The following is a 70,944-nucleotide window of genomic DNA, read 5'->3' on the forward strand; positions in this document are numbered from 1 at the left end:
GTCCGGAACGGCATATACCTGGGATAACGCTCAAGCAGGTGATGCAAATGTAAAGGCGAGGTTGGATCGTGCTTTGGGTAATATAGCCCTGTTAAATCTTTTTTCTTCTATCACAGTAAAGCATATCGGGGCCGTGGAGTCAGATCATTGCTTTGTGAGGGTAAAGCTAAAAGAAACTGCTGACCAGAGAACGGGGAGAGCTCGAATATTCCGTTACGAGGATGTTTGGCAGACTCACGCGGACTATGATCAGCTAGTTCTTGATAAATGGAGATGCGGTCAAGGAGGGCATAGGCTGCAAAATGTTACTAATGCTTTGTCAGCTCTCCAACAGGATCTATCGTCATGGGGAGCCAAGGAGTTTGGCTGTCTCTTGCGGACTATAAGGAAACTACGGATCGGTTGAACCGTCTCCGTTTGCGTTCTATGGGGAGGGGGCCGTCAACGGAGGAGAAGGATCTCTCTGCCCAGCTCAAAACGGCACTGAAACGGGAGGAGATCTGGATGCGTGAGAGGTCACGGGTCCTGTGGTTGCCCGATGGTGATAGGAACACGGGTTAATTTCAAGCCCAAGCATCACACAGGCGCAGAATTAACAGAATAGAGAGATTGGTGAGAGCGGATGGAACCAGATGCTCACAACCAGATGAGATTCAGGAGGAGATCTCCTCGTTTTATCGGCAACTATATACATCGCGAGGCTACTACCCGATGGATGATTTGCTGGATTCGGTCCCGGTCAAAGTTACACGGGACATGAATGAGGCGCTTGCAAAGCCCTATACAGAAGAGGAGATTCGGTATGCTCTTTTTCAAATGGCGCCATCCAAAGCACCTCGTGTTGATGGTTTTACAGCGGGGTTTTTCCAAAGGCATTGGCAACTACTCAAGATCGATATTGTGCCAGCTTTGTTGGATTTTTTGAATGGGGGCGATCTTCCTGAAGGTTTGAATAATACATCAATTACGCTGATCCCAAAAGTACCTTTCCCCCAGCGGATTACTTAGTTTCGCCCTATCTCTCTGTGCCCAGTTCTTTAGAAAATTGCGGCTAAGGCTATTGCTAATTGGTTGAGGGTGTGCTTGGATGAAGTTATTGTTGGAATTATGACCTAGAGGCAATAATAAATGTATAGTTATTATTATAATTCATGTATCAAGATAATAGTTTATTATCCATGCTATAATTGTATTGAATGAAGACTCATTTACATGTGTGGATACATAGACGAAACACCGTCCCTAGCATGCCTCTAGTTGGCTAGCCAGTTGATCGATGATAGTCAGTGTCTTCTGATTATGAACAAGGTGTTGTTGCTTGATAACTGGATCACGTCATTGGGAGAATCACGTGATGGACTAGACCCAAACTAATAGACATAGCATGTTGATCGTGTCATTTTGTTGCTACTGTTTTCTGCGTGTCAAGTATTTATTCCTATGACCATGAGTTCATATAACTCACTGACACCGGAGGAATGCTTTGTGTGTATCAAACGTCGCAACGTAACTGGGTGACTATAAAGATGCTCTACAGGTATCACCGAAGGTGTTAGTTGAGTTAGTATGGATCAAGACTGGGATTTGTCACTCCGTATGACGGAGAGGTATCTCAGGGCCCACTCGGTAATACAACATCACACACAAGCCTTGCAAGCAATGTAACTTAGTGTAAGTTGCGGGATCTTGTATTACGGAACGAGTAAAGAGACTTGCCGGTAAACGAGATTGAAATAGGTATGCGGATACTGACGATCGAATCTCGGGCAAGTAACATACCGAAGGACAAAGGGAATGACATACGGGATTATACGAATCCTTGGCACTGAGGTTCAAACGATAAGATCTTCGTAGAATATGTAGGATCCAATATGGGCATCCAGGTCCCGCTATTGGATATTGACCGAGGAGTCTCTCGGGTCATGTCTACATAGTTCTCGAACCCGCAGGGTCTGCACACTTAAGGTTCGACGTTGTTTTATGCGTATTTGAGTTATATGGTTGGTTACCGAATGTTGTTCGGAGTCCCGGATGAGATCACGGACGTCACGAGGGTTTCCGGAATGGTCCGGAAACGAAGATTGATATATAGGATGACCTCATTTGATTACCGGAAGGTTTTCGGAGTTACCGGGAATGTACCGGGAATGACGAATGGGTTCCGGGAGTTCACCGGGGGGGCAACCCACCCCGGGGAAGCCCATAGGCTTTGGGGAGACACACCAGCCCTTAGTGGGCTGGTGGGACAGCCCCAAGGGGGCCTATGCGCCAAGAATAAAGAATCAAAGGAAAAGAGAAAAAAAAGAGGGAGGAAGTGGGAAGGGAGGGGACTCCTCCCACCAAACCAAGTCCAACTTGGTTTGGGGGGGGAGTCCTCCCCCCCTTGGCTCGGCCGACCCCTTGAGGGTCCCTTGGACCCCAAGGCAAGGTCCCCCTCCCTCCTCCTATATATATGGAGCAATTAGGGCTGATTTGAGACGACTTTCTCACGGCTGCCCGACCACATACCTCCATAGTTTTTACTCTAGATCGCGTTTCTGCGGAGCTCGGGCGGAGCCCTGCTGAGACAAGATCATCACCAACCTCCGGAGCGCCGTCACGCTGCCGGAGAACTCTTCTACCTCTCCGTCTCTCTTGCTGGATCAAGAAGGCCGAGATCATCGTCGAGCTGTACGTGTGCTGAACGCGGAGGTGCCATCCGTTCGGTACTAGATCATGGGACTGATCGCAGGATTGTTCGCGGGGCGGATCGAGGGACGTGAGGACGTTCCACTACATCAACCGCGTTCTCTAACGCTTCTGCTGTACGATCTACAAGGGTACGTAGATCACTCATCCCCTCTCGTAGATGGACATCACCATGATAGGTCTTCGTGCGCGTAGGAAAATTTTTGTTTCCCATGCGACGTTCCCCAACAGTGGCATCATGAGCTAGGTTCATGCGTAGATGTTTTCTCGAGTAGAACACAAAAGTTTTTGTGGGCGGTGATGTGCGTTTTGCTGCCCTCCTTAGTCTTTTCTTGATTCCGCGGTATTGTTGGATTGAAGCGGCTTGGACCGACATTACTCGTACGCTTACGAGAGACTGGTGTCATCGTTACGAGTAACCCCCTTTGCTCAAAGATGACTGGCAAGTGACGGTTTCTCCAACTTTAGTTGAATCGGATTTGACCGAGGAGGTCCTTGGATGAGGTTAAATAGCAACTCATATATCTCCATTGTGGTGTTTGCGTAAGTAAGATGTGATCCTACTAGATACCCTTGGTCACCACGTAAAACATGCAACAACAAAATTAGAGGACGTCTAACTTGTTTTTCAAGGTATGATTGTGATGTGATATGGCCAATGATGTGATGTGATATATTGGATGTATGAGATGATCATGTTGTAATAGAAATATCGACTTGCACGTCGATGGTACGGCAACCGGCAGGAGCCATAGGGTTGTCTTTATACTAACGTTTGTGCTTGCAGATGCGTTTACTATTTTGCTAGGATGTAGCTTTAGTAGTAATAGCATAAGTAGCACGACAACCCCGATGGCAACACGTTGATGGATGATCATGGTGTGGCGCCGGTGACAAGAAGATCGTGCCGGTGCTTTGGTGATGGAGATCAAGAAGCACGTGATGATGGCCATATCATGTCACTTATGAATTGCATGTGATGTTAATCCTTTTATGCACCTTATTTTGCTTAGAACGACGGTAGCATTGTGAGCTGATCTCTCCCTAAAATTTCAAGACGAAATTGTGTTCTCCCCGACTGTGCACCGTTGCTACAGTTCGTCGTTTCGAGACACCACGTGATGATCGGGTGTGATAGACTAAACGTTCACATACAACGGGTGCAAAACAGTTGCGCACGCGGAACACTCGGGTTAAGCTTGACGAGCCTAGCATGTGCAGACATGGCCTCGGAACACATGAGACCGAAAGGTCGATCATGAATCATATAGTTGATATGATTAGCATAGGGATGCTTACCACTGAAACTATACTCAACTCACGTGATGATCGGACTTGGGATAGTGTAAGTGGATCATGAACCACTCAAATGACTAGAGAGATGTACTTTTTGAGTGGGAGTTTAGCATATAATTTGATTAAGTTGAACTCTAATTATCTTGAACATAGTCTAAGTCCACTTTGAATATATTTGTGTTGTAGATCATGGCTCACGCAAGTGTCATCCTGAATTTTAATACGTTCCTAGAGAAAGCTAAGTTGAAAGATGATGGAAGCAACTTTGTAGACTGGGCTCGTAATCTTAAGCTAATCTTACAAGCTGGGAAGAAGGATTATGTCCTTAATGCTGCGCTAGGAGATGAACCACCCGCTACGGCTGATCAGGATGTTAAGAACGCTTGGTTAGCACGTAAGGAGGACTACTCAATAGTTCAATGTGCAGTCTTGTATGGCTTAGAACCGGGACTTCAACGTCGCTTTGAGCGTCATGGAGCATTTGAGATGTTCCAGGAGTTGAAGTTTATCTTTCAGAAGAACGCCCGGATCGAGAGGTATGAGACCTCCGATAAATTCTATGCTTGCAAGATGGAGGAAAACTCGTCTGTCAGTGAACATGTGCTCAAAATGTCTGGGTACTCAAACCGTCTAGCTGAGCTGGGGATTGAACTCCCGCAAGAGGCTATCACTGACAGAATCCTTCAATCACTGCTGCCAAGCTATAAAGGCTTTGTGTTGAACTACAACATGCAAGGGATGAACAAGTCTCCCGGCGAGTTGTTTGCGATGCTGAAAGTCGCAGAGTCTGAACTCCGTAAAGAGCATCAAGTGTTGATGGTGAGCAAGACCACTAGTTTCAAGAGAAACGGCAAAGGCAAGAAGGGCAATTCAAAGAAGAGCGGCAAGCCTGTTGCCAATCCGCCGAAGAAACCCAAGGCTGGACCTAAGCCTGAAACAGAGTGCTTCTATTGCAAGCGTATGGGTCACTGGAAGCGCAATTGCCCCAAGTATCTGGCAGATAAGAAGGCGGGCAAAGAAAAATCAGGTATATTTGATATACATGTTATTGATGTGTACTTAACTAGCTCTCGTAGTAGTGCGTGGGTATTCGATACCGGTTCTGTTGCTCATATTTGCAACTCGAAACAGGAACTGCGAACCATGCCTCATGGGCAAGATGACTAAAACTCCGTTCTCCGGAACAATGGAGCGTGCAAGTGACTTGTTGGAAATCATACATACCGATGTGTGTGGTCCGATGAGCGTAGAGGCACGCGGCGGATATCGTTATTTCCTCACCTTCACTGACGATTTAAGTAGATATGGTTATGTCTACTTGACGAAGCACAAGTCTGAAACATTTGAAAAGTTCAAGCAATTTCAGAGTGAAGTGGAAAATCATCGTAACAAGAAGATCAAGTTCCTACGGTCTGATCGTGGGGGTGAATATCTGAGTTTCGAGTTTGGTGCTCACTTAAGACAATGTGGAATTGTTTCGCAGTTAACACCGCCTGGAACACCATAGCGTAATGGTGTGTCCGAACGTTGTAATCGTACTTTGTTAGAGATGGTGCGATCTATGATGTCTCTTACTGATTTGCCGTTATCATTTTGGGGTTATGCATTAGAAACAGCTGCATTCACTTTAAATAGGGCACCATCAAAATCCGTTGAGACGACACCGTACGAACTGTGGTATGGCAAAAGACCAAAGTTGTCGTTTCTTAAAGTTTGGGGATGTGATGCTTATGTCAAAAAGCTTCAGCCTGAAAAGCTGGAACCCAAAGCGGAAAAATGCGTCTTCATAGGTTACCCAAAAGAGACAGTTGGGTACACCTTCTATCTCAAATCCGAGGGCAAAGTGTTTGTTGCTAAGAACGGAACTTTTCTCGAGAAGGAGTTTCTCTCGAGAGAATTGAGTGGGAGGAAGATAGAACTTGACGAGGTTGTCGAACCTCTCATCCCTCTGGATGGTGGCGCAGGGCAAGGGGAAACCTCTGTCGTTGCGACGCCGGTTGAGGAGGAAGTTAATGATGATGATCATGAAACTCCAGTTCAAGTTTCTGTTGAACCACGCAGGTCGACGAGATCACGCGCTGCTCCAGAGTGGTACGGTAATCCCGTCTTATCAATCATGTTGTTAGACAACAATGAACCTGCAAATTATGAAGAAGCAATGGTGGGCCCAGATTCCAACAAATGGCTCGAAGCCATGAAATCCGAGATAGGATCCATGTATGAGAACAAAGTGTGGACTTTGGAGATACTACCTGAGGGCCGCAAGGCTATTCAGAACAAATGGATCTTTAAGAAGAAGACGGACGCTGACGGTAATGTGACCGTTTATAAAGCTCGACTTGTGGCAAAGGGTTTTTCACAAGTTCCAGGAGTTGACTACGATGAGACCTTCTCACCCGTAGCGATGCTTAAGTCCGTCAGAATCATGTTAGCAATAGCTGCATTTTTCGATTATGAAATCTGGCAGATGGATGTCAAAACGGCGTTCCTTAACGGTTTCCTTAAGGAAGAGTTGTATATGATGCAACCCGAGGGTTTTGTCGATCCTAAAAATGCTGACAAAGTGTGCAAGCTCCAGCGATCCATTTATGGACTGGTGCAAGCATCTCGGAGTTGGAACAAACGCTTTGATGAGGTGATCAAAGCATTTGGGTTTATACAAGTGGTTGGAGAATCTTGTATTTACAAGAAAGTGAGTGGGAGCTCTGTGGCGTTTCTAATATTATATGTGGATGACATATTACTGATTGGAAACAACGTAGAGCTTTTGGAGAGCATAAAAGGTTACTTGAATAAAAGTTTCTCTATGAAGGACCTAGGAGAAGCTGCTTACATTCTAGGCATTAAGATCTATAGGGATAGATCGAAACGCCTGATAGGACTTTCACAAAGCACATACCTTGATAAAGTTTTGAAGAGGTTCAAAATGGAACAGTCCAAGAAAGGGTTCTTGCCAGTTTTACAAGGTACGAGATTGAGTAAGACTCAGTGCCCAGCAACTGATGAAGATAGAGAGCATATGCGCTCCGTCCCCTATGCTTCAGCCATAGGTTCTATCATGTATGCGATGCTGTGCACTAGACCGGATGTTAGCCTGGCCATAAGTATGGCAGGTAGGTTCCAAAGTAATCCAGGAGTGGATCACTGGACAGCGGTCAAGAATATCCTGAAGTACCTGAAAAGGACTAAGGAGATGTTTCTCGTGTATGGAGGTGACGAAGAGCTCGCCGTAAAAGGTTACGTCGATGCAAGCTTTGACACAGATTCGGACGACTCTAAGTCGCAAACCGGATACGTATTTATTCTTAATGGGGGTGCAGTAAGCTGGTGCAGTTCCAAGCAAAGCGTCGTAGCAGATTCTACATGTGAAGCAGAGTACATGGCTGCCTCGGAGGCAGCTAAGGAGGGTGTCTGGATGAAGCAGTTCATGACGGATCTTGGAGTGGTGCCAAGTGCACTGGATCCAATAACCTTGTTCTGTGACAACACTGGTGCCATTGCCTTAGCAAAGGAACCAAGGTTTCACAAGAAGACCAGACACATCAAACGATGCTTCAACCTCATCCGCGACTACGTCGAGGAGGAGGACGTAAATATATGCAAAGTGCACACGGATCTGAATGTAGCAGACCCGCTGACTAAACCTCTTCCACGGCCAAAACATGATCGACACTAGAACTATATGGGTGTTAGATTTATTACAATGTGATTCACATGGTGATGTGAGGGCTAGATTATTGACTCTAGTGCAAGAGGGAGACTGTTGGAATTATGCCCTAGAGGCAATAATAAATGTATAGTTATTATTATAATTCCTGTATCAAGATAATAGTTTATTATCCATGCTATGATTGTATTGAATGAAGACTCATTTACATGTGTGGATACATAGACGAAACACCGTCCCTAGCATGCCTCTAGTTGGCTAGCCAGTTGATCGATGATAGTCAGTGTCTTCTGATTATGAACAAGGTGTTGTTGCTTGATAACTGGATCACGTCATTGGGAGAATCACGTGATGGACTAGACCCAAACTAATAGACGTAGCATGTTGATCGTGTCATTTTGTTGCTACTGTTTTCTGCGTGTCAAGTATTTATTCCTATGACCATGAGATCATATAACTCACTGACACCGGAGGAATGGTTTGTGTGTATCAAACGTCACAACGTAACTGGGTGACTATAAAGATGCTCTACAGGTATCACCGAAGGTGTTAGTTGAGTTAGTATGGATCAAGACTGGGATTTGTCACTCCGTATGACGGAGAGGTATCTCAGGGCCCACTCGGTAATACAACATCACACACAAGCCTTGCAAGCAATGTAACTTAGTGTAAGTTGCGCGATCTTGTATTACGGAACGAGTAAAGAGACTTGCTGGTAAACGAGATTGAAATAGGTATGCGGATACTGACGATCGAATCTCGGGCTAGTAACATACCGAAGGACAAAGGGAATGACATACGGGATTATACGAATCCTTGGCACTGAGGTTCAAACGATAAGATCTTCGTAGAATATGTAGGATCCAATATGGGCATCCAGGTCCCGCTATTGGATATTGACCGAGGAGTCTCTCGGGTCATGTCTACATAGTTCTCGAACCCGCAGGGTCTGCACACTTAAGGTTCGACGTTGTTTTATGCGTATTTGAGTTATATGGTTGGTTACCGAATGTTGTTCGGAGTCCCGGATGAGATCACGGACGTCACGAGGGTTTCCGGAATGGTCCGGAAACGAAGATTGATATATAGGATGACCTCATTTGATTACCGGAAGGTTTTCGGAGTTACCGGGAATGTACCGGGAATGACGAATGGGTTCCGGGAGTTCACCGGGGGGGGCAACCCACCCCGGGGAAGCCCATAGGCTTTGGGGAGACACACCAGCCCTTAGTGGGCTGGTGGGACAGCCCCAAGGGGGCCTATGCGCCAAGAATAAAGAATCAAAGGAAAAGAGAAAAAAAGAGGGAGGAAGTGGGAAGGGAGGGGACTCCTCCCACCAAACCAAGTCCAACTCGGTTTGGGGGGGGAGTCCTCCCCCCCTTGGCTCGGCCGACCCCTTGAGGGTCCCTTGGACCCCAAGGCAAGGTCCCCCTCCCTCCTCCTATATATATGGAGCAATTAGGGCTGATTTGAGACGACTTTCTCACGGCTGCCCGACCACATACCTCCATAGTTTTTCCTCTAGATCGCGTTTCTGCGGAGCTCGGGCGGAGCCCTGCTGAGACAAGATCATCACCAACCTCTGGAGCGCCGTCACGCTGCCGGAGAGCTCTTCTACCTCTCCGTCTCTCTTGCTGGATCAAGAAGGCCGAGATCATCGTCGAGCTGTACGTGTGCTGAACGCGGAGGTGCCGTCCGTTCGGTACTAGATCATGGGACTGATCGCGGGATTGTTCGCGGGGCGGATCGAGGGACGTGAGGACGTTCCACTACATCAACCGCGTTCTCTAACGCTTCTGCTGTACGATCTACAAGGGTACGTAGATCACTCATCCCCTCTCGTAGATGGACATCACCATGATAGGTCTTCGTGCGCGTAGGAAAATTTTTGTTTCCCATGCGACGTTCCCCAACAGTTATCGGGGAGGAGCAGAGTGCTTTTGTCCCTGGTCGGCTTATCACGGATAATGTTCTGATTGCGTATGAGAGTGTGCATGCGATGCGGCGACGAAAGAGAGGGAAGAATGCGGTGTGTGCTGTCATGTTGGATATGATGAAGGCATACGATCGTGTGGAGTGGCACTATCTTGAGGCGATCATGCTACGTCTGGGATTCAATATGGAATTCGTCAAGTTGATCCTGAAGTGTGTCTCGTCAGTTCGTTTCTCAGTGCGGGTTAATGGGGAACTTCTCCCCTTCTTCACCCCTACATGTGGGCTACGACAGGGTGATCCTGTGTCGCCATATCTTTTTATCCTTTGTGCAGAAGGTTTTACCTCCCTACTGAAATTTTATGGAGGGGCACAAGTGGATCGTGGGATCCGGGTCAGCTATCAATCACCCTGGATTAATCACCTCTTGTTTGCAGACGATAGTCTCATTTTTTATGCAGGCTTCGGTATCTTGTGGCCACCGGTTGAATGAGATTTTGGGGATCTATGAAAAGTGCTCTAGGCAGACTGTGAACAAGGATAAGAGTTCCATCTATTTCAGCCCTAATACTCTTGATACGATCCGTCAACAGGGGAAACTTTGTCTCAATATTGGGGTGGAAGCCTTCAGTGAAAGGTATCTTGGTCTTCCAACGGTGTTTGGTCGAATAACGAGCGGAATGTTTGATCATATCCGCGAGCGAATTCGATCGAAGTTGCAAGGGGTGTTGAACAGGTGCTTTCTTGTGCAGGCCGCGAGGTGAGAATCAAAATGGTTGCACAAGCTATCCCAACGTATAGCATGTCTTGCTTTAAGCTGACTAAGAAGGTATGTAAAAGTTGTGTTTCGCTTATGGCGAAGTATTGGTGGAGTTCATCGGTGGATCGACGGTCATTGCACTGGCTGTCATGGGATGCAATTTCTGAACCAAAACGAAAAGGGGGTATGGGCTTCCGCGATCTGGAGAAGTTCAACTTGGCGCTTTTGGGGAAGCATGGTTGGCGGCTGATGACAAACCCGAGCTCACTGTGTGCTCGCATTCTAAAGGGAAGATACTTCCCGAGGTGTGATTTTATGCAAGCTACTACGCCAAAAAGTTCTTCTGCTACTTGGCGCGCTATCATCGAAGGAAGACAAGTGCTGCAACTAGGACTGATCCAAAGAGTTGGGCGGGGTCTACAATATCTATTTGGGATGATTATTGGATCCCTTCCTTGCCACCGATGAGACCCGCTCGATCGGGTAACCCTCAGTTCCAGCAGGTTTCAGAGCTGATTGATAACTACACAGGTTCATGGAATATTGATCTTGTTAGGCAGGCTTTTCCTACTGCCGAAGCGGATGCAATTCTGAATATTCCCCTCAGATCGGAGGGAGGGGAGGACGTGTTGGCCTGGGCTCCCAAAAAATCCGGTATCTACTCTGTTAAAACAGCGTACCGCTCTATGATGACCCAATATGAGATTCGGGCTCTAGAAGAGGGGACGGTAACAGAAACTTCATCGTCAGAAAAGCAGATGTGGGCCAGATTATGGAAGCTCAAGGTTCTTCCGAAGGTGAGGTGTTTTGGTGGCGGGTTTTGCGAGGTATTCTACCTGTTGAATCTGTCCTCAAGCATCGCCACATATCTAACGATAGTGCATGTAAGCTCTGTCTTAACCCAAATGAGACTCTGAGGCATGCTTTACTGGATTGTTCTCATGCAAGGAAGTTTTGGGACATAGCGCCAGAATGGTTAGATGTCTACCGACCTGATGTGAATCCTCAAACATGGAAGACTGATATTCTATGTGATCAACGGCATTCGGAGACTGATAGGGCGAAGCTGGTGTCGATCATGTGGTTTATTTGGACCTCACACAACAACATTACTCATGACCGGGGCCCTGTCAGCCCAAGATAGTCGATGATCTTAACGAGAGATGCTCTAGCGATGCTGGACGTCCCTCGTAACCAGGCGGGTACCTTACCTGGGCATGGATGGAGGCCACCGGATCAAGACACTATTAAGATTAACACTGATGGCAGTGTGGCGCCTCATCATAGCAGAAGTGGCGGCGGAGGGGTTGCTCGCTCTAAGCAGGGTTTTATCGCTGCCTGGTGCAAGCCTTTCGGCGGGGTGACTGATCCTCTGGTTGTTGAAACCTTGGCATTGCGGGAAGGTGCTCGTTTTGCTCGGTTGAGAGGCTTTACGAAAGTGATCTTGGAGACAGATAGCTTGGAACCGGTCCAGCTATGGCATTTGCATCACAATTCTCGCTCAGTTGTGGCGCCTATCTTGGATGAAATAGGGGAGCACGTAGCTTTCTTTTCTTATTTTTGTATTCAGCATTGTAATCGTGCAACTAACACTCCTGCCCACTTGTGTGCAAAGCAAGCTAGCACCCTAGAGGTGTCGGAATGTTGGATGCCATCGCAACCTAGTTTCCTTGTAACGTGTACGGACGCTACACTCCATTGTTTGCTAGCTGGCCAGCCCGGCCGGACGTGTACGCAGAACGACGACTCGGCACGACTCGGCAACGGCAAGGTCGTCTCGGCCACTGGTCACTGTAGCGGCAACAGCGGTGGCCAGACCCACGCGCCCACGGCTCTTCCTCTTCACCAAGCGCGCAACAGCAGCCGGATATAGCGACGGAGCAAAAGCGATGGATGGAGCCGAAAGGGGAAAAAATATATTCTCAAATCCTTCTTTGTTAGAGCAACAACCAAATAGTTCGTCCGCGTGCGTTTAAATCAGCGCGGACAAAAGTTAACGCCCATAACGCTAATCCTAATTCAAAAAATATTCGCTTCGCGTTCGCGTCGATTCATTTTTAACAAAAAATTTGATCATATTTAAATCGCACGCGGACACAAAACGAACGTTTCCTGTGTCTGCATCGTCCGCATGTGTCCGACGTGATCCAGTTGTCACCCACCCATCTACCAATCTCTCTTTATTTATTTAGTTCGCTGACCCTTTCTCACCAACCTCTCCCTTATTATTTTATTATCACAATGCCGGTCGTCCACTTGCTTCATGTTGGGTACATTTATTGATCTATTTAAAAAACGGATATGAAGAGACGAGCGATTGACCCAAACAGACAAAAAATAAACAAAACACTATCTGTTTGGGTCGACGCGTTAAACTTGTCCTTATTGATCATAAAATCTCAGGCATTTCGACTTTCCTCAGTGATTACCTATCGCATCATCGTGGGGTTTACCCACAGTTGCAGTCATCATGATTATATTAGTATCTACTCAATTTAGAAAGTAAAAAAATCTATTTTAAATCTTGAACTTGTATAGCTTAGCTAAATCAAACCTCCAACTTTGAATTGCGGTCGTTGGCATCCTGAATTTATAAATCCCGATCGAAATTGAACCTTGAAGTTGTTTGGTGCATTGAAAAAGCGACGATCCTGGGATTACATCTCTCGGGTCTCTCCTTTAATGGATCGGTCAGCCTGCAAAATAGTCAAGGTTATTTTTTTATGAATATGTAAAATGTGCATGGTATTAAGAAATATTTGCAAATGAGAAATATAATTTTGAAAATTTAAAAATATTCTTAATGATGGAAAATTCCGGAGTTTGAAAAAAAAAACTGTTTGTGAATTCAAAAATGTGCACAAATCAGTAAACAAATTCGAAAATAAAAAATGTTTTCAAATTTTAAAAATATCCAGGAGTTTGGAAAAATGTTCGCAAATTGAAAAAGGTTTGTTGAATTCGAAAAATTAGTTACGGGGCGGCCCGTGCCAGACTAAAGGTAGAAACTATCACATTTTTGGATATATGATGTTTTTTGCATGAAAAACAGCTTCAACGTTTATTTTAGACTAGGATTGATAAGTTTAGGGTTTCAACGGCCGCAATTCTGAGTTGGACGTACTTTCGATTTAGTGAAGCTCTTCAAGTCAAGGTTTAAATTAAACCTTTTCCATTCAGAAACCACCGCTTTGATGTATATGCTAGTTCGTTCACGATTCCTAACATCCGATTACGACCTAATGCATTGTTAAACGCGGGTCGATCGCGATTACAAGTATTCCATCCCCACTGCATTTGATGCACGTCATCCATGATCCACGAGCACACATTTTAATTCGTTCCTGCATACTGCTATTATGCACCGACTTGCCTACCCAACATTGTTAACAGAAAATGTAGTAGCTATCAGTGCGCTGGTGGATGGTCTCCTCCGGATCCGTTCACGCACCGCATGGACCGTTGACGCATGCGTCACCGGTTCACCAAGAATTTTCTCCAAACCCCTTTCTACGGATTGTTTAATCCTTTTGTTAGCGGTGGAAGAACGGTTTAGTACACGATGGAATTAATAAGCACGCTTCCACGGCGAGAGAGACGTCGTCGTCCTAGTACTACTACTACCGCGTCTTTTTTGACCGAGATCGATCAACGCATTTCTCGCCGTCGTGATGCATCCGCCTCCCGATGAAGGCAGAAATGGTCTGCGATGATCGAGCTTCATCTCTTCAACCGTGGAAAAAAGGCTGCGAGCTTGCTTTTGGACCGATTTTCTTCTGTGTCGACCGGAGTTTCAAAGGCCCCAACGCGGAAGGCGCGCTACACGGAACAAAGTATGGTTCCGTTCCTCAACAGGAAGCCGCGTCCGTCCATGGTGACCAAACCGTTAACTGTACGTCCCCAGCAAACACTGCACCGGGCCGTACCGTGGCGTCGCTTCCTCTTCTTACCATTTCCGGGCCGTACGCGGTTGACGGCTGACCGGCTGTGCGGGTCGCGGAACTGGGGAAAACTGACCATCAGCAGTCCCCGTAGCAGAAGCGATAATAATACTGTAATGGAGCCTACATTAGGCAAAAGCTAGCGACAGCACTGCCCTACACTCCAACGCCAGATGGGTCGACCGATCTGCTCGCCCCCAAAGTCTTTCAGTCGGTCAATGCCCGGCGCTAGCAGCTGCCCAGCCCGGCCGTGCGTAGCACCGACGAGAGGGGAGGGACGACCCGGCGAGGTCGTCCGTCCCGCCGAGGCCACGGGCCACCGCGCGCGCCCACCGGCCCCGTCGCGGGCGCGTCACTGATCCTTCCAGGCTCCACGTCCCACACCTCCACGCGCACACGGCTATGTACTACTAGCATTATACTACTCCGTCCACCCGCCCACTCGTCCAAGCCATAGAAAAACCAGCAGCTCGAAAAACCAGATGCGTCAAATCGATCATTATGATTACGTACGGTTATCCAACGGCGTCTGTTTTTCTCCAGCGTGATCCACCGGTCTTTGATGCCCACCGAGGCGGGGGCTTCGTGGCGGCTTCCTTGGCCCCAACGTAAACGCAAACGCAAACGCCGGGCCGTGCTCTCGCCACGCCGGGTCGCGCTCCGGTGCCGCCAGCCGCCTATAAAACCACTGGCCGGCCACTGCATCTGCCACCCAGATACACACACTGCCACACACCATTTGTCCGTCGCCAGTAGCCACAGAATCCATCGCCAGAGAGACAGCTACACACTACACTCCGCACGCCGGCAGTTCCCATTTTGCTCCGCTCTCTACTCTTGTCCCGTTGCCGAGTTTGCGTCGGCTCGCCCGGAGGATCGGTTCGCCAACGTTGCAGGACACTCCCCGGTCGCTCGCCGCCATGAAGGTGCGTGCGTGATTGCTTGCTGTCGGTCGATCGAGCTGGGCCTTGATTGGGGTTCTTGGTTTTCCTCCAACGGCTTGCTGATTTTGCTTTTCTTGTGTGTGGTGGCTGCAGAAGGTCGTGCTGAAGCTGGACGTGCACGATGACCGGCACAAGGCCAAGGCGCTCAAGGCCGTCTCCGGCCTCCACGGTACGATTCCTCTTGCTCTGCTTCGTCGTAGACCAGTAATTACGGGCGGAATCGAAGGCCAGAATCCTCATCCATGTCTGAAATTGGACCGCATCAGGCATCGACCAGCTGGGGGTGGACATGAAGGACCAGAAGATGACCATAGTGGGCACCGTCGACCCCGTCGCCGTCGTCGGCAAGCTGCGCAAGCTATTCCCGGGCGTGCAGATCGTCTCCGTCGGCCCGGCCAAGGAGGAGAAGAAGGACGACAAGAAGGACGGCGGCGGGGACAAGAAGCCCGGCGGAGACAAGAAAGACGGCGACAAGAAGGACGGCGGCGGCGGCGACAAGAAAGACGGGGACAAGAAGGCCGGCGGCGACAAGAAGCCTCAGCAGGACGCGAAGCCGGCCATGCCGGTGTACCCGCCCTACGGCTACGCGCACTACGGGTACCCGCCGCCGCCGCCGCCGCGCTACGTCGTCCACAGCGCCGAGGACGACCCCAACTCGTGCGTCATCTGCTGATCGCCGCCGCCGCCGCCCACCCCGGCCCCTTGTACATTTCGTCGCTGTCCTGCCGTCCTCCGCTGCCGGTGGTTGGTGGTTGCTGTATTCATCAGCCTACCAGCTGCGGCCATCGACGGCTTAGATATATGACCGTGTAGTTACCGGTTTCACTGGCAGCTGCTGTTTGGATTGTTTTTGGAGAGATGCAGTAGTAGCACATGCATCTGCTGATGAGTTTGTAGAGCGCATGCACGAGAGCGAGAAGAACTACTATGAAGATGTACGTACGTACGTACGCATCACTTTTGACAATATGAATCTGAGAATATTATATCACTGCCCAGCTGGTGTGAAAAGTACGTACTTGTGTTTCTTCTCTCGTGATGGGAAAAGCGTTATACGAGCATCGCTAAAATATCCGGCCGTGCTAAAACTCATGAGAATGCATTTGTCATTAAATCGCAATCGATTCCAGTACCAACACTGATTATGATTTATTCTTTTGCGAGGGGATGATTTAGGTACTGTACATGCTATTTGTGATTATTGCGGGTGGCTGAGATTCTCCCTGTTACTGGGACTTGTAGATTTAAAAGGTTGTATGCCTAATATAGGTCTTGTTTGGAACCATAATAGATTATACTAATCTGAATTATGAACATAGATTATATAATCTGGTTTATAAAAATAATTCAGATGGGCATGTTTGGAGGCCAGATTATATAAACTGTAAACCAGCTTTTAAATTATACAATGACATGTTTGTCCTCAGTTTACAAGGAAAAATAGAAAAGTGGTGGTGGCACTGCGTAATTCTCTTGAAGTTTACAAGGATAACACGTCATTTGTAATCCATAATCTCATTTTAGCTGGGGTAGAGGAGAATATGAGATTATAATAATCTGGTCATCTAGTTTATAAAATCTACAATATAAACTGTCCTGTTTGGAAATACAATAGATTATAAAAACCAGATTATATAATCTGGGTGGTTCCAAACAGGGCCATAGTGGAGTGAGGGATTTTGGAGGCCGAACTCTTGGGAGCTCGTTTTAAAAATACGAATTTCCACAGCATAAAATAATTGAAAAAAATTGTACACACTTTCGTGTCGGCCCACCAGAGGCTGACGAGATGCTAGCTTTGGCATTTTTTAAAATTTTTACTTCCCCGTCTTGCTTGCTAGATATCGAGATCATCGTCGAGCTGTACGTGTGCTGAACGCGGAGGTGCCGTCCGTTCGACACTAGATCGGGGCAGTTCGTGGGACGGATCGCGGGACGGTTCGTGGGACGGTTCGCGGGGCGGATCGAGGAACGTGAGGACGTTCCACTACATCAACCGCGTTTCTTAATGCTCCCTGTTGTGCGATTTACAAAGGTACGTAGGTCCAAATCTCCTCTCATAGATGAACATCACCATGATATGTCTTCGTGTGCGTAGGAAAATTTTTGTTTCCCATACAACATTCCCATCAAAAACGAGGGAAGAACGTTCCCATCAAAAACGAGGGAAGAAAAACGAAAGAGAGAAGAGGAACCAACAAATGAGGAGGAAGATGGCTCGGCCGGCCTTATCCAGGGGCTCTTCGGCCTTCCGGAGGCCGGCGGGCCCTCTTCGGCCAACCCCAGACCGACAGGTGGCTCTTCGGCTACCCGCAGGCCGACAGGCCCACTTCGGCCTCCCACAGGCCAACAGGTCCCCCGTCGGCCCAGCAGAGGCTGACGGGGTGCTAGTTTTGACATTTTTAAAAATGCACATATGCTTTTCGAATTTATTATAAAATCGTAGTAATTTGAAAAAAAAATCAATGTATGTGACTGATTTTGATTATAATGTGTTAATTTTTTTTGGATGGAGTGATGGAAAAAAGAAACATAAACACATATTAGATATACTAGTAAATATGCTCGTGCATTGCAACGGGAGAAAGAAAAATATCACATTTCCCTAACTTAATAAGCACGGCTCAAGAGACTTATGCACTTCCACGTCCTCTATTTTAATGTCGTGTCTCAGCATGTTGCCACTTATCCTCCTTCGCCCAGCTTAACCGAGAGTAGTTATGATGTTCAATTCATCATAATGCATCCGAATGTGATCAATTCCAACGGAATGATCTCGGTCACCGTATGACAAACTTGTCGTTGAACCACGTCAACACAAGAGAATGTTTAAATTTTTTGAAACTAATCTCGTCGATTTGCATGGATGGACCACCCTCCGTGAGTTACACATTGCACCCGGTTCATAACATTCCTCGTACTCCAACTCTCTTTTAAATTGTATATTACTTTTGAAATTCATAAATATTATTTTAAAAAGGCATGAACACTTTTTAAATCACGTGGCTTTAAAAAAATGCTTGAATACATTTTAAATTATAAGTGAATTCGCTTTTGGGCACGTTTGATCCACAAAATATACAAAATCCACTTGTGAGTAAATAAAAAAAGTTGTCACTACCACGGGATAGATCCTACATGGATGCAATTCCATTTCATTTTCCTAATAAAAAATATTCACTATTTCAATTTAACAATAACAGTAACCTACGTCAAATGCTCACAGTTTGAAAAAAGGTCATGTATCTATCTTGTTTGATGAAATAACCCTTCAAAATTAAGTAGGGGGTTTGAAAACTGATATATGTTTTATGGTTACAGAGCTGGCGAGTTTTGGGACCCTCACATCAAAACTCAAGTGAAATGTTCTCAATAGACCTCCAATTCATCGTTTCTTCATCACCTCGTTTTCTTCGAAAACACACCACGCCGGCAAGAACTTACCACGCCAGTACATGGTGGCAAACCGGATCACGGATCGATGGTGATGTTTCTTGGTCGGAAAAGCATGTCTTCTATCTTATCTTACACATTAATGTTTACACTAATACAATAATACACACGTAAATTCCCTTAAAAACGCATGAATAGAAAGAAATATAGAAAGAAGAAAGGAAACCATGTGTAAAACATATGCGACGAGAAACTTGCAAACTTGTTTTTTGGAATATAGGAGTTGAAATGCCACAACAAAATTAATAGCTCGGTCAAAGTACAGTCAAAAGACACGAACCCCGCCTGTCATTCAACATGCATGAGATAGAAATAGTTTTGTAGGTGCAACCGACATGTACATACCTTAATATCTGGTCTCAATTCCTTCTCAAAGCCTTTCCTTATCTCTCTTGCTACACGTTGTAACATCGATTGAAATCCTATATAAATTAGGAGAATTGAATAAAGCAAGACGAGGTGGTACTATTCTAAATAGTCTGCTAGCTCAGTTGGTAGCGTAGTGTTACATGACACGGAGGTTGTGAGTTCGATTTGCAGCACTCCATATATATTTTTGACTTGAAAACAACATTATCAAGAAGTGGAATATATTTAATGATCATCTCTCCCATTTAATTTGGAATATATTTAACATTAAACACCTAATTTATTCATTCTTCTAATTCCCACGACCGACTCCAATTTTCATTTCTGCCCACCGAGTTCATTTACATTCCAATCAGAGCCTCCTTCATCTCAAGGATCAATGTTTGTTGAATGTTCCAACCTTTTCATTCCAATCAGGGTAATGCATGTAGCCATCATATAATTAGTTCGTCTGCCACATCCGAAATTACAGCCACAATCAACGTATCCCTTTCATGTCCTTTCTTCCTTTTCTTTATTTGTTCTTTTGTTTATTGGTTCTCAAGGCTTGCTGCTAGGCAACTTGTAAACATAAATAAACTGATGGAAATTTATGAAAAGAACCGGGTTGGGACTATTGCATAGCGAATCCAGATTCATAGGCAAAACGTACATAGTTAGTTGCCTGCCTTCTTCTTGACCGAAACCAAGAAACAAAAAGAGAGAAAAGGGGGAGAAAAAGTGCTAGAACCAACGATTGAACCTAGCTCTCCTAGATTTAATGACGTATCATATAAGCAATATGTGCTTTATTAATAGGTAAAGATAAAGATATATTTTTGGTTCTCTTTAAGGGCTCCCTCCTCTATGGCACAAGTCTAGAATATTCGGTGGTTTGAGACCGGACCATGAGAGCTAGATTTCTTCGGGACAAAGATTTTGCAATCTCATGGGCTCTTGGAAATTGATCAGGCACCGGTGGAGCTACAGCCTACACGACCCCGGCATCTGGCCGCAACGTTTCTCGTGCGACGATGGAGATATCAGATATCTTTCCAGGACGTACGGTTTCAGTACAAGTACAAGCAGTCCCCAGCAGTCGTGGTCAGGCGCCGAGGCTTTCCACATTCTTGAGTCGGACCATTCGATTCCCATTCCCAGTCGGTGCAGTCCAGTTGCTCCAGGCCGGACCCGCAGGCACGGTCGCTGCCGGTGTCAGTTGGCGACCCACTGGCACTCCGGCACCGGATTGGCCAAGACCATCAAGTCCCCCGATATGGCCCGACGGAAGGACCGCGGACGTAGGAGTACATGTGGACGCGAGACCCGATGAGCCTTGTCGTCGCGGCCATGAGGAAAATCGCACATGGCAGTGGCACCAACTTTACTTTTGCACAAAACGTCAAATATTGACGTGGTAATTTGCTGCAGCTAATTAACTCTGATCAATGAATTCCACTTGAAACGAGTGGTTAGCTATCTCAAAAAACTCTGACCAGTGAGTTGACTCCGTTGACATTTTTCTTGACGGGTTTAGTCATGCTTGTAAGCGCCCACGTAGCGCAAAAAATATAAAAAAATAAATAAATAATGGCCAACTAAAGCCGCAATATCTGCACACCAGACGTTTTATAAAAAATTGACACTGGCAGTTGGTGAGTTTGCAATTTCCTGGCATGGCACGTCGCCTCTCAGCCTCACCCACCCGAATAGTCGAATACCCGATCGATCAGAGGTCACACACGAATCAGGCGGCGTGCGACAATGGAGATATCTTCCGAGGACGTACGGTTCAGTCCTAGCATTCCGCAGCAGTCCTGGTCACGCGCTCAAGTTTTCTAACACAGTTGGCGCAGCACAGTTGCTCCAATGGCGAGCAGGCCGTCCCGGAACCAGGCACTGTCGCAGCCGTGTTGGCTGGCGGCGCACTGGCACTCCGGCACCGGACCGGCCACTGTCCCCCGACATGGCCAGGCCAGCGGGCGTGTGGACGCGAGACCCGGCGGGGGTCGGGGTCAGGGTCGTCGCGGCCATCCACCCGTCCCACCCCCCGCCACGCCCACCCGACCCGATCGGCCCGAGATCCCGCACAATCACCCGCGACGACAGCGACTGGACGGACGAAACCAGTGCGATTATGTTATATCCGCCGGTTCTCTTCTCTCGCCGGTGCGTCACGCAGTTCCGGCACCACCGAGGCACCGACCGATGAGTTCCTATTCATCCGGCCCTCAGGGAGGCGGCTTCGTGGCAGCTTCCTACCTGCTGCCCGCTCCCGCGCCCCTTTGAAAAACCAAGAGGGCAAGGCCACGCGATGGGTGCGCCGCGACGTCGACGTGCCCCGCCCCGGCCTGCCTATATAAACCCGGCATCCCTTGCCGCCCACATCACACACTACCGCCTACCACACTTCCTCTGTTCCTGCGCATCGAGTTGATCGCCCCACAGACAGAGCACGCACGCCGTCCCTCCACATCAACCCACAAATTTCATCACCTTGCCGGCGAAGCCCTCTGTTTGGCCGCCGGCGCTATGAAGGTGACTGCGGTCGGTCCGATTGGGGACTTGGGGGGGTTTCTTTACGCTGCAGGTTTTAGCTTCCGCTCTTGATCTTGCTGCTCGGGGTTCTGATGGGTTTTGTTGTTTGACGGCCGGGTGCAGAAGGTGGTGCTGAAGCTGGACCTGCACGACGACAGGCAGAAGCAGAAGGCGCTCAAGGCCGTCTCCGGCCTCCACGGTGCTCCTCTTCTCCCCTGGCCCTGCTTCCTCCTCCCCAATTCTACCCTCCTATCTTGCTCTGCTTCGTTTGCAATCATGGAGCTGGACAGAATTTTCTGCCGCTGATCCATGCTGACGATGAAAGCTCACTACGTGTGCGTGGCTCAGGCATCGACAATATGGGCGTGGACATGAAGGACCAGAAGATGACGGTGGTCGGCAGCATGGACCCCGTCGACGTCGTCGCCAAGCTGCGCAAGTTCTTCCACGGCGCGAACATCGTCTCCGTCGGCCCGGCCAAGGAGGAGAAGAAGGACGACAAGAAGGACGGCGCCGGCGGGGACAAGAAAGACGGCGGCGGCGGCGACAAGGACAAGAAGGACGCGAGCAAGCAGGTGGTGTACGCGGCACCCTACTGGTGCCCGCCGCCGCCGCCGCAGCACCACCACCCGCACCCATACTACTTCGTCCGCAGCGCCGAGGAGGACCCCAACTCCTGCGTCATCTGCTGATCGCCTCCACGGCCCCGCGCCCGCCCACCCTCCATGTACATTTCTAGCTGGCCAGCCTGCGTGTGGCTCACCGGCGATCATCGGTCGCGACCTGCTCCGGTGGTGGTTGGTGGTTGCTCCACTCGTCAGCCTACCTGCGACAGCGATCGCTATATGATCCGTTGATGTAGATGATGTTGTTTTGTCTTGTTTTTCTCTTTTGGGAGGGATAAAGTAGACGCATCTGCTGAGTTTGTGATGCGCACATATATATGGAATCAAATAACAGTGAGGAAAACGACTATGAATATTAATATATAATAGAAACTTCCTGCAACTGGATTCCGAGCGAGTGAAGGCTCACCGAGTGCTGTACAATGGTGATAGCAGACAAAAAACACTGCAACGAATGAAATTCAGTAACTCTGAAGCTCTCTGACTGTTGCTCCACCTGACAGTTGTTTTCACTCACCGGTGAAGTCTCGGTGGACGACTCTTCTATTCTATACACGCAAAAGTACGTTCCGCAGTTCTAATTGATCCCCTGTCCGGCGTTGATTTTACTTCACTAACCCGCACCTAGGCGACCCTCCATCTGTTGTTTGTGAAGTATATCCGCGGCGAAGAAGAAGAATTCCAAAGGTCCAAGAAAGCCTCCATCCGAATGCATGTCGGAGGAGATCACCATCCTCGACTTCGAAGCGGCGAAGAGAAGGGACCGATGAGCAAAAGCGAAGGAGATGAAGGCGGCCGCGGCCTGCGTCGTCCAGGCCGACAACCGGCTTCAAGCGCAGTATCTTGCCGACATCGACGACAAGGAATCCATTGTGTCCAAGGCGCACACCCTCCTCATGCTAGGGTTGACAAGACCCCGCTGGCTTTGTTGCCGGTGTCAAACATGTCAATTTTTAAGGTCGGCTCCTGTGCCCACCACTGGCTTTCATGCCGACGTAAGACTGTAGGTTGTCGACGGTGTTGCCGGCCGACGTGAACTACTATGAATCGCGATAGCGGCTAACATCCTTGGTTCTAAACGTTTGAATGTACGGAAACAAGATGCGCCCACGTGTTAGATGCACATCCATCGCAAGCGTTTATCCTGAAGGGCATGACCCTATTTTCATCCCTAAATGGATGAAATCTTCCCTATTTTTTTATAATAAAGCGTCAAGCGCTTCTGTCGTCCGTCGCGGCGTTTTTGCAAAAAAGCCCTTGTTATTTTAGGTAATTAACCCGCAGTCCTTCTGTAAGTCGTGTCAAACCTTTTTTTACTTTTTACACAAAAAACCCTTCATTTAATCCAAACTAACCCGCGGTCCCTACATCATCGGTACCAAGAAGATGGTGCCGGCCGCCGTCGTGGCCAGCTACGCCGGCCCGGCGTTCTCCGTCGCGGCGCCAGAGCCGAGCTCCCTTCCCCTCCCGGGCTTCGTATTCCAGCGCACGGAGGAGGAAGCCGCCCGCGGCCTCCGCTGTCTGCTCCGCATCGGCGAGCTCTCAAGATACCCGCTCCCCCTATAGCAGCGTGTGCGCCTCCTTTGCGGCCGCGCCGTTCTGCTCTGTGCTTCCTCTTCTCCTAAGACTCTCATCTCATCTCCATCGAAGAAACAAGGAGAAGAACAAAAGGTGGTGGTAATAACTCTCCCTGACCGATGGATGGAATGATTTTATCTATGGATGGATCCGGCGGCAAGCTTCTTGGTGCGGCGCGGGGACGAGCTGCGCATCGGGGACATGGATCCGACGCGGGGACGAGCGCACCGAGCAGCTTTAGCCAATATCCGACGCGGGGACGAGCGCACCGAGCAGCTTGAGCCCCGGGGACGGGCTGCGCATCGGGGACATGGACCGGGCGCAACGGTTCTTCATGCTGTTGCCAAAGCCTGGAGGTGTGATAGAAAATGGTTATGAATTAATAAGTGTTCACTAATTTAGAAAAGTTTCACGCTTTCAAATATGTGCACGATTTTAAGAAAATATTCAAGATTTCATGAAATTGAAAGTAATAGTGTATCCCGATGATGCAGCAAAATTTGTTCGCCCATTGAAGATTATAATCTTTTTTCTTCCGTTGCAACGCACGGGCCCTTTTGCTAGTTCAGATAAAACGTTCGTTCGTTTGGGATCGTGGGTTGGAGTTGAGATACATACACGACTGGTTGGCCGCAACGTTTCCGAGAACGTATGGTTCGGTACGAGCATTCAGCAACGGCCGTGGTCACCTAGTGGCCTTCTTCGGTTGGTCTATAGGGCAAATTTCATTGTTTTGACGTTTTTCCGTAAGTTCATCCAAATTTGATTTTGGTTGGATTTTTTTGGATCTGACCTTTTTGCTAACGTCGGAGACCTTGGTGGTAGGGTATAACAACCTACCGCCATGGCCCCTGGCGGTAGAAAAATGGCCTACCGCCGAAGAGGCTAGCGGTAGCGTATGTGACCCTACCGTTAAGGGATCTGATGATAGGCATTCGCACATATTGAATCTGTAACTTAGAAATCTTTTTACGTTAGTCGTGCAACCCTATTGTTATGGATCTTGACGGTAGGTTGTTATATCCTACCATCAAGGGTTCCGACGGTAGTAAAAGGATCCGATTTGATATTTTTTTAACCGGAATCAGATTCGGCTTAAGTTACGTAGAAAGGTCGAAACACAAAATTTTGTCGGTCAATTGGCCGAATTGGCCGAGGGCTGGGATGCTTGACCAGGACCAGGACCGCTCATTTGATTGCCAGTCGGGGCAGGACAGTTGCTCTAATGGCTGGCAACCAAGCCGGACCCGGAGCGACAGTCTCCGCCAATGTTATGTTAGCCGGCGACCGAAGAAGCGCTCCGGCACCGGATCGGCCAAGACCGGCAGGTCCCCCGCCCCCGATACGGCCATGCAGCAGCGCCTAGGTGGGACGTGTAGGCGCGCGCGTGTGGACACGAGATTCGAGACCCGGCGAGTCAGGGTCGTCGTCCATCCATGTCACCCACCATGTGCACCACCCAATCCATCACAGATCATCCACCATCAGCCAGCAGCGCCGGGGCAAAAAAGAGCGACGAGAAGAGAACAGCCGCAGTAAACTAATGAGTCCCAGTTGCGCGCCGGGCCGGCGCCTCACGCCGTCCTTTCATGGATCCCGTAGGCTGCTTCGCGGCAGCTTCCCACCTCCGCCATGACGTAATACTTCTGCGGCCGTCGCTCCCGCCACCTTTTCTCTCTTTGAAAAAGAAACAGAGAGAAGCTTTGGCGCCGGCGCGAGGTCGGCGTGCCCCGGGCTGCCTCTATATAGCTTCCTTTGTTCGTTTCTTGTTGCGCATCGAGTTCATCGCCCGAGTGGCAGAGCAGTAGAGCAGAGCACACACCGTCCCTCCACTTCCATCCAACCCCAAATTTACCGTTGCTCCACCGCCGCCGGCGAAACCCTCCGTTGCCTGCCGCTATGAAGGTGACTGCGCGCGGTCGATCGGACTGGGGATTCGGGGTTTCCGGTTTCAGTTGCGGCGTTTGATTTTTTTGATTCGACGGTTTGCTGACTCTTGTCTGATGGTTGCAGAAGGTGGTGCTGAAGCTGGACCTGCACGACGACAGGCAGAAGCAGAAGGCGCTCAAGGCCGTCTCCGGTCTCCACGGTGCTCCTCTTCTCCCCTGCTTATTCTCTCCATTTGCGTCGTGCCTTGCTCTGCTTCGCCTCGCGTAATCGTGGAGTGGAGGGAGCTGGCGGCCATAATTTTTAGTCCGTGCTGACGATGAGTACTCGCTACGTGCCCAGGGATCGACCTGATGAGCGTGGACATGAAGGACCAGAAGATGACGGTGGTCGGCAGCATGGACCCCGTCGACGTCGTCGCCAAGCTGCGCAAGTCCTTCCCCGGGGCGCACATCGTCTCCGTCGGCCCGGCCAAGGAGGAGAAGAAGGACGACAAGAAGGACGGCGCCGGCGGGGACAAGAAAGACGGCGGCGGGGGCGACAAGGACAAGAAGGACGCGAGCAAGCAGGTGGTGTACGCGGCTCCCTACTGGTGCCCGCCGCCGCCGCAGCAGCATCACCACCCGCACCCGTACTACTTCGTCCGCAGCGCCGAGGAGGACCCCAACTCCTGCGTCATCTGCTGATCCCCATGGCCTTGTACATTTCCAGCTGGCTTGCCCGCGTGCGGCTCACCGGCGATCACCGGTCGCGAGCTGCTCCGGTGGTTGCTCCACTAGTCCACTCGTCAGCCTGCCTGCGGCAGCGGTCGCTATATGATCCCTAGATGTGCTTTGTCTTGTTTATTTTTCTTGTATAAGTACGCGCATCTCTTGAGCTTATGATGTAGAGAGCATATATATGGAATCAAATAGCTGTGGGGGAGAAGAACCATAAACATGTAGAACCTTCTGCAATTCGATTTTGAGTGAGTTCAGTTCACTGTAGTGAAATCTGAACTTATCAACTGAAAGTACCACTGAACTCTGAAGCTCTCGACTGCTGCTCCACCTGACAGTTGTTTTCAGTCACTGGTGTTCTGTCCTACTTCAACTCTGGTTTAGTCTACATCTTAAAAAAACACACAATTTAGCTAGGAATTTATTAGTACTCCTATATAGCCTTAAACATAGGAGTACTATTTAGCCTTCAAAAATTGAAGCTGTTTTTAGACTTAATTTATCATAGCAAACCATGCGTAGAGAAAGAACATGCTTTCAAACGGAGCTTTCTGGCATACTCGGATACCCTAAGTTTATAATGATGCCTTTGTTTTCTCCACATACTAAAATGTTCAGGGACATTAAAAAATTGGTTTTAATTTTTTATTCATATTTTTGATAGTATTTTCCAAAGAATGTTTGAAAAGTTAAAAGTTATTGGTGTTCAAAATTATGTTTGCTCTTTAGGAAAAATGACCGTGTTTTCAAATTCTGGGAAAAATTCAAAGACACCAACATTGAAAAAGAATTCTGCACTATATTAATTACCAATGTTTGTATTTCATGGAATTTTTTTGAAAATGCGAACATATTTTGTAATTCGATCAAAAAATTAAAAGCATGAACATTTTTAGAAAAAGAAAAAAGAAAAAAAATAGAATGAAATAAATAAAGAGAGACGGAAAGAACATAAAAATAAGAAAAATCATTCTGCATTAAAAAAAGAATTAGTCGTTTTAAAAAACTCAGCTATTGAGTAATTGTTAACATATTAAAAAAACAATCACCATATTTATCAAAAATGTTTAGCATACATAGAAAAACTTATTATGTATAACAAAAAAGTTCATCGTGTAAAGAAAAATTGTTCGTCGTGCATTTAAAAAAAAAATAATGATCATTGTGTATTTTAAATTCACTTTATAAAAAAATGCTATTTTTTTTAAAAAAAGCGTTCAAAATTCACTACTAGTAGTTCATATGCTACCAGCCATCTGGGTGTCTATCCACTGAACCAAACATACCCTAGTACTACTACCCGTCAACCAACACCGCTGGTAGCTTAGGTTCCGCCGCCGCCGCCGCCCGACAAGGCATTGCCGCCGACGAATCCCCTCCTTCTCCAGCATTACCCCTGCTAGCCCTGGCCACCGCTCCACACCACATAATCCCAGGCCCACCGCCCGCCTCTCTGTTGAGGCGGCGGCGGCTGCACGAAGCCCCGTCTCGCCGCCGTTGGTCGCCGAAGCGGTCATCCAGCTACAGGCGCCCCGCGGGTACTTTTCCTCTTCCATCTTTCGGATTCGGAACCCAGCTTGTACAAGACAAGAGAGAGGAGCCAACAACACTCGGACTCGGAGTTGTTGCATCTACGGTGGTAGTACCAGTTCGATTCAAAGTCTGAACCGACAAGGATGCAATGAAGAATTCGGTGTTTGGACTCGGATTGTCAAAACCTGCTCGAATTGGTATTGAGGCCTCCCCATAAGTACCCAGGCCCTCCGACCTCAGAGTACCAATCAAAGGTTCTTCCAATTTCAGCTAGGTGGGGATCAGAGGTTGCAGCTTTCCAATCACCGCTGAAGCAATTCATCTTCCGTACGTATTTGCTTCAAAAAATGGAGGCTTGTAGCTTAGCCAGGACAATTGGCTTATGGAGTTTACCCATACACCCAAGGATGTTCTTCTCAACGGTATTCAGAGTCTTACCCAAGCTGCTAGGTCTGCCCCCCAGTTTAATGAAGAAATTCCTCAAGATCAAACATGAACATATTCATCCACCACACATGGAGATTGAAGTAGGTGGATCGCCGGAGCTGCCGCACGAACTCCTCGTGGATATATTTGCCCTTCTAGAGATTCCTGACCTGAAGCGTGCCAGCTCCGTCTGCTCCTCCTGGCGCTCCGCTTATACTAGCCTATGCAACCTTGGGTTGTACAAGCGGCCTCAGACGCCGTGCCTCCTCTACACCTCTGAATCTGCGGGTGAGAGTGTTGCGTTCCTCTACAGCCTTGCAGAGAAGAGGTCATACAAGTTGACTCTCCCGGATCCACCTATGCACACTAGGTATCTGATCGGCTCCACAAATGGCTGGCTGGTTACTGCTGATGAGAGGTCTGAGATGCATCTTCTAAATCCAATCACCTGTCAACAGATCGCTCTCCCGTCGGTGATCACCATCGAGCATGTGACTCCAATTTTTGATGAAGCAGGTGCCTTATCTAAGTACCATTACTCACGGCACACGGGATCTCCACGGCTCAGTAGGTTCTGTAGTTTCCAACCTTCAATCCTTGCTCTTGCCGAGCTACGGAGCTACCTCCATGAAAAGGCATTTGTATTTTATGATGCATCTGCAGGTGGACATATCGTGGTGCTTATCCACGGTCCAGACGGGCAGCTTTCGTTTGCTAGGTTAGGGGATGACAAGTGGACCTGGCTGCCACAACACTCTTATTTTCATGATTGCATCTACAAGGATGGCCTATTATATGCAGTGACATCTCAAGGGAAAATTCTCGCCTTCAATCTCAGAGGCCCTGTGGTCACAACAGAGTTAATCATGGACATTACAAAAGACTTTGCATATGAGAATATTTATATTGCCCAGGCTCCATGTGGCGGTCTACTTCAAGTCTGGAGAACCGAAGAGGATAGTGAGTATGTTGAAGATGCTGACCCTGCAACATATCTGACTAATACCACAAATATCAAGATATTTAAATTTGACACCACGTCTGAAAAGCTTGTGGGAATAGATAGCTTGGATGATCATGTGTTGCTTCTTGGGCGCAACCAAACACTTTGTCTAAGTGTTGAAGAGTATCCACATCTGAAAGCAAACCATGCCTATTTTACAGATGATTGCTTGCTGTATCTTTTTGGATGGAAGAATAACCGTCGTGACATTGGAATCTATGACTTCGCAAATAATACTTGTGAGGAACTTGTGTCCCCTCAGCTTTGGCCCAACTGGCCTAATCCCATATGGATAACACCAAGTCTTACAAGACTGTAACCCAGCGACGGGCAATCTATGAACTTTCCTTCGTTAGATCCTTAATGGAGTGACTCAATACCAGTTTCATGTTTGGATTCTTGTAACGGGGCGTGCCTGCGAGCCGCTTATATTTTCTTATTTTATATTATATGTGCCTACCTGATCTGTAGGGGCACTATAATCTGTTAAGAACAGGGTCTGTCCGTCCCTCTGTTGAAACTGAGAAGTCATGTTGTAAACTCATTAGTGCAATGGGAAAGCCGAGAGGGATGTCTTATTTTTTCTGCTTGTGGGATTATCTTTCTTTTTCCTATGCAAAGTTTTTGTGTTTTCCTTCCAATATAAGAAAGTACATCTTGGTCTTTGTTTTCCTCGTTCAGGTGTTCCTCGCAGATAAAGTGCGCCAAGTGTGACTGATGTGTCTAAAAGTGTGACGTCCATGTATCTCTTCAAAAAAATTGTGCATTTTGTCTGCATTTTGTTTGTAAAAAATCATTACCATTGCACTTGGGATATGATCAGCACGGAGCCAATACCTGACGTCCTGGGATATGATCAGTTGTCCAAAAAAGTAGATGTCATCAATCTTCACCTCCAGAATTCATCTCAAAATAAAAAATAAAAATCAAGGGCTCTTGCTCAAATTTATGAACAAGAGAAGACCTCCAGAAGAACAAGCTGAGGGGTTGTTCGGTTGGAATTGAAAAGCCATGCTGTAAACTCATTAAGTACAATGAGAAAGCTGACAGGTATCTTATTTTTTGCTACCTGTAGCGTTATATCTGTTTTCCCTATGCAAAAGTATTTGCGTTTTCTTCCCATCTAAGAAAGTACACAGATTAAGTGCGACAAGGGTAGCAGATGTGTCTAACTGTGGGATGTTCATGTATCTCTTCCAAATTATATGCACTTTATCTGCATTTTGTTTGGAGGAAATCATCAGTCTGTGGATCGCACGGAGATGACCAGTCGTCCAACAAATAGAGGTCATTAATCTTTGCCTCCAGAATCGAGGGCTCTTGCTGAAATTTAAGCACAAGTTGTACAACAAAGAAGACCTCCACGGGCAAATATCTTTACAGTACGAGAACATATATATCGGAGCACAAGTTGTACAACAAAGAAGACCTCCAGGGACAAAGAAGAATCACTGAGCTATCTTCGTGTCTCGTTCTTCCTAGTAGCTGTCTTTTTGGGAGAACGATTTGCCCTTGCAGGACTAACTGTCTGCTCCCTCCATTTTTATGACAAGTAATTTGGGACGGAGGGAGTACATGGTGGAGAACATGACTTTACTAATGGTTCACAACTATACTGAAATGTGTGGAGCGAATCCAAATGACTGCCAACATATTGCCTTGTTTCTTTTCATATGAAGATTGAAGAACAAGCTTCAGTTCACATCAACATGAAGGCATCAAACATACAACCTACATAAGCACAAACGAGTTTGTTAGATGTAAAACGTTGATTCATAAACTAACATGCAGGTAAGTCGCGAGGAGGTAAATGAGGAAGGGGTGCTAGAGGTCTGGAAATTCTGCTTTAGCATCTTTTGAAGGCTTCCTCCTTGCTTTGCTCATCCGGAAAAAGTGCAAAGCACGAATCAAGCTGAAAATAGAATGAACGACGGTGAGAGAATAATTAGATAAAATATGCTGACAATAATACGTACTTTATTGTATTCCACTTCCACAGAGCCACTGGCAGCCCAGACACCACCCTCTTTCGAGTTTTGTTGCTGAAACTGTTCGCCTGGCACCCGAATAAATTCTCATCAGCACGAGAACATACACTTGATCTTCAAATGAACACTCACATTCCAAGTGAAACCGAAGAGAAGACCGCTCCCGGGATTTCAGACTGGAAAAGTAGAGGATTTAAACAATCCCATGAGGACGCCATCAGGATGATTGAACAAAAAAAAAATGCAGAATACTTCCTTTGCACTTCTTCCCACATTCTGCAGGTTTCACCCAACAACAACAGTCTAAGGCCCTGCTTGTAATGTGCGTAAATTTTTACACCTGTATTTATTTTACAAGTGTAACTTTGTTATGACCAGAGGCCCAGTTAGCCAAACTGGCCCAGTTATCTTAATAATATTAGGGGCTTAGCCTAGTTTATTATAGCCTAGGGGACTTATATATAGTCATGTAATCAACACTTTTAAGATTAAGCAAAGATCAATCTATTTTGATCGGCTCCAACTAGGAGCCGGTGCCCTAACCCTAGCCACCTCTACTACTCGCCGCCGCCTCCTCCCTGCGCCGAGACGGCGCCGTCACGCTAGCTGCGGCGCCCTCGTCTCCCCCAACCTCCCTCCTACCCTTATAACCTAAGGCAAAGGGCCGGTAGAACCCTAGTTTCTACCAGTTTGGTATCAGGTAGCTTCGGTGTGATCATGTCTTCGCCGCCGCCCACCTCAACCCTCCCGCTGCCGACCGCCACCACCGCCCCGCTGGCCACCATGACCGGCACCCCTTCTCTACCGGCGTCGGTCACCTCCGCCATGCCGATTCCCACCGTCTTCACACCGGAGGAAGTCACCGCAGCGCTCCGTGATCTCGCCACCGCGGTCCAGGGCATCCGCCTCTACTTGGCTGGGCCCTACGGGCCACCGCCGGCCGTGCCACTCGCCGCTGCCACCGGGCCGCTGCTCCTGTCATGGCAACCACCGCACCCGGCGGCCTCCACGGCGCTCGCTGGGTCGCTGCAGCTGTAGCCACCTCCCGCCTCCAACCCGCCCTGGCCGTCGCCGACCCTCACGGCCTCCGCCGCGCCTGTTTCCCCCCTGCAGCAGCCGCTGCAGCTGTAGGCCCTCCCGCCGATCCACTCCGGGCCGGCTACGACCGCGCCGGTGGGAGTCCCGATCCACCAGGTCCGGCTCCCGCCTTCGCCATCACCGCTTCCAGCCTGGTTGGCTGGGTCGTCACCGCAGCCGGCACCCACCCTGCAGTATGGCGGGCCCTCCAGCTCCGCGGGTCCCTACGTCGGCCTCAACGGGCAGCCGTTTCACGGGGGACCTCGTGCGTCCACCGACCCGGCGCCGCCCCCCATGCTGCTCCACAACGCCGACCCATACGGCCACGACGGTCATACTCAGACACCGCCGCGCTTCGCCAAACTCGACTTCGCCACCTTTGACGGCACCGAGGACCCCCTCAACTGGCTTAATCAGTGTTACCAGTTCTTTCGAGGGCAACGCACGCTCACATCGGACCGCACCTGGCTCGCCTCATATCACCTCCGAGGCACCGCGCAGACGTGGTACTACGCCCTCGAGCAGGACGAGGGTGGCATGCCCCCATGGGAGCGCTTTCGCGAGCTCTGTCTCCTTCGCTTCGGACCGCCGATACGCGGGAGCCGGCTGACGGAGCTAGGCCGACTCCCCTTCACCTCCATGGTGCAAGACTTCGCCGACCGCTTCCAAGCCCTGGCGTGCCACGCGCCCGGCTTGATGGCCCGTCAGCGGGCCGAGCTCTTCGTCGGCGGTCTGCCGGATCATATCCGCGTGGACGTGGAGCTTCGGGGACCACAGGACATCCAGACCGCCATGTACTATGCCCGCGCATTCGAGCAGCAGGTGGTGACTATGCAGTAGGCGTTCCCGGCCCAGGCACCTCGCCCACCCCCTGAGCCGGCTATATCTACACCCAGCCGGCCTGCCCTGCCGGCGTCAAGGATGCCCGCCACAGCAGCAACTTGACCGTTCCGTCGGCTAACCCCGGCCGAACAACACGAGCGTCATCGACAGGGGTTATGTTTCAACTGCGATGAGCCCTATGTGCCAGGCCACGTCTGCCTGCGCCTCTTCTACCTGGAGGCGGATGACTATGTCGCGGAGCATACAACTCCCTCCGAGCTTGCCGAGACGGCGGCCCCGGCGTCAGCCACCGCTCTCGTGGTCTCCCTCCATGCCCTGGCCGGCATACGAGCGGAAACAACGATGCTGTTGCCAATGACGGTTAATGGGGAGCGCCTCTTAGCTCTCCTGGACACGGGCTCTACACACAACTTCCTGCCCGCGTCTACTATGCGTCGCCTGGCCCTCCAGACGACGGGCGGCGAGCAACTCCGAGTTACCGTGGCTAACGGTGACCGTCTCCGCTGCCATGGAATTGCGCAGCAGGTTCCCATCCTCATCGGTGACGAGTCCTTCGCCATCACGTGCGTCGGCATCGACTTGGGCGACTATGACTTCATCCTCGGCATCGACTTCTTGTGGACGCTCGGACCCATCCTTTGGGACTTCGACGCACTGACCATGACTTTCTGGCGTCAAGGGCGCATGGTGCGGTGGAAGGGTGAGGGTGGCACTTCTCCAGCAGTTCCCTCTCAGCTGTCGACCGCCATAGCAGACTCCGAGCCGCCCCTGTTGGCTCATCTCCTGCAGCGACACGACGACCTTTTACCAGTGCTACTTGTTCACAAGCCCATGGGCTCGTGGCGTTTCTGCCTCGACTATCGTGCTCTCACTGCCACGATGACGAAGGTGAATTTTCCTATACTGGTCGTGTAGGCACTCCGGGACGAGCTGCCAGGGCCACGCTTATTCCCTACGCTCGACTTGAGTTCTAGTTACCATCACGACCACTTCGAGTTTTTGGTGATGCCTTTCAGTCTCTCCAATGCGCTGGCGACATTCCAGGCCTTGATGCACGACGTACTTCGGACCAGCTCAACCCTCCGAAGGCACCTTGGGAGCAGCTCAAGGAGTTCCGCCAACATTTTCTAGACGTCCAGCTCGAGGACGAGCTGTTTGCGCAGGCGGGGAGAAATGTTATGACCAGAGGCCCAGTTAGCCAAACTGGCCCAGTTATCTTAATAATATTAGGGGCTTAGTCCAGTTTATTATAGCCTAGGGGACTTACATATAGTCATGTAATCGGCACTTTTGAGATTAAGCAAAGATTAATCTATTTTGATCGGCTCCAACTAGGAGCCGGTGCCCTAACACTAGCCACCTCTACTACTCGCCGCCGCCTCCTCCCTGCGCCGAGACGGCGCCGTCACGCCGGCCGCGGCGCCGTCGTCTCCCCCAACCTCCCTCCTACCCTTATAACCTAAGGCAAAGGGCCGGTAGAACCCTAGTTTCTACCAAACTTACCGGTCAACTTTTGATTCCTGCCTGGAATGAGAACGACGGGAGGAGGTCTGTACCCTAAACCAGACAGAAACGAGCTGAAACGCTGATCCAAACGCGGCCTAAAACGAAAAATACATCAGCTTCGTTGCAGTGTAAGGACTTCAGTCCTATTGCCAAATATCAAAACTGCAACATCGTGAACATGTTCAACTAAAAATGAAAGCCTTTATCTGAATTTGGATTCCAAACTGACCTGAAACAGAATTCCTCAACGCTGTTCCACAAAATTAGATACAGTGGCCGTCGGATTGATATGAAAGCTAACGCTGGTCGGGCCCAAATTGCACAGTCAGCATCACAAAAATGTAATCACAAGTGGCATTGAGTATGTGCAACTTTTTAGGTTCAAGCCACAGAGCCGCATTGCCCACTAAGTGCATTGTGACCATATCTATCCAAAACACAGGGTGCACGTTCTACAGTGTGAAGATTCACACAATTTCTTCCACAATTTCTGATTATCTCTGTTAAAATACGGTGAATCAACTCTGGGAATGGTATCTGCTGCCATGCTACAGAATGGTAAATTTGGATCCTGGTCCTTCTCCATCTGAATAAGTTTTCAGCACACATAACTGAATTCGACAACGTAATGATAACCGACAAACCATTTTCCCAATAACATGAACGCACCGGGCTCACAATCTGTGGTTGACATTGCTCTCACGCAATGTGTGGATGCATCATTTGACAAAAACATACAGTAGCCGCTCCTTTTTTTACAGCGCACGTTGGTGTTCTTCAATCTCAATAACACTATACTCATAGACCCCTAAAATTTCAGACTGGGAAAAAGGGAGTTTCAAAACGAAACCCGTGCTACCAAATATCCACAGGACTGACTCAGGAGGATTATACAAAGAAAAATGCAGTGTATTTTCTTTGCAACTCTTCCAACCTCCTTCTGGTTTCACTCCACAGTAACTGTCCAATACAGTCTAACAGTCCCACAAATAAATCTTCAGCCACTGCTAATCTTCCCCACAGAAAATACTTATTTACCTTTGATAACAGAGACTCTTACTCCCTGCCTCAACAGAATCGCCCATACCACAACTCCAGCTTTAGCTCCCATGAATCTTCCCAAAGGAGTTATTTTTTCCATTGCCAACCTTTCTAGGTCAAAGCATGGCATGGGCTTTTTTAATTCCATCAACCCATGCTAGAAACTGGGAATCTCCAAACTTGCCTTCACAATGAAATAAAATTTGGTTGCAAAGATATTTTTTTCCTTGAAACATGCTACCACAGTCCATCCTCATTCTGTCGTTTCAAAAACCACTTAAACTTCACTGGAAATGAGATTGTGTTGTAATGTCCTATATTGATCTAAAAGAACCTCTTACCCTCGATTTGTCATCATAAACTAGTTGTGCTTGCAACGTGTCTAACAATCTTTTATTAGCTTTTTTGCAATGTAAGGACTTCAGTCCTATTGTCAAAACTCAAAACTACAAGATGACGAACTTTAACCAGAGTTTGAGTTCCCAAGCTGAACTTTAATAAAATTACCCATGCTTAACACTTTTCCCAGAAGCAGTGAAACCTACAGAAAACTGGGACCATGGTACCACCGATCTGAATACCACACATCTTGAGCCAGACTGCCTGTAGAACTCAGAACAAATAAGTGAAGGTACACACGTCATGCTTCCATGCATGAAGACAACACTTGTCACCAGCTTCCCATTTGAATAATTTTCGAGCAGCACAATCGTATTGGACAATCTAACAGTAAGTTTCACAGTAACTCCAACACATCATCCACCAATAAAATCATTTTCTCAACAGCCTGAGCGCACCAGGCTCACAATCTGTGGTTGAAATTTATCTCACAGATCATCCTACAAGAGCATTGCACTGTATCTCATATCTTTTTACCAGCACACTCTGTAGTTCTTCAATCCCAATAAGGCTATACTTGCAGACACATCCTAATATTTCAGACTGGAAAAGAGGGATTTCAAAAGGAATCCATGCTACCAAATATTAGATGCAACTCGTCCAGTGTCCTCTAGTTCCAGACTACAGCTACTGCAGATCTTCCCAACAGAAAGTACCTAGAAGATTAGGCAAAACCTTAACTAGGCATTGCAGTGCAGGCCATGCAGGTCTCGGACGTGCTCTGTAGGAAACCTCGCCGGGCAATTAGTGCACTTCACGCTAACCAAGCTGTCATGCAAGTTGCGCGTGTGTACAATTCTCTGCGAAATGAAACTGAAAGTAAACGAAAGGCACCTGAACTCAAACCAACAACACATGGAACAAAATATACGAGACACAAGAGGAACTCTCGTCTATGATCATTCTCTCTTTCTATCTCTCTTTCATTCAAGAGCTGAATAAGGGCATATCCACAAAGGAGAGAGATGTTTCGTTTGCCACTAAAACTTACCCGTGACTGAGACCTTTGAGTCTTACTGTCTTTCTCAAAGTAGCAAAACACGCACACCTCCATACCCGGTGGGCAGCTTGACATAATCTTGACGTAATCCTTGTGAATATCACTGCTCAAATACGGATCGAAATTCTGGTGGTCCTCAACAATCTGCAAGTATATAATTCGCAAATTATGTATAATTGTTTCTCTAACATCTTATTTCAGCAAATAGCGAGGCATAGCAGTTTCACGTACTTTACTGATTGAAGGGCCTGCAGGTATAATGCGGTCTGCTTCGGCCTCATCAAAATCACGCCCATTCTGCAGAACATGTGCAAACAAACTTAAGGTGGAAATAAAGCATTTGCTGTCTTGCTGATATAAAGAGTGTTAATTGACAATAAAATGCAAGAATAATCTAGAGATGAACATAGTTGTGGCATAGGCGCTCCTGAACATATTCCAAAAGGATTGGGGAAACTTCAACATTTTAGAGTTTCCACTTCAGAAAGATGAGTTAACTAAACATTAACACATCAAGACATTGCTCCACATAACATTTGCAAGCAAAGTTAAGAAGGAAATAAATCATTTCCTGATATAAAGAGTACTATTTGACAACAAAGTGTAATAGTAACCTAGAACAACGACATGTTAGAAACTATAGTAAGAAAATTAACTCAAAGATTCAATTACCCCAAAGCTATTCTGTGTAGGAATTTTTTTGTGTTGACACCAGAACATGTTGTAAAAACACAGAGGCAACTTCAATAACATTACCTCTGGAAGTTGATCTGCAGCCTGCTGTTGAGTGTTCTCCGCCTCTTCCAGGAACCCCTTCTCCCTCTGCTCCTGATAGGCAGAACTTTCAGTGGGCGCCTCTGCCTGGGCCTAATAACAATAAAAGAATGAATTTTAGTGCGCCTGAGCATATTGCAAAAAGCAAAGACGAAATTCCAATGTTTAGGTGCTTCCACTTCATAAATATAAATCAACTAAAGCAATGGCGACAGCCTCAACCTGCAGAGAAAAAGGAAGGCAGATAATTCTCTGCGCAATCTCCTACTAAAGCAATGATGACAGTCATGGGCAGCCAAAATTAAGCAAAAAACGCAAGGTAAACATAAAGATGTGACTACTGAATACTGATCATAAAGAAATGGTTGAGGCACAATAAGCAAGCCTGCTCTTTATCGACAATTTCTCAAGGAAGGGTACAGAAAATGAAACTAGCACACACACAAATGGCGGCACCATGGAGTGTTTAGAGAAATCAAATAGTACATTCCGATCTGTAAGATTGTCTTCTTAGTGACAGGTTAGATAAGGTAGAAAATTAAGGGTGAATCCTGCTCGCTGCTACTGATGGTAAAACCTTCTTCCTGGTCCCAATAAGAATAAGAGGATGGGTTTTTTTTATCTTGACAAATTGTCTTAATGTGGCATTCATATGCAACAATGTCACAATACGGTGAAAAGGTGCACACAAAATCTGACCACATTTTCCATTTTATGTTTCCTAGATACCAAATCTGACGTGAAAGAGGAATCAAATTAAAATGGCAACTTCAATGCCAACTTCCTGCTTGAATGAGACTCGTATTGCATAGCTGAACAGGGGTTGCTCACCTCGCCGCGGGCGCTGCTGTGCACCCAAGTCAGGAAGGCGTCGAGGAGTTCCCTCCATGGCAAGGCTGAAGCTTTGTCGCACAGGAAGTTGATAAATCTCCTCAATGCTGTGTCCTGGGGCGGCGCAGCCACCTCATCTTCATCGGGAGCGGCGGGAACCACCACCTCATCTTCATCGGGAGCGGCGGGAACCACCACCTCATCTTCATCGGGAGCGGCGGGAACCACCACCTCATCTTCATCGGGAGCGGCGGGAACCACCACCTCATCTTCATCGGGAGCGGCGGGAACCACCACCTCATCTTCATCGGGAGCGGCGGGAACCACCACCTCATCTTCATCGGGAGCGGCGGGAGCGATGGGAGAGGCGGACGCCTTGTTCTTGTCCGGGACGGGGGCCTCGTTCTTGGCAGAAGCGGACGCCTTGTTCTTGTCCGGGACGGGGGCCTTGTTCTTGGCAGAGGCGGACGCCGTGTTCTTGGCCGGGGCGGGAGCATCGTCGGACTCACCTTCACTGGAAGAGGCGGGCGCCTGGTCCTTGGCGGAGGAGGGCGCCGTGTTGTTGGCAGGGGAGGACGCCGTGTTCTTGGGCGAGGGCGCCGTGCTCTCGTCGGCGTCGGATGCGAAAGGGGGCGCCCGGCGCCGTGTCCCTGGCAGCGGTGAGCGCGCCAGTTGCAGCGCAGACTCCACCGCCTCCTTGGCCGCGGAATGTTTGTCCCGGTTCGGGGCAAACTTCTTGTTCGCCATCCCCGCCGACCAGCAAGGGTTCTTGGCCGCCGGGCTCGGGCGTGGCGCGGAGAGCTTGGGGGAGCAGCGAGGCGGCGCGGCTGACCGGATTGTAGAGTATACTGGATTTAGGGTTCAGGCGGGGTGGTTCGAACTGGCTGACGGTGGATTTCTCGATTTCCGGCGAGGTGGCTGGGGAATGGGGACGGTGGTGGATTTCAGGCAAAGCGCGCCGGGTGAAAGAGGAGAGGGCACGGGAGAAGCTACTTATGGGCTGGACGGACAATCTTATCTCATGGGCCTGCGAGATATATCGGGTGACCCATGGGCATCCAGCCCAATAGCTGCCTCTGTTTTCTTTAACAACTCAATTGTCAGCCTTTTCCATTTAGCATTGTTTTTTTCTCAAAAAACAAATTAGCATTGTTTTTACCCTAAAAATAAAATAAAATAATAGCATCCCTCCCTCTCGGAAGAATTAGCATCGTTTTATTTTTGGGCAACGCTACGCATCCATCGGCGGATTATTTCCAATGATCCGTCACCTTCACACCCGTTTGATTTGGTGCATCCAGCCGATCTCATCCATCCGATCCGCACGCGGGGCTTTGGCCTAATTCCTGAAACGATGCTCGAGTTTCTGAAACAATCGCTTTGTTGCAGTTTTTTTCTTCGCGCGCGCTTCAGCTGGGCACCCGGTAATTCCTGAAACAACGATCGAGTTTCTGAAACAATCGCTTTGTTGCCGGGTTTTTTTCTTCGCGCGCGCTTCGGCTGGGCACCCGGTAATTCCTAAAACAACGCTCGAGTTTCTGAAACAATCGCTTTGTTGCAGTCTTTCTTTCTTCGCGCGTGCTTCGTGGGCACCGGGTAATTCTTGAAACAACGCTCGCGTTTCTGAAACAATTGCTTTGTTGCAGTTTTTTCTCGGAGCGGTGAAGAAGAGAAAGAAGACCGGGCGGAGCATGGCCGACAGCGAGTCGGAGCCAAGGAACCTCTGGTACAGCGTGACGAACAACACGAGGTAGTGCGCAGCGCCGACGGTGAACATGGCCACGACGCCCTCGTGCCACCCCATCTTTGCCGCCGCCCTCGCCGTCATCAGGTTCGCGATCACCGTCATGTGGCTGGCGGGGTTGGCCACCATGGACAGGAACTTCCTGCCACGCGTGAACCACTGGTCGTAGACCTTGACGTCCAGGACAAGGATGGGCAATGAGAAGGCCCACCACAGCATGTGGTAGGATGGCGCGTCCGGGCGCAGGAATGGCGTGGCCTGAAGCAGCAGGAGCCACGAGATCCAGGGCGCGAACAGGTAGTTCATGCCGACGTGGTGCCAGAACTCGGTGCGCACGACGGGGAGCCGGAGCACGCAGCGCGCCACGTAGAGCACGCATAGCGCGAACAGGGTGAGCAGCGCGAGGGACCAGAGCAGCACGAACGCCGCTGACGGCAGGGATCGATCCAGATCCGGTCTGGCGGGGGGAGGCAGGGCCGACGCGGGTCGGCCAGCGGCAGGAACGCGACGGCGATGGCTGGGGGCTCCGACGCCGGTGGCAGGGGCTCCGGTGGCGGCAGGATCGGCCCGCGGCAGCGCACCACGACGGGGCAAGCGGGATCGTGCTCCGGCAGCGCTCGGAAGGAGGAGGGAGCCGGCGGCTCACTCGGGTAGAGGCTCGGAAGGCTCCAGGCGGCGGGGAGGTGCACGCGCGGTGGCCCTGCTCCGGCGAGGCCGGCCCGTGCGGGCTGGAGCAGGCGATGGCAAGCGACGGTGCGGTCTCGGGCAGAGGCGCTCGGGAGGAGCTACAGGAAACGGTTCCTGAAACAACAACATCGTTTCAGAAAAGCAGGTCACAGCTCACGCGGAAGTTGTTCAAGATCAGATTGAGATCCAACGGTCAAGCGGACGACGGATGTATCGCGGGGATCAGCCGGTGAAAGGTAATCTTTTTCCTTTATTTTTCTATTGGCCATATTAGGTCGACCTACAAAAGGTAAACTAGGTCCCTTTCTCCGTGGGATTGTGTCTAAACATCCAAAATCAGCCACTTTGTCTTTTACATTTTTCTCCCTCGGTATTTGGAAATCAATGCACAATACACAACAACTTCATTTAAACGAGTATATTGCGATGCCCCTAATCTTTCCAATTTTTACAAAAAATAAATATGTCACAATGGTGATTTACCCTAATAGTGCAACAAAATTCTGAGTATTTTGTGGTAGTCTTTTGGTTGATTTCGTCCTAGCTGGTTGATGTCATGTAAGACTGTTTGCTTCATTTTGAATAAAAATGGGGCAGGGAAGAAACCCCTTTGGTTCAAAAAAAATCTGAGTATTACACCAAAACTCCTCACCTATGTATAAAAAGTATCCTATTGCAACAAAAGATCACAACATTTCAAAAAAAAAAACTAATGCTTCAAAAAAGTGGTAACACAATAGTATTTTGCTACAGATTGTATTGCAGCAAAAGTCACAAACAATCAACGAAAATGAAAATAATAAGTTACAACAAAAAATATCTATTTGCACAAAGTAAGTGATTAGGCAACATTTTTTTGGCTCGAGATTCATTTGCAACAAAAAATACCAACTATTTCAACAACAAGCAGAAACGATTAAAACCAAAAAAAACCTATTGGCAACATTTTGAAAAGCACGTAACACGTCATAAAAAAAAGAAGAAACATAGAACAAACATAAGGAAAGTTTGGAACATCCCACGTGTGATTTCATAACAAAAAGACATACGAGTTTGCTATGATTTGGAAGCACATATGCAACATCGAAAAAATGGGACATGAACTTATAGTAAATACTTAGAAAACCTTGCACCATAACTCATGCTTTCTTTCTGAAAAGGAGGATGACCCCCGGTCTCTAAATCTGGAAGATGCATGCCACCATTTTATTAATTATTTGTAAAGTTCTTACAAAGTAATACATTAATATGTTTGAATCCATCATCTTGGCAACATCTGTTGCTATTTCTATCCGATTGATGAAGGGGTGCAATAAGTGTGAGCCGAATACCTAGACCTCTCACCTAAGGCTAACATCTAAAGTCGGAGGCCCTAACCAAGCCAAGCACATACCGAGTGTGGGGCATAAACCGGTCTGACGCACACTCATGGGTCGTCGCCATCATCTTCCACCGATCCATCTTCAAAGCAGGTACTGACACATCGGCCTTGACAGGCATGCCGTTGACGCTGCCACGACGTAAAACAACGCCACCGTCGTGCACTCGTCCATCTAGACACATTCGTCATCGAGATCCAACTGCACCATGCCGCCAATACTTGTCTTCACGTGGTAGATTACACGTCGCTCCACCTGCAAACCTTCGCACCACCACCATATATTGCCCCTTGCCACCTGGAGCCCACCTCCAGAACATCACTCTCACGAACATCCAAGCCTCCCAGATGACGACTTCATGAAGGGTACGACGCGCACGACGTCGCCGTCGCCTAGTCACCCGGATTTTGGACTTTTGTCCAGGATGGGGTCAGCGGTGGATAGGATGGACCTCGACTTTGCCTCCGAGGAGCATAACGACGCTGAAAGACGTCGTCATTGTCGGGTCGAACCAGCCCACCAAAGTTTCCTCCGGTCCCAATCCTACACCACAAATCTCCATTTACTCTGGAAGAGCTGTCAACCAGAGCTCCAGGGAAGAGAGTATCATGGGGCTCAACCCTCCAAATCTGGCGATGAGGAAGGTCACGCTACTTCACGGCTGCCGCCCGGTGGCACCTCATCATCCGCGTGGCTAAAGGTGCCAACAACGCATTAGCCACGGAGACGGCGTCGCCCCTTGACCAGGCCTCGATCTGGACGAAATCCACCGACCCCAACCAGGACCGCCATGGAGCACACCAGGAAGCAGGACGCCGACGGCTAACGAGGTCTGATCCCCACATCCCGCCATCGTTCATCAAGACCCACCCCGTACGCCCACCGCACAGATCGGGTAACAGTCGGTCTCCACATAGTGGTGCCGCTCGCAGACCAGGGGTTGCCGCAAGAGAAATCCCCGCCGCCAGCATCAGTCGTGTGAGCCAAGACATGCGAGGGCGGGGCTGAACAGCAGCACCAGTGGTGTGATGTAGCTCCGGATGAAGGAGGGGGTGGATGTACACTAGTAGAAAACAGGGCTTTGGTTCGGGCCTGGCCAGCCCATTAGTCTCGGTTCTTCACGAACCGGGACCCATGGGGGGCATTAGACCCGGTTCGTGAGCCCAGGGGGCCGGCCGGGGCCTCGTGGGCATTGGTCCCGGTTCGTCTGGACCCATTTGTCCTGGTTCTAGGCACGAACCGGGACCAATGGACCGCGCTCCTGGCCCACATCCATTGGTACTGATTCGTGCCTTGAACCGGTATAGAAGGGGGGCTTTAGCACGAACCGGGACAAATAATTTGCCTATATATACCCATCGCCGCGGCAGAGCACTCTGTTTTTTCTGGCCGGCGAGGGGAGGGCATTTGGGTGCTCTAGCTCACATTCTATGCACATGAGGTGTTCGATGAAATGCCCGAGCCACACTAGTTAAGCTTTCTCCTCTCGAAGCTCGACCTCGGAGCTCCATTTTTCCCGAGATTTGTCTAGATTTAGCGGTCTGTCACGCCCCGTCCCCGTTTTCACCGCTCGGGCACGTCCATGTGTACGTCCGCAATGTCGTTTGCAAGCTCCTCCGCAGACAGTGAGGTAAGTCAATTTGGATTTTCGGTTGACATTGGATTTGGGGATTTCTCATCTAGGGTTTCGCGGGAAGGGCCGTAGTATGCGCCTTTCTGGCTCGTAGGTGGATGGCCACGGGATTGTGCAGTTCCAATCCGAGTTTTTCATTCCCAATCCAAGTTTCTGCGGCCTTGAGGAGCGCTCGAATCACCGTTGCCCGGGGCATGGGCTAATTCCTGCTCGCCGTGTTTCTTGGGGTGGAGCAAGCACGGGAAGAAGGTTTTTGGGTTGTCCACTCGATGTAATTCCTCAAAACATCATTTGGTACTATGTTTTCATTGATTTATTGCAAAGTTATGAATTTCACCTAATTATGTGAACTCTGATTTAACAGCTTCCTGATGAGTGTGATTGGGTTGTTTGGATTGACCCCCCTCCCACTGAGCTAGTGGGGCAAGCTTTTGAGGAGCTCCATGGTGGCCTTGAACGTAGTTAGATCAAAGCTAGTAGGATGGAGAAGAAGGTTATGGATCTGAACAATGAAAACAAGAAAATGCAATTGAAGTTGAAGAAAAGGAATGAGCTCATGGAAACGATGGGTTTTCTCTTTGTTCTTGGCATCAGCATTGTGGCTAGTTTAGTTTCTATTTGGTCTAAGCAAGCCAATTAAGTGGCAGTGTGTGTGTTATGTTTCTGCTAGTGTGTTGTGTCCTAGATGTAATTCTATCATTTGTGCACTATTGTGAACTTGAGCAAATGTAATGTTGTGCCCTAGATGTAATGGATATCATGTGTTGTGTTAAAATTGTCACCAATGCCTGGTAGTTCAATACAGAATGACAACAAAAGACACAATTTTGAGCACCTAGCAAGATATTTAGGGGCAAAAGTGAGCAATCATATGATTCCACAACACACTCCAGCATTAAACAGAATAGATTCCACAACATGATCAATTCATCTAAGATTAAACAGCAGTTCACACTCCAGCATTAAACAACAGTTCACACTCCAGCATTAAACAACGGTTCACACTCCAGCATTACAAACCAACAGTTGTTTGACAACATCTAACATTAAACAGAATAGATCCACAACATGATCAATTCAGTTTGCCCATCTTGCTCCTTGTGTTGGCTGCAGGATTAGCAGCCTTGCTCCTTGTGTTTACAGTTGATTGCATGCCGCCTTTCGCCTTCTTCTGTGGTGAACCCCACTTTGTACCTGTTGTAGCTGGCCTGTTGTAATTCTTCTTTGGGCTGAGAAACATGAACAAAATCAAGATCAGTCAGCAAAAACAGCTACATAATTAGTGCATGTACATGCAGTACAATATATTGCAGACCTAGCAAGATCAGTATCAACAACCTTAGAGGAAGTAGCAGCAGGAGAGCTAGTAGCAGCTGGCCTTTTGTAATTCTTCTTTGGGCTGAGAAACCCTAAACCCCTAAACCCTAGTATACGCATGTTCTCAAGATGGATATGCAAGGAACCTGTAAGTGATGTTTGGTCTAATCTTTGACTTGTATTCCATGGCAATTTGGCAAGGCTCCGCACCACCACCATGGAGCATGAGAGAGAGAGGCCCTCGCCACCGCAATCGGCCCCCGGGATTTAGGCCGGCGGTGTCCTCTGACGGTGTCAGAGGGGGGAGGAAGGAGAGCCCCTAGAGGCTAGGGTTTCGTCCCTGCCCGAGTCGCCGGAGCGGGAGCGGCGCAAATCGAGGGTAAGAGGTTGTCTTAGATCAACATAGGACATTAGGGCATCTTCAACGGCGACCCACTGATAACCCACAAGTATAGGGGATCGCAATAGTTTTCGAGGGTAGAGTATTCAACCCAAATTTATTGATTCGACTCAAGGGGAAGCCAAAGAATATTCTCAAGTATTAGCAGTTGAGTTGTCAATTCAACCACACCTGAAAGATTTAGTATCTACAGCAAAGTATCAGTAGCAAGGTAGTATGATAGCAGCAACAGTAACAGTAACCAGTAGCAGCAAAGTGACAGCAGTAGCAGCAAAGTAATAGCAGTAACAACAGATTAACAGTAGCGGCAAAGTAACGTAGCAAGGACCAGTAGGAAAAACTCGTAGGCATTGGATCAGTGATGGATGATTATGCCAGATGTTATGCATCATGCAACAGTTATAACACGGAGAGATATGTAACTAGCTCCCGTTCGTCAATGTAATGTAGGCATGTGTTCCGTATGTAGTCATACATGCTTAGGGAAAAGAACTTGCATGACATCTATTGTCCATCCCTCCCGTGGCAGCGGGGTCCTAATGGAAACTATGGGATATTAAGGTTCTCCTTTTAATAAAGAATCGGACCAACGCATTAACACTTGGTGAATACATGAACTCCTCATACTATGGTCATCTCCGGGAGTGGTTCCGACTATTGTCACTCCGGGGTTGCCGGGTCATAACACATAGTAGGTGACTACAACTTGAAGATAGGATCAAGAACACACATATATTGGCGACAACATAATAGGTTCAAATCTGAAATCATGGCACTCGGGCCCTAGTGACAAGCATTAAGCATGGCAAAGTAGTAGCAACATGAATCTCAGAACATAGTGGATACTAGGGATCAATCCCCGTCAAAACTAACTCGATTACATGACCGATATCATCCAACCCATCACCGTCCAGCAAGCCTACGATGAGATTACTCATGAACGGTGAAGAGCATCATGGAATTGGCGATGAAGGAAGGTTGGTGATGACGATGGCGACGATCTCCCCTCTCCGAAGCCCAGAACGAACTCCAGATCTGCCCTCCAGAGGAAGAACAGGAGGTGGCGGCGCCTCCGTATCGTAAAACGTGATGAACTCTTCTCCTTGATTTTTTTTCCGGACGAAAGGGACTAAATAGAGCTGAGATTGGAGGCGGTGGAGCTTCGTGGGCCCCACAAGCCTACCAGGCGCGGCCAGGGGGGCGCGCCTGGTGGGCTTGTGGGCTCCACGCTCCACTTCCTCCGTTGATTCTTGCGCCAGTATTTTTTATATATTCCATAAAAAAATCCCCGTAAATTTCCAGGTCATTCCGAGAACTTTTATTTCTTTGCAAAAACAACACCATGGCAATTCTGCTGAAAACAGCGTTAGTCCGGGTTAGTTCCATTCAAATCATGCAAATTAGGGTCCAAAACAAGGGCAAAAGAGTTTGAAAAAGTAGATACGACGGAGACGTATCAACTCCCCCAAGCTTAAAACCTTGCTTGTCCTCAAGCAATTCAGTTGACAAACTGAAAGAGACAAAAGAAAAACTTTTACGAACTCTGTTTGATCTTGTTGTTGCAACTATGTCTAACTCATATCCAGAATTTCAGGAAGATCACAAGCTAACCACATAAGCAAATGACATCTAGGTCTCACGGAAAACTCATATCAATGGCATAATCAACTAGCGAGCAATAATAATAAGTTTTCAAACGTCAACACTTCAATCAAAACAATCATGAAGCAGTACGAACGGATGGTATCTCGCTAGCTCTTTCTGAGACCGCAAAACATAAATGCACAACACCTTCAAAGACCAAGGGCTGACTAAACATTGTAATTCATGGCAAAGAAGATCCAGTCACAGTCATACTCAATAACAGTCAAAAGCAAAGCATAAAATGACATAGGTGCTCTCTAATTGGTGCTTTTGTAAGAAGAGGGTGACTCAACAGGAACATAAATAGACAGGTCCTTTGCAGAGGGAAGCATTGATTTGCAGAGGTGCCAGAGCTCAAGCTTTGAAAACAGAGATAATAATTTTGGGTGGCACGCTTTCATTGTCAACGCAATGACCAAGAGTTTTCACCATCTTCCACGCTACACATGCTATAGGCGGTTCCCAAACAGAAAAGTAAAGTTTTGACTCCCCCACCACCGATCAATCACACTCCACGACTAGCCGAATACTCGGGTGTAGTCCATACCGACATCAATCCAGGGGGAGTTTTGTTTGCAATTATCTTTTCGATTTGAGCATGGAACTGGGCATTCCAATTACCGGCCCCTTTCTCGTGAATGATAGTGAATAAACACATATCGAGTATAACATGCCTAGCATGGAAGATACTGATAGCCCCCTGTTACCACATGAGCGGTTCGGGCATGCAAAACAGATTATTTCTTGAAGGTTTAGAGAGTGGCACATGCAAATTTACTTGGAACGGTAAGTAGATACCGCATATAGGTAGGTATGGTGGACTCATATGGAACAACTTTGGGTTTATGGAAGTGGATGCACAAGAAGTATTCCCACTTAGTACAAGTGAAGGCTAGCAAAAGACTGGGAAGCGACCAACTAGAGAGCGACAACAGTCATCAAATGCATTGAGATTAACTAACATTGAGTGCAAGCATGAGTAGGACATAAATCACCATGAACATGAATATCATAGAGGCTATGTTGATTTTGTTTCAACTACATGCGTGAACATGTGCCAAGTCAAGCCACTTGAATCATTCAAAGGAGGATACCATCCTATCATACTACATCATAGTCATCTCAAAATTCATGTTGGCATCCAAGACAAACCATTATAAGCTCCTAGCTAATTAAGCATGGCATCAGAAACTATGATCTCTAAGTTGTCATTGCAAACATGTTTCTCTCACAACAAAGCTGAATCAGGAACGATGAGCTAGTCATATTTACAAAAACAAAATAGATCAAGTTCACACCAGCTTTTCCAGGCTCAGTCACTTCATCTTATATCGTCATTATTGCCTTTCACTTGCACGACCGAATGATGTGAACAATAATAAGAGTGCTCGTGCATTGGACTAAGATGGAATCTGTAGGCAAACACAAAGGAAAAGACAAAGTAATATGGCTCTTTGACACATAAACAGATAAGCATGCGAGGGCCATTAAACATTGTAACCATGATCTTCTACTTTGACCCAAAGAAAAAAAACTATTTACACGGGAAAGCTCCCAACAAGCAAAAGAAGAAAATAAAATATTTTTGGGTTTTCTCAAACTAGACAAACACACGAGAAGAAAACGAGAAAAAGAAATAAACTAGCATGGATGATACAGTGGCAAAGTGTGAACACCGACTAACAAAGTGAAAGCGTAAGTAAGAATATAAAGACGGTGAGAAACACGTACTCCCCCAAGCTTAGGCTTTTGGCCTAAGTTGGTTTACTCCCATGGAGGGAAATAACCAGCTTCGGGGTACTCCGGAGCGGACTGAGGATGCCACTGTTGTGTGAGCTCCTCTGGCTCCCACTGATAAACTGGCGTCTGGTACTCGACTGGTGGCTCGGGCACGGGCACCTGTGGTTGGGCTATGCCCCAATATGCGTAGATGTCCGAGGGCATAATAATGTACCTGTCTGCATGAAGATTGAACAAAGAAGGAGCAGGCAAAGTAATAGTCTCACGAGTACCCTGACTAAATACCAGGTTATAAATCATCCTTCTATTTATATCTCTATCAAGAAAGTCATGGCGAACCATGCTATCATAATCTAGATATCTCTCAGGAAGAAGAATCTCTTCTTCCTCGTCCAGTCTAATGGGTATCTCAAAATGTCTAGCAAGACGAGTAGCATAGATACCTCCATAGACAACGCCTTTAGAACGGTTCGTGTTTAACCGTTGAGCTACTATAGCGCCCAAGCTATAAGTTTTATCATTATAAAGGGCTTCGCGCAAGACCGCAAGATCTGGGGAGCTAAGGGACCCAGCTTTCCCACGGCCAATCAAACATTTTCCCATGAATAATGAGAAGTACCGAAGCACGGGAAAATGTATGCTAGCAGCTCTAGCGCAAGACACTCCTCTCTCCTCTCCTACAACAATAGTATCTATGAAAGCCTCCAAGTAGTCATACGTTCTTAGGGAAAAGAACTTGCATGACATCTATTGTCCATCCCTCCTGTGGCAGCGGGGTCCTAATGGAAACTACGGGATATTAAGGTTCTCCTTTTAATAAAGAACCGGACCAACGCAATAACACTTGGTGAATACATGAACTCCTCATACTATGGTCATCTCCGGGAGTGGTTCCGGCTATTGTCACTCCGGGGTTGCCGGGTCATAACACATAGTAGGTGACTACAACTTGCAAGATAGGATCAAGAACACACATATATTAGCGATAACATAATAGGTTCAGATCTGAAATCATGGCACTCGGGCCCTAGTCATAAGCATTAAGCATGGCAAAGTAGTAGCAACATCAATCTCAGAACATAGTGGATACTAGGGATCAATCCCCGTCAAAACTAACTCGATTACATGATAGATCTCATCCAACCCATCACCGTCCAGCAAGCCTACGATGAGATTACTCACAAACGGTGAAGAGCATCATGGAATTGGCGATGAAGGAAGGTTGGTGATGACGATGGATACGATCTCCCCTCTCCGGAGCCTAGAACGGACTCCAGATCTGCCCTCCAGAGGAAGAACAGGAGGTGGCGGCTGATACGTCTCCATCGTATCTACTTTTCCAAACTCTTTTGCCCTTGTTTTGGACTATAATTTGCATGATTTGAATGGAACTAACCTGGACTGACGTTGTTTTCAGCAGAATTGCCTTGGTGTTATTTTTGTGCAGAAATCAAAGTTCTCACAACGTCCTAAAAATTTACGGGGAACATTTTTGGAAAATATGAAAAATACCTGCGCAAAGATCCACCTGAGGGGGTGGGCCAGTGGGCCACAAGCCCTGCCACGGCCACCCCCTGGTGGTGGTGGGCAAGCTTGTGGGGCCCACACGGCTCTGCCACCCCCAATCTCAGCTCCATAAGTTCACTTTCGTCCCAGAAAAAAATAAAAAGAGAAGATTTCGTCGCGTTTGCGATACGGAGGCGCCGCCACAACTTGTTCTTCATCTGGAGGGCACATCTGGAGTCCGTTTTGGGCTCCGAAGAGGGGAAATCGTCGCCATCGTCATCATCAACCTTCTTCCCTCTCCAATTCCATGAAGCTCTTCGTCGTTCGTGAGTAATCTATTCTAGGCTCGCTGGGCGGTGATGAGTAGGATGAGATCTATCATGTAATCGAGTTAGTTCTGATGGAGATTGATCCCTAGTATCCACTATGTTCTGAGATTGATGTTGCTACTACTTTGCCATGCTTAATGCTTGTCACTAGGGCCCGAGTGCCATGATTTCAGATCTGAAATTATTATGTTGTCACCAATATATGTGTGTTTTAGATCCAATCTTGCAAGTTGTAGTTACCTACTATGTGTTATGATCCGGCAACCCCGGCGTGAAAATAACCGAAACCACTCCCGGTGATGACCATATTTTGAGGAGTTCATGTATTCACCAAGTGCTAATGCGTTGGTCCGGTTCTTTATTAAAAGGAGAACCTTAATATCCCGTAGTTTCCTTTTGGACCCCGCTGCCATGGGAGGGATGGACAATAGATGTCATGCAAGTTCTTTTCCCTAAACACGTATGAGGACACACGGAATGCATGCCTACATCACATTGACGAATGGGAGCTAGCAACATATCTCTCCGTGTTATAACTGTTGCATGATGAATATCATCCAAACAAATCACCGACCCATTGCCTATGAGTTTGTCCTACTGCTGCTGTTACTTGTCTTGCTCTGCTGCTGTTACTTGTCTTGCTCTGCTGCTACTGCTGTTACTACTGTCGCTTGCTCTGTTGCTACTTGCTACTGCTGTCACTACTGTTGTTCCTTGCCACTGTCGTTACTCGCTACTTTGCTGTTACTACTTTGCTTGCAGATAATAATCTTTTAGGTGTGGTTGAATCTGACACATTCAGCTGCTAATACTCGAGAGTATTCTCTCACCTCCTGTTTGGCGATCAACAAATTTTGGTCGAATACTCTACCCTCGAAAACTGTTGCGATCCCACGTGCTGGTGGGCCATCAACAACATTCTTCTAGTTTTGTTGCCGGGGAGTGCTAGCGGCATTCTTCTGGTGCCGTTGCAGGGGAAGGTTTGTTGTCACAGAATCAACATTCGTCTAGCTATTGCGAGAGAGTGCCAGTCGGCATTTTTCTGGCGCCGTTGCCGAGGAGGTATTGCTATATTCTCTGAGTCACTTGGGATTTATATCTGCTGATTACTATGAAGAATTTGAAGGACCCGAAAACCAAAGTCTTGCCCTCAACTACGAGGGGAGGTAAGGAATTGCCATCTAGCTCTGCACTTGATTCACCTTCAGTTATGAGTAAGTTTGCGACATCACCTCCTGCTAGAAATCTTGATACGTCGTGTGTGCTTGATGATGCTTATGATGCTACTGCTAGAGATGCTATGCTTGATACTATGCCTGATACTGCTTTGCCTGATATTGCTAGAGATGCTATGCCTGATGATACTATGCTTGATACTTCTAGAGATGCTATGCCTGATATTGCTAGAGATGCTATGCCTGATGATACTATGCTTGATACTGCTAGAGATACTGCTATGCCTGATGTACCACTAGGGGTGTTCCTTGATGCTCACATTGCTAGAGTTACTGCCAATGCTCGTGATGCTTCTGAAACTGTCGATACTATTGAGATAGAACCTGCTTTTTGCTCCTGTTAGATCTAGCTCTCCTAGATATGAATTGCCTGATATACCTGAGGGTTACATTATGGAGGGAGAGATAGCTGAGGATTTTCTTGCGTGTAAGGATGCCTATGACGCTGAGAAATTACTTCTCAAGTGGAAGGAAAAACCTCTGAAAGCTAGGATGAAATACGACCCGAAGTTTGCCACTTCACCTATCTTTATCACCGATAAGGATTATGAATTCTCTGTCGATCCTGAGATAATCTCTCTAGTCGAATCTGATCCTTTCCACGGTCATGAGTCTCAGACGGTCGTAGCCCATCTTGCCAAACTACACGATATGGAGTCTTTTATTTTTGTTGTGTCACAATCATCCTTGCTGCACACCTAGAGAGAGAGACATGCACTCACCGTGATTTTGTCGAGCTTCACTTATATCCTTTGGTAGACAATTCAGCTCACATGTGCTTCACTTATATCTTTTGAGCTAGTTGATTTTTCTCTATGTGCTTCACTTATATCTTTTAGAGCACATCGCTGCGTGGCTTGGTAGTTGATCTATGCTTTGAAAGTAGTCAAAAAGGGGTAGTTATCCAAAGGGATATGCAAACTTCCACCTTCATGTGCATTGAATAGTTAGAGAAGTTTGATTCATCTCAATTAGTTTTGAGTTGTGGTTGTGGTAATAGTGAAGTTATGCTAGTAAGGTGTTGTGGATCTAGAAATACTTGTGTTGAAGTTAGTGATTCCCGTAGCATGCACGTATGGTGAACCGCTATGTGATGAAATTTGAGCATGATTAGTCTATTGATTGTCATCCTTTGTGTGGCGGTCGGGATCGCGCGATGGTTTATACCTACCAACCCTTCCCCTAGGAGTATGCGTTGAATGCTTTGTTTCGATTACTACTAAAACTTTTGCAACAAGTATATGAGTTCTTCATGACTAATGTTGAGTCCATGGTTTAGATGCACTTTCACCTTCCACCATCACTATGTTCTTAGTGCCGTGCAACTTTCGCCGGTGCACAAAACCCACCATTAGCCTCCCTCAAAACAGCCACCATACCTACCTACTATGGCTTTTTCAAAGTCATTCCGAGATATATTGCCATGCAACTACCACCATGACATGTGCCACCACTTCTACATTGCCATTGCATGATCGTAAGATAGCTAGCATGATGTTTCCATTAATGTCTATGCCATGCTAGATCATTGTCACGGTACACTACCGAAGGCATTCCATATAGAGTCATCATTGCTCTAAGTTTTGAGTTGAAAGTGTGACGATCATCATTGATGGAGCATTGTCCCATGTGAGGAAATAAAAGGGCCAAAGATTCCCACCAAAAAAAAGAGGCCAAAGAGCCCACAAAAAAAATGATGAGAGAAAAAGAGAGATGGGACAATGCTACTATCCTTCCACACTTGTGCTTATTAAGCACCATGATCTTCATGATTGAGAGTCTCTCGTTTTGTCACCACCATATAGCTAGTGGGAAATTTTCATTACATAACTTGGCTTGTATATTCCAATGATAGGCTTCCTCAAATTTGCCTTAGGTCTTCGTGAGCAAGCAAGTTGGATGCACACCCACTAGTTTTCTTTAAGAGCTTTCACATACTCTTAGCTCTAGTGCATCATTTGTATGGCAATCCCTACTCATTCACATTGATATCTATTGATGAGCATCTCCACAGCTCATTGATATGCCTAGTTAATGTGATCATCTTCTCCTTGTTTGTCTTGCAACCTCCACCACACTCCACACCACTTATAGTGCTAAAACCATGGCTCACTCTCATGTATTGCGTGAGAGTTGAAAAGGTTTGAGAAAGTAAAGGTGTGAATACAATTACTTGGCCAATACCGGGGTTGTGCATGATTTAAATTGGTTGTGCAATGATGATAGAGCATAGCCAAACTATATGCTTTTGTAGGGATAACTTTCTTTTGGCCTTGTTATTTTGAAAGTTCATGATTACCTTGCTAGTTTGCTTGAAGTATTATTGTTTCCACGTCAATAGCAAACTATTGTTTTGAATCTAATGGATCTGAACATTCACGTCACATAAGAGGAGTTACAAAGGGCATCTATGCTAGGTAGCATGAAAGCATCAAAAATTCATTCTTTATCACTTCCCTACTCGAGGACGAGCAGGAGTTTAGCTTGGGGATAGTTGATACGTCTCAAACGTATCTATAATTTTTGATGGTTTCATGTTGTTATCTTGTCATCTTTGGATGTTTTATGTACCTTTTATATCTTTTTTGGGACTAACTTATTAATTCAGTGCCAAGTGTCAGTTCCTGTTTTTTCTGTGTTTTTGGCTCTTTTCAGATCTAATTTTGGAACGGAGTCCAAACTGAATAATATCCCTGAAATAATTTTTTCCCGAACGGAAGAAGATCAAGGGGCTTGAGGGCCAAGGCAGGAGAGCTACATGGTGGCCACAAGCCCTGTAGCCGCCACCAGGGGGGCGGCGGCTACCAGGCTTGTGGCCTCCCTGGCGCCCTCCTGACCTAGCTCCTTCGCCTATATATTCCCTAAAATACAGAAAAAAGGGGAATCCACGAAAATACTTTTCCGCAAGATCTCATATGAAGACCCTTCCCGGCGCCCTGCCGGAGGGGACTTTGGAGTTGGAGGGCTTCTACATCAACATCATCGTCCCTCCAATGACTCGCGAGTAGTTCACTTCAGACCTACGGGTCCGTAGTTAGTACCTAGATGGCTTCTTCTCTCTCTTGGATCTTCAATACAAAGTTCTCCATGATCTTCATGGAGATCTATCCGATGTAATCCTCTTTGGCGGTGTGTTTGTCGAGATCCGATGAATTGTGGATTTGTGATCAGATTATCTATGATATATATTTGAGTCTTTGCTTATTTCTTATATGCATGATTTGATATCCTTGTAAGTCTCTCCGAGTCTTGGGTTTTGTTTGGCTAACTAGATCTATGATTCTTGCAATGGGAGAAGTGCTTGGTTTTGTGTTCATACCATATGGTGACCTTTCCCAGTGACAGAAGGGGCAGCAAGGCACGCATCATGTTGTTGCCATCAAGGGTAACAAGATTGGATTTTATCGTAGATATGAGATTGTCCATCTACGTCATGTCATCTTGCTTAAGGCGTTACTCTGTTCTTTTGGAGTTAATACACTAGATGCATGCTGGATAGCGGTCGACGTGTGGAGTAATAGTAGTAGATGCAGAAAGTATCGGTCTACTTGTTTTGGACGTGATGCCTATAGATATAACCATTGCCATAGATGACGTCACGACTTTGCGCGGTTCTATCAATTGCTCGACAGTAATTTGTTCACCCACTATCTACTTGCTTTCATGAGAGAAGCCACTAGTGAACACTACGGCCCCCGGGTCTATTCACACCTATCGTGTGACAGCCCGATGCCGACGTTCCAGAAGATTCCCCTCTCTTTCCGTTTTCGTCGTGTGTCTATTTTTTTTTCTTTTGTTGCATCATCATTGCATCATGCGCATCATCAGCATGGCATCGACATCCCGTTGCCGCCCGTTTTCAAAACTTGCATCCGCTAGTAGTTGTTGGTTCTCGTCGTTGTCCGTTCTGAGTCCGACCGCACTCGCACGCGCCCGCGGCACCGTTGAAACCCTGTTTTTAAAAGTGTGTTGAAAACTTTCTCTGATTGGGTTGAGATTTGTGGTGCGGTGTTATTTTAATATAGCTAGGCCGCCTGTCGAATTTCGTCGCGATCGGAGTCCGTCTGGTACCCGAACGGCCGACCGTAGCAGCACCGTATTCGGTCTATCGTCGGATGTTTTCCGGTATTTTAAATCTCGTTGCCGGGCTGCCCGTTTTCCCTCTCATCTCCGCCTAGCCCCTCTGCACAGTGCACCGACCCTACATGCAACCTAGTCCGAAAACCTCCCGAAGCCCGAACCGGGTGCTCGTGACCGTTGGGTCCGGATCAACCCGGTTTTACTGCAAATCGTCATCGGTTTGTCCATTAGACTCCTCAGGCTATTTATTCTCGATCGTCCGATCAAATCAGAGGGTCCAGATCAGGCTTGAGATTCCGCTAGCTATTTAAGCAGATGAAACCCTAGAACCTAGGATCCGTGTCCCATCCGTCAAATCCTCCCCGTGTCCAATAGCCGCCGCCACCCACTCCAGGTCTCCTCCCACCTCGGGATCCCCCAGATCCAATCAGCAGCCAAGAACCCAAGCCTTCGAGTCAGCCTCCTCCCCTGCCTCCCGGACGCGTCCATGGATGCTCGTGGCTTCCTTCTTCCGTGCGCAAGCAGCAGCCAGGAGCCCGAGCTCTTCCTCGGCCTCGAGGAAGGCCAGCTGCGTCCAATGCCTTGCCAAGTCAGCAGCAGCTCGCTAGGTCGTCCCTGCCGTGGTCATTGGAGGGAACCACGCCGCGCGCGTCGTCTGCCCCAAGCGCAGCTGGGAGCTCCTCTGCCGCTCAGGCCTTGCCGCCGTCACCTGCAGCAAGCGCCGCTGGAGCCAGCATCCGCCGCGCAGCCTCGCCCCGTGCTCGTCCAGGCCCGCCGTGGCCCTGTTCCGGCCGGCCGCCGGGACCTCCAGGTTGGCCCCCTCGTGCCGCATGCCCTGCTCCTTCTCCCTTCCCTCTTCCCTCTCTCACCTCGTCTCTCTCCCTCTCTGTCCTGTCCAACAGGTACAGCTCCACCCCGCCATGGACGAGAGCTCGCAGCTCGTGCCTTGGTCGTCCCAACTTCGATTCGAGCTCCTGGTGATGGGAATAGAGCCCCAACCGCCGGGTCTAGCACCTCTGTTCCCTTAGGATCTGCGCGGGGGAGCCGTTGCAGCACCGCGCCGCTGCAAACAGAGCCAGGGTCGGCCGTGTTCGTCAGGTTCAGTTTCCCCCTTCTGCGATTCAGATTTGTTCACGTTCCACGTACGTTCAGCGTGGACTTTGTATATGTAGCGTAGGAATATCTTTTTTTCCACAAGATTCCACCTAGCCCAGCTGGTCAGCGCGCTCGTTAGCAACCCTGAGGTCCAGGGATCAAATCCCGCCGGCGCCCCCTTTTGTTTAATTCGTTTTTTCCCCTGTTGCAGTAGCAGTAGAGTGAGTTTAGCTATGTTAAGTCCCCATCTATGGTCAGCTGAGCTGCAGTAGCATAGTGGTGTGGAGTTGTGCATAGGGTACCCTAGGTGCAGTGTTCGATTCCCCCTGCACCCCATTTTATTTTTATTTTTTCTTTTATGGTGCAGTAGTTGGGGTGTGTGTGTATTGTGGGGGTATGGCCCACTTGCATACACCCATTAGGGGCCCTGGTGAGTATGCCGAGTGGGACCCCCTGATGTTTATATGTTTTTCTTGTTTAGTTTAGTTTTGTGAAGTATTTCCAAATCTGGAATATTCCAGAAGAGGAACATGCCAAGTCTGGCATATCAAGAACAACCCTTGTTCTTGTTATTAGCGGAGTTTGATCTTGGTAGTTTTTCCTTTGTTGTTTCTGGTGTTTTTCCGCACGCATATATAGCAGCGTTATATATGGTTTTGGGGTAGGAGAACCCAAGGATTCCAATGGAGACACTAGTTTCCAATTCTGAACAGTTCCGCAGAAGTGTCACTTTGTGATGAGGTGGCACTTGATTACCTTTGTAGGTTGGAGTAAGAGCATAGTTAGGGATTGAGCATCCATGCATCATTTTAGTTAGTGCTTCCTGTTGTGCATGTCTCTTGAAATGTAGCTCCATTCTATGTTCCACGTGTTAACCGACTAGGATGACAGGTAGAATCACCCGCTTCACCCCTTGTCATGTTAACTACAATTTAATATTGCCGTGTAAATAATCGGGAGTGAACTAATTAATTAATCGTGGAGTTTTGTCGGTATGCAACTCGTTGCATATTGAGCTTCATTTAATGTGTAGTGTTTGCGTGAGGTGAATTGCCATGCCATCACTTGCATCATTGATCTGTTCATGCATCATATTAGGGTGTGCATCATGTCTTGCTTTTGCCGTGGTGAATATCGTGTGTTGATGCTTGTTTCCGTTTCCCTCCGTCTCGATATAGTTCCGCAAGCGTGTCGGATGTGAGGACCGTTCGACTACGTCGGTTCGTCTGCTTCACGGAGTCATTCTTCTTCTCAGCGGGATCTCAGGCAAGATGACCATTTCCCTAGATACCATTACTATCATTGCCATGCTAGTTTTACCGCTTCTACCGATTATGTCTCGTTGCCTACCACATGTTAATTATCAGGCTCTCAACAATGCCATGAAACCTTCAACCTGTTCAACCTAGCAAACCACTGATTGGCTATGTTACTGCTTGCTTAACCCTGTTGATAGCGTTGCTAGTTGCAGGTGCAGATGCTTCCATGTGAAAACATGGGTTCCTTGTTATATCACCATATTAAATGCTATTTAATTTAATGCACCTATATACTTGGTAAAAGATGGAAGGCTCGGCCTTTCTAGCCTGGTGTTTTGTTCCACCTTTGCCCCCTTAGATTCAGCTATGGGTGTTATGTTCCATAAATGAGCGCTCCTAACACGATCGGGGTTGTTATGGGGACCCCCTTGATAAGTCGTTTTAGATTAAAGCTGGTCTGGCAAGGCCCAACTTTGGTACTACATTTGCCTAAACACCTAATAAAATTGCATAGGGACTTTCCGGACCCCGAGGATAATTTAATCAACCCCCGGGCCAGTGCTCCTCATGAGTGTTGGCCCCACCTGAGCGATGTCCGGCGCCCCTCTGGTCACCCGGAGGTTTAGCGATCCCGACGTCTAGCTCATCCGCCGTGTCCTGAGAATGAGGTACGCGACTCCTATCGGGATCGTCGACGCGTCGGGCGGCCTTGCTGGATTAGTTTTACCTTTGACGAGATATCTAGTGCATCGGGATTCCGGTGATGCTTTGGGTAATCTCAGAGTTGAGGTTTTCCACTAGGGAATCCGACGAGATTGCGAGCTTCGTGATTGAGGATTTCTATGCGGCTTGTGGTAATTTGTGATGGACTAGTTGGAGCACCCCTGCAGGGTTAAATCTTTCGGAAAGCCGTGCCCACGGTTATGTGGCAACGTGGAAGCTTTGTTTAACACTGGTTCTAGATAACTTAAAGTTAATTTAATTAAAATATGCCAACTGTGTGTGTAACCTGACTGTCTCTTTCGTGAGTTCCTTCTCCGATCGAGGACACGGTGGGGTTATGTCTGACGTAGGTAGGTGTTCAGGATCATTCATTTGATCAACTGTAGTTCACGTCCGTTATGCGTAGATCTTCCCCCCTCTTATTTCTGGTACTCATAAGTTAGCCACCAAATATGTGCTTAGTCGCTGCTGCAACCTTACCACTTAACCATACCTCACCCATTAAGCTTTGCTAGTCTTGATACCTTTGGAAATGAGATTGCTGAGTCCCGTGTGGCTCACAGATTACTACAACACCAGTTGCAGGTACATGTAGAGGTTACTTGACGCGAGCGCGTTGGTTGTTCAATTGGAGTTGCTTCTTCTTCTTCTTCTTCTTCTTCATCGATCTAGGATGGGTTCCAGGCCGGCAACCTGGTATAGCAAGGATGGACGTCGTTCTTCTTTTGTCGTTTGTTTTCGTCCGTAGTCGGACCCTGCTCTTACTCTTGATGCTTATGTAATGTACTGATGTGACTCTGATGTAGCTTGTGGTGAGTGTAAGCCAACTCCGAATATATATCTCTTCTTTTCAGTACATGTACTTGTAACGATATCCATTCTTGCGACACGACGAGATGCGCTTCTATCCCTGACGAGGCCTTCGTGCCAAATTGAGGATAGGGTCGCATCTTGGGCGTGACAAGTTGGTATCAGAGCAAGGACCGACCTAGGAGCCCCCTTGATTGATCGAATTTGGCCGAGTCGAGTCTAGTAAAAATACTTTGAGTCTAGTTATATATCGGAGAGTAGGATTCTTTTTTTCTCCTCTTCTATGCTCTGGTGAGGAATCTTGACGTAATAATTTACTCTACTCCTCTTCCCACTCAAATTTTTTTTAGGATCACGCGGATATTTTTGGAATCTATATGATGCCGATGTGACGGAGTTCTGTCTTGGTGCCTTCTGTCTGACTTGATTTTCTTCCGGGGAGTTGAGCTCCAGGGGATTCTCGAGCACATCGTTATCATTCAGATTTCATAGTATCTCAGATTGAAGGATGTTCGTAATTGCTTCAATACTAGTAGTGGCGAAATAACCCCGATGTCCCCAGTACTGGTGCAGATTGTTCGGGAGTACTGCCATACTTTGTATCATTGTGATCACGAGGGTCTGTTGTAGATGAAGGTCCGAGATTCTGGTCGTGTGTTGACGGATGTGATACAGGTGACGGGTTAGTATAGGTTGTGTGATATTACTCCTTGTATCCGTGTACTAGATTACATGACCAGATATTTCGGGAATTCATAGGTGGGAATTCTAGTAGTTGCTTATAGGACAATCTTCCAACAAATGAATGATGTTAGGTTGGGGTTCGACATCTAGTGGATTCGTTTGTTCACGGTCGACTTACAGCAGTACACGTTGTGTCTTAAAGAGTCCTTGTAGCTTGCTACGACTCGGGGACGCTTCGTATGTCGGGTGCACTGCCTTGCACTTGATGGCTATTGTAAATCGTGCCCGTGCGATCCTGTCCACGAAAATGTCGAACGGAAATCTTTCTCATGAGTTTGTTCTGGCTAATTGCAAGCCGCATCCTTGTTTTGTTGAATATGGTAATTCAGTTGCTTCGATATCAAGTGGTGATTTCAGATCTTTTTAAGAGGTGTTCTCATATTTTTATGTGAGAATGCAAATCCTTTTGCTAAATCAGTTGTCTTATCCATTCTTGTCAACCGGAGTCGCCATATCAATTCTTTTTCAACCGGTGTGCTTCTCCTCTAGTGAATTCTATCCTCTCCAATTTTTGCAGATCATTCTCTCATCTTATTCCGGAGTTTGTCTCATCTGTCCCAAGCTGTCTTTGTTTTTCCCCGCCCTCCCGCCCTTTTTCTTCAGTGATTGGATTTCATCCGACTGCATTTCATTTCAGTGATACTTCCGCTATCTCTTCTTTCTTTCGTAACCGGTGATTCATCGTGAAGATTCTCAGGAGCTTCGTGTCATATTTGTTCAATCTTGTCATCTTTTCTGGTGAATTTAATTCAGTCGTCTGTGTTCATCATATCCTCTTTCGTCCTTGTAATTCTTCCTACGTTGGAGATTCTTATCAACATATCTTGTTATTCATTCATCTTTTTCTATCCGGTGTGTTGAAGATATCTCGGACTTTCTTGTTTCAGTTCTTTAATTATTTCGAGGTGCTATCCTCATCAAGTTTTCATTTCTACCGGTGCAATATTCCTCTTGCTAGCAATCTTTTCAACAGTGATTTCTTTGAGTGGGCCCATAACCCACAGGTTCTTTCCCAGGATCTTACCTGGCTCTTTTAATCATCTTCGGAGATCTTTAACTCTTTTCAACTATGACGTAAGTATGCATTTTATCAGTCATATTCCTTCTTCAAGTTCAATTTAATTAATTCTCATATTTGGCTCAATCTTGCATTCTTCTTTATTCCGGAGGTCTCAGCTATTCTTGGTGTTGTTCCTCGTCATCATTCTTAGCTTGCAAATTCGAAGGAGTGTTTCTCTCAGTCTTCTTCCATTCTTGGGAAGATTTTCATCTCAGCTTCGTGTTATCCTCTCATTGTTGTCAATCATGAGTAATCCCTTTCGTGCTATCCGGTGCTTTTCTGAGTTGTTTTCATTCTCGATCCTCCGAAGGCCATCATTTAAGAAGACTTTTTCGTTCTCAGCTTTCAGCTTCATCCTCAATTCTTCTTAATTGTTGTCCCTTCGTTCGTCTCTCGATTATCCGGTGCTTTGTTCAAGTTTTCTCTCAGGTGGCTCATGAGCTCTTCATTTTCATGTATCTTCATTAATTCATGGTGTTCCCATTCAATTGTGAATTCTTACCGGTGCTTCCTTCAATTTTGCTTCAAGTGGTGCTTAGCTCTGTGTCTCTTCAAGATTCATTTCTAGTAGAATAAGTGATATGCTAAATCTGCTGCTTGTCATCAATTAAACTTGATGAAGGATAAGCATAACATAATTCTCATTCTTGTTCATAAGTAATCTGAATTCTTCTTCCGGAGTGGCTCATGGTTTCAATTCTTTTCTCGTGTGCTATCTTTGTTTTCCGGAGTTCCAAGTTCTTTTAAGTATCTCTTTGTGAAGCTTCATCTAAATCTTGGCAAGGTCATAATCTTAGTCTTTTCTACCTTCATATCTTTGCATCGTTCATTTGTATACGGAGATCCTTCTTCGTGGTTCATCAAGGATGTGATTCATTCTCATGTGTTCTTCAAGATTCTTGTTGGAGTACCTCAAGCATTCTTTCCCTTGCATTTCGGTGCAATTGTTCTTCCTTTATCATTTGAGGTGGTATTATAGCCTTCTTGTTAGTGTAGGAGCCTCGAAGAGTTTTCCTTTCAAGTATGAGATAATTAAATCCATCAGTTCTATGATCGTGAGATATTTTCAACCCATGATTTCTTCATTGAGCTATCTTGGTTTGGATTTCACCTAAAGCTTTTCCTATGGATTATGCTATCATGGTGCTTGTCATTAATCCCAGTTCTCAATGTACCCTCTTGGTGTAAGTAATTGTTCATATCTTGTTTCTCCCAATCAATCCTTGTTTCTGTTAGTGGCTGGTTGTCACTTCATTAATTTGAAAAAGTTTCCATAAGCCCACTACTGTCTTGTTCTTTTCGTTGTTGTTTTTCCAACAACTCCGTTCAATTCTTCTCGCAAGGATACTTGTCAAGTTCATTGGAGTTAGTAGTTGTCATTCTTTTCTTCTTTCTCTTCTTCCGTATGAGCTAGTTCATATTCTCTTGTTCCGGAGGCGTTGTGTTGTTGCTCTTTTGGGTCAATCTTGTTGTTCTTTCAAGATCATGGTGTTCGCTTGCTCTATTTACTTGTTTGTTGTGAATATTGTCTAATTCTCTCTCCTTTTCGAATTTTTTTGTCCCATTTTCCTACCGAAGTGCTGCCGAAATTTTCCGTGAATTTTTGCTTCTTTCTCATGTCATTCCTCATCTCTTTGCAACCTTCAAGGATCGTTGGTTTCACTCGTTTGCCAAAGAAGCGACTAAGTTTTACCTCTTGTGCTTTCTCATCCTCTCCCCCTTTCATTCTTGGATCTCGGAGCGAGATCCTCTGGTAGTGTAGGAGAGTTGTGACAGCCCGATGCCGACGTTCCAGAAGATTCCCCTCTCTTTCTGTTTTCGTCGTGTGTCTATTTTTTCTTTTCTTTTGTCGCATCATCATCGCATCATGCGCATCATCAGCATGGCATCGGCATCCCGTTGCCGCCTGTTTTCAAAACTTGCATCCGCTAGTAGTTGCCGGTTCTCGTCGTTGTCCGTTCTGAGTCCGACCGCACTCGCACGCGCCCGCGGCACCGTCGAAACCCTGTTTTTAAAAGTGTGTTGAAAACTTTCTCTGATTGGGTTGAGATTTGTGGTGCGGTGTTATTTTAATATAGCTAGGCCGCCTGTCGAATTTCGTCGCGATCGGAGTCCTTCTGGTACCCGAACGGTCGACCGTAGCGGCACCGTATTCGGTCTATCGTCGGATGTTTTCCGGTATTTTAAATCTCGTTGCCGGGCTGCCCGTTTTCCCTCTCATCTCCGCCTAGCCCCTCTGCACAGTGCACCGACCCTACACGCAACCTAGTCCGAAAACCTCCCGAAGCCCGAACCGGGTGCTCGTGACCGTTGGGTCCGGATCAACCCGGTTTTACTGCAAATCGTCATCGATTTGTCCATTAGACTCCTCAGGCTATTTATTCTCGACCGTCCGATCAAATCAGAGGGTCCAGATCAGGCTTGAGATTCCACTAGCTATTTAAGCAGATGAAACCCTAGAACCTAGGATCCGTGTCCCATCCGTCAAATCCTCCCCGTGTCCAATAGCCGCCGCCACCCACTCCAGGTCTCCTCCCACCTCGGGATCCCCCAGATCCAATCAGCAGCCAAGAACCCAAGCCTTCGAGTCAGCCTCCTCCCCTGCCTCCCAAACGCATCCATGGATGCTCGTGGCTTCCTTCTTCCGTGCGCAAGCAGCAGCCAGGAGCCCGAGCTCTTCCTCGGCCTCGAGGAAGGCCAGCTGCGTCCAATGCCTTGCCAAGTCAGCAGCAGCTCGCTAGGTCGTCCCTGCCGTGGTCATTGGAGGGAACCACGCCGCGCGCGTCGTCTGCCCCAAGCGCAGCCGGGAGCTCCTCTGCCGCTCAGGCCCTGCCGCCGTCACCTGCAGCAAGCGCCGCTGGAGCCAGCATCCGCCGTGCAGCCTCGCCCCGTGCTCCTCCAGGCTCGCCGTGGCCCTGTTCCGGCCGGCCACCGGGACCTCTAGGTTGGCCCTCTCGTGCCGCCTGCCCTGCTCCTTCTCCCTTCCCTCTTCCCTCTCTCACCTCGTCTCTCTCCCTCTCTGTCCTGTCCAACAGGTACAGCTCCACCCCGCCATGGACGAGAGCTCGCAGCTCGTGCCTTGGTCGTCCCAACTTCGATTCGAGCTCCTGGTGATGGGAATGGAGCCCCAACCGCCGGGTCTAGCACCTCTGTTCCCTTAGGATCTGCGCGGGGGAGCCGCTGTAGCACCGCGCCGCTGCAAACAGAGCCAGGGTCGTGTTGGGGACCGTCGCATGGGAAACAAAAATTTTCCTACGCGCACGAAGACCTATCATGGTGATGTCCATCTACGAGAGGGGATGAGTGATCTACGTACCCTTGTAGATCGTACAGCAGAAGCGTTAGAGAACGCGGTTGATGTAGTGGAACGTCCTCACGTCCCTCGATCCGCCCCGCGAACAATCCCGCGATCAGTCCCACGATCTAGTACCGAACGGACGGCACCTCCGCGTTCAGCACACGTACAGCTCGACGATGATCTCGGCCTTCTTGATCCAGCAAGAGAGACGGAGAGGTAGAAGAGTTCTCCGGCAGCGTGACGGCGCTCCGGAGGTTGGTGATGATCTTGTCTCAGCAGGGCTCCGCCCGAGCTCCGCAGAAACACGATCTATAGGAAAAACTATGGAGGTATGTGGTCGGGCAGCCGTGAGAAAGTCGTCTCAAATCTGCCCTAAAAGCCCCATATATATAGGAGGAGGGAGGGGGACCTTGACTTGGGGTCCAAGGGACTCCCAAGGGGTCGGCCGAGCCAAGGGGGGGAGGACTTCCCCCCCAAACCGAGTTGGACTTGGTTTGGTGGGAGGAGTCCCCCTCCCTTCCCACTTCCTCCCTCTTTTTTTTTCTTTTCCTTTGATTTCCTTCTCTTGGCGCATAGGCCCCTTTGGGGCTGTCCCACCAGCCCACTAAGGGCTGGTGTGTCTCCCCAAAGCCTATGGGCTTCCCCGGGGTGGGTTGCCCCCCCCGGTGAACTCCCGGAACCCATTCGTCATTCCCGGTACATTCCCGGTAACTCCGAAAACCTTCCGGTAATCAAATGAGGTCATCCTATATATCAATCTTCGTTTCCGGACCATTCCGGAAACCCTCGTGACGTCCGTGATCTCATCCGGGACTCCGAACAACATTCGGTAACCAACCATATAACTCAAATACGCATAAAACAACGTCGAACCTTAAGTGTGCAGACCCTGCGGGTTCGAGAACTATGTAGACATGACCCGAGAGACTCCTCGGTCAATATCCAATAGCGGGACCTGGATGCCCATATTGGATCCTACATATTCTACGAATATCTTATCGTTTGAACCTCAGTGCCAAGGATTCGTATAATCCCGTATGTCATTCCCTTTGTCCTTCGGTATGTTACTTGCCCGAGATTCGATCGTCAGTATCCGCATACCTATTTCAATCTCGTTTACCGGCAAGTCTCTTTACTCGTTCCGTAATACAAGATCCCGCAACTTACACTAAGTTACATTGCTTGCAAGGCTTGTGTGTGATGTTGTATTACCGAGTGGGCCCCGAGATACCTCTCCGTCACACGGAGTGACAAATCCCAGTCTTGATCCATACTAACTCAACTAACACCTTTGGAGATACCTGTAGAGCATCTTTATAGTCACCCAGTTACGTTGTGACGTTTGATACACACAAAGCATTCCTCCGGTGTCAGTGAGTTATATGATCTCATGGTCATAGGAATAAATACTTGACACGCAGAAAACAGTAGCAACAAAATGACACGATCAACATGCTACGTCTATTAGTTTGGGTCTAGTCCATCACGTGATTCTCCCAATGACGTGATCCAGTTATCAAGCAAGCAACACCTTGTTCATAATCAGAAGACACTGACTATCATTGATCAACTGGCTAGCCAACTAGAGGCATGCTAGGGATGGTGTTTTGTCTATGTATCCACACATGTAAATGAGTCTTCATTCAATACAATTATAGCATGGATAATAAACTATTATCTTGATACATGAATTATAATAATAACTATACATTTATTATTGCCTCTAGGGCATAATTCCAACAGTCTCCCACTTGCACTAGAGTCAATAATCTAGCCCTCACATCACCATGTGAATTACATTATAATAAATCTAACACCCATACAGTTCTGGTGTCGATCATGTTTTGGCCGTGGAAGAGGTTTAGTCAGCGGGTCTGCTACATTCAGATCCGTGTGCACTTTGCATATATTCACGTCCTCCTCCTCGACGTAGTCGCGGATGAGGTTGAAGCGTCGTTTGATGTGTCTGGTCTTCTTGTGAAACCTTGGTTCCTTTGCTAAGGCAATGGCACCAGTGTTGTCACAGAACAAGGTTATTGGATCCAGTGCACTTGGCACCACTCCAAGATCCGTCATGAACTGCTTCATCCAGACACCCTCCTTAGCCGCCTCCGAGGCAGCCATGTACTCCGCTTCACATGTAGAATCTGCTACAACGCTTTGCTTGGAACTGCACCAGTTTACTGCACCCCCATTAAGAATAAATACGTATCCGGTTTGCGACTTAGAGTCGTCCGGATCTGTGTCAAAGCTTGCATCAACGTAACCTTTTACGGCGAGCTCTTCGTCACCTCCATACACGAGAAACATCTCCTTAGTCCTTTTCAGGTACTTCAAGATATTCTTGACCGCTGTCCAGTGATCCACTCCTGGATTACTCTGGAACCTGCCTGCCATACTTATGGCGAGGCTAACATCCGGTCTAGTGCACAACATCGCATACATGACAGAGCCTATGGCTGAAGCATAGGGGACGGAGCGCATATGCTCTCTATCTTCATCAGTTGCTGGGCACTGAGTCTTACTCAATCTCGTACCTTGTAACACTGGCAAGAACCCTTTCTTGGACTATTCCATTTTGAACCTCTTCAAAACTTTATCAAGGTATGTGCTTTGTGAAAGTCCTATCAGGCGTTTTGATCTATCCCTATAGATCTTAATGCCTAGAATGTAAGCAGCTTCTCCTAGGTCCTTCATAGAGAAACTTTTATTAAAGTAACCTTTTATGCTTTCCAAAAGCTCTACGTTGTTTCCAATCAGTAATATGTCATCCACATATAATATTAGAAACGCCACAGAGCTCCCACTCACTTTCTTGTAAATACAAGATTCTCCAACCACTTGTATAAACCCAAATGCTTTGATCACCTCATCAAAACGTTTGTTCCAACTCCGAGATGCTTGCACCAGTCCATAAATGGATCGCTGGAGCTTGCACACTTTGTCAGCATTTTTAGGATCGACAAAACCTTCGGGTTGCATCATATACAACTCTTCCTTAAGGAAACCGTTAAGGAACGCCGTTTTGACATCCATCTGCCAGATTTCATAATCGAAAAATGCAGCTATTGCCAACATGATTCTGACGGAGTTAAGCATCGCTACGGGTGAGAAGGTCTCATCGTAGTCAACTCCTGGAACTTTTGAAAAACCCTTTGCCACAAGTCGAGCTTTATAAACGGTCACATTACCGTCAGCGTCCGTCTTCTTCTTAAAGATCCATTTGTTCTGAATAGCCTTGCGGCCCTCAGGTAGTATCTCCAAAGTCCACACTTTGTTCTCATACATGGATCCTATCTCGGATTTCATGGCTTCCAGCCATTTGTTGGAATCTGGGCCCACCATTGCTTCTTCATAATTTGCAGGTTCATTGTTGTCTAACAACATGATTGATAAGACGGGATTACCATACCACTCTGGAGCAGCGCGTGATCTCGTCGACCTGTGTGGTTCAACAGAAACTTGAACTGGAGTTTCATGATCATCATCATTAACTTCCTCCTCAAGCGGCGTCGCAACGACAAAGGTTTCCCCTTGCCCTGCGCCACCATCCAGAGGGATGAGAGGTTCGACAACCTCGTCAAGTTCTATCTTCCTCCCACTCAATTCTCTCGAGAGAAACTCCTTCTCGAGAAAAGTTCTGTTCTTAGCAACAAACACTTTGCCCTCGGATTTGAGATAGAAGGTGTACCGAACTGTCTCTTTTGGGTAACCTATGAAGACGCACTTTTCCGCTTTGGGTTCCAGCTTTTCAGGCTGAAGCTTTTTGACATAAGCATCACATCCCCAAAATTTAAGAAACGACAACTTTGGCATTTTGCCATACCACAGTTCGTATGGTGTCGTCTCAACGGATTTTGATGGTGCCCTATTTAAAGTGAATGCAGCTGTTTCTAATGCATAACCCCAAAATGATAACGGCAAATCAGTAAGAGACATCATAGATCGCACCATCTCTAACAAAGTACGATTACGACGTTCGGACACACCATTACGCTGTGGTGTTCCAGGCGGTGTTAACTGCGAAACAATTCCACATTGTCTTAAGTGAGTACCAAACTCGAAAATCAGATATTCACCCCCACGATCAGACCGTAGGAACTTGATCTTCTTGTTACGATGATTTTCCACTTCACTCTGAAATTGCTTGAACTTTTCAAATGTTTCAGACTTGTGCTTCATCAAGTAGACATAACCATATCTACTTAAATCATCAGTGAAGGTGAGAAAATAACGATATCCGCCGCGTGCCTCCACGCTCATTGGACCACACACATCGGTATGTATGATTTCCAACAAGTCACTTGCACGCTCCATTGTTCCGGAGAACGGAGTCTTAGTCATCTTGCCCATGAGGCATGGTTCGCACGTGTCAAGTGAATCAAAGTCAAGTGACTCCAAAAGTCCATCAACATGGAGTTTCTTCATGCGCTTTACACCAATATGACCCAAGCGGCAGTGCCACAAAAATATGGCGCTATCATTGTTTACTCTAACTCTTTTGGTCTCAATGTTATGTATATGTGTATCGCTATCGAGATTCAATATGAACAATCATCTCACATTCGGTGCATGACCATAAAAGATGTTACTCATAGAAATAGAACAACCATTATTCTCAAACTTAAAAGAGTAACCGTCTCGCAATAAACAAGATCCAGATATAATGTTCATGCTCAACGCAGGCACTAAATAACAATGATTTAAGTTCATCACTAATCCCGATGGTAGTTGAAGTGACACTGTGTCGACGGCGATTGCATCAACCTTGGAACCGTTTCCTACGCGCATCGTCACTTCGTCTTTCGCCAGCCTTCGTCTATTCCGCAGTTCCTGCTTCGAGTTGCAAATGTGAGCAACAGAACCGGTATCGAATACCCAGGCACTACTACGAGAGCCGGTTAAGTACACATCAATAACATGTATATCAAATATACCTGATTTTTCTTTGCCCGCCTTCTTATCTGCCAGATACTTGGGGCAATTGCGCTTCCAGTGACCCATACCCTTGCAATAGAAGCACTCTGTTTTAGGCTTAGGTCCAGCCTTGGGTTTCTTCGGCGGATTGGCAACAGGCTTGCCGCTCTTCTTCGAATTGCCCTTCTTGCCTTTGCCGTTTCTCTTGAAACCAGTGGTCTTGCTCACCATCAACACTTGATGCTCTTTACGGAGTTCAGACTCTGCGACTTTCAGCATCGCAAACAACTCGCCGGGAGACTTGTTCATCCCTTGCATGTTGTAGTTCAACACAAAGCCTTTATAGCTTGGCGGCAGTGATTGAAGGATTTTGTCAGTGATAGCTTCTTGCGGGAGTTCAATCCCCAGTTCAGCTAGACGGTTTGAGTACCCAGACATTTTGAGCACATGTTCACTGACAGACGAGTTTTCCTCCATCTTGCAAGCATAGAATTTATCGGAGGTCTCATACCTCTCGATTCGGGCGTTCTTCTGAAAGATAAACTT

General features: G+C 47.5%; 5 protein-coding genes across 11 annotated transcripts; 4 read left to right on the forward strand and 1 right to left on the reverse strand.

The window, feature by feature from the left end:
* The first annotated feature begins 14,971 nt into the window (after positions 1-14,971).
* On the forward strand, positions 14,972-16,219 carry LOC123428284 (heavy metal-associated isoprenylated plant protein 39-like). The gene is made up of 3 exons (XM_045112477.1): positions 14,972-15,210; positions 15,322-15,397; positions 15,495-16,219. The coding sequence occupies exons 1-3, from the start codon at positions 15,205-15,207 to the stop codon at positions 15,899-15,901; spliced, it is 489 nt and encodes a 162-aa protein (XP_044968412.1). The 5' UTR covers positions 14,972-15,204; the 3' UTR covers positions 15,902-16,219.
* A 5,261-nt stretch (positions 16,220-21,480) lies between these two features.
* LOC123428287 (heavy metal-associated isoprenylated plant protein 39-like) lies at positions 21,481-22,575 on the forward strand. Its single transcript, XM_045112479.1, has 3 exons — positions 21,481-21,567; positions 21,691-21,766; positions 21,916-22,575. The coding sequence occupies exons 1-3, from the start codon at positions 21,562-21,564 to the stop codon at positions 22,257-22,259; spliced, it is 426 nt and encodes a 141-aa protein (XP_044968414.1). The 5' UTR covers positions 21,481-21,561; the 3' UTR covers positions 22,260-22,575.
* On the forward strand, positions 21,484-26,573 carry LOC123428288 (heavy metal-associated isoprenylated plant protein 39-like). Its single transcript, XM_045112480.1, has 2 exons — positions 21,484-21,567; positions 25,788-26,573. Exon 2 carries the CDS (start codon positions 26,012-26,014, stop codon positions 26,342-26,344), a length of 333 nt encoding a protein of 110 aa, XP_044968415.1. The 5' UTR covers positions 21,484-21,567; positions 25,788-26,011; the 3' UTR covers positions 26,345-26,573.
* A 1,072-nt stretch (positions 26,574-27,645) lies between these two features.
* LOC123428291 (probable F-box protein At4g22165) lies at positions 27,646-29,917 on the forward strand. Its single transcript, XM_045112483.1, has one exon. It carries the CDS (start codon positions 28,258-28,260, stop codon positions 29,656-29,658), a length of 1,401 nt encoding a protein of 466 aa, XP_044968418.1. The 5' UTR covers positions 27,646-28,257; the 3' UTR covers positions 29,659-29,917.
* A 695-nt stretch (positions 29,918-30,612) lies between these two features.
* LOC123428292 (translation initiation factor IF-2-like) lies at positions 30,613-39,773 on the reverse strand. 7 transcript variants are annotated; one of them, XM_045112490.1, is made up of 8 exons: positions 38,799-39,773; positions 37,950-38,060; positions 37,425-37,490; positions 37,185-37,337; positions 34,983-36,993; positions 34,751-34,848; positions 31,316-31,503; positions 31,199-31,251 (listed from the first exon to the last, which is right to left on the reverse strand). In XM_045112490.1, exons 1-5 carry the CDS (start codon positions 39,543-39,545, stop codon positions 36,874-36,876), a joined length of 1,197 nt encoding a protein of 398 aa, XP_044968425.1. In that variant the 5' UTR covers positions 39,546-39,773; the 3' UTR covers positions 31,199-31,251; positions 31,316-31,503; positions 34,751-34,848; positions 34,983-36,873. The 7 variants fall into 7 exon arrangements, with proteins under 7 accessions (XP_044968422.1, XP_044968421.1, XP_044968425.1 ...); XM_045112487.1 differs by lacking the exons at positions 34,751-34,848; positions 34,983-36,993 and having other exon boundaries at positions 30,613-31,251; positions 31,316-31,395; positions 38,799-38,930; positions 38,964-39,772; XM_045112488.1 differs by lacking the exons at positions 34,751-34,848; positions 34,983-36,993 and having other exon boundaries at positions 31,316-31,395; positions 31,460-31,503.
* Positions 39,774-70,944: the final 31,171 nt, after the last annotated feature.

This window comes from Hordeum vulgare, chromosome 2H (assembly GCF_904849725.1).
Source record: "Hordeum vulgare subsp. vulgare chromosome 2H, MorexV3_pseudomolecules_assembly, whole genome shotgun sequence".
NCBI lineage: Eukaryota > Viridiplantae > Streptophyta > Magnoliopsida > Poales > Poaceae > Hordeum > Hordeum vulgare.

Coding starts and splice junctions, on each gene's coding strand:
- LOC123428284 (XM_045112477.1), top strand. Junction 15,398..15,494: donor GGCCGTCTCCGGCCTCCACG/GTACGATTCCTC, acceptor GGACCGCATCAG/GCATCGACCAGCTGGGGGTG.
- LOC123428287 (XM_045112479.1), top strand. Junction 21,767..21,915: donor GGCCGTCTCCGGCCTCCACG/GTGCTCCTCTTC, acceptor TGCGTGGCTCAG/GCATCGACAATATGGGCGTG.
- LOC123428288 (XM_045112480.1), top strand. CDS start 26,012: ATGAGCGTGGACATGAAGGACCAGAAGATGACGGTGGTCGGCAGCATG.
- LOC123428291 (XM_045112483.1), top strand. CDS start 28,258: ATGGAGGCTTGTAGCTTAGCCAGGACAATTGGCTTATGGAGTTTACCC.
- LOC123428292 (XM_045112485.1), bottom strand. CDS start 39,545: ATGGCGAACAAGAAGTTTGCCCCGAACCGGGACAAACATTCCGCGGCC. Junction 38,061..38,798: donor ACAGCAGCGCCCGCGGCGAG/GTGAGCAACCCC, acceptor TATTGTTATTAG/GCCCAGGCAGAGGCGCCCAC. Junction 37,338..37,424: donor CAGGCCCTTCAATCAGTAAA/GTACGTGAAACT, acceptor ATATACTTGCAG/ATTGTTGAGGACCACCAGAA.